The sequence below is a fragment of the Cannabis sativa genome, chromosome 4 (genome assembly GCF_029168945.1).
Source record: "Cannabis sativa cultivar Pink pepper isolate KNU-18-1 chromosome 4, ASM2916894v1, whole genome shotgun sequence".
Classification (NCBI taxonomy): Eukaryota; Viridiplantae; Streptophyta; class Magnoliopsida; order Rosales; family Cannabaceae; genus Cannabis; species Cannabis sativa.
The window spans coordinates 7,850,579-7,922,667 of NC_083604.1; the positions used below are offsets into that span (position 1 = coordinate 7,850,579).

Genomic DNA, 72,089 nt, shown 5'->3' on the forward strand with positions numbered 1-72,089 from the left:
ATATGAAACAATGGTGGAAGCTCATAAGATAGAATAGCCTTGACTCTCGCCTAAACGGGACAACGCTGGATTCCAATCTTGATCGAATAAAAGGTTGCTAGAATGTTTATCATTTTAGATGAGCTGACAACTCTATTCAATGAATGGTATCACTGACTCTCGCCTAAACGGGACACTGATACCAGTTTGTTGAAGACCTTGGAAATTATTTAGGATTGTATGTTTTAGTATTTTCACTTATCATTCCTACTTGCTATGTGTTTAATAATTTCTAAATTGTGTATGAATTTATATTGAACCATGTTATTTTCTGTTATTAAATTGTAGTTTAATTTCGAATCTTCATTGTTGGTCTAACTTGGTTTGTCTTTCTAATGAAATAAATCCCTAATGGATTTTCACCATTAGACATACATAATAGTGTTAGATCTCGAAAGATAAATATTGTATATGCAACATCTAGCTGTTCATCAATTGATGACACCTTAGACTAGTATTTTTACAATATGAAACAAGAAGATTGTATAAATAAGATTACTTTGACTCTCGCTAATTGAAGCATCGTTGGATTCTTATTTAAAAATGAAATTATCCTAATTCCTCTTTGCTTATTCATTTCAAATTAGCTCTATAACATATCATTGGATGAATGGTATATAAATCATTTAATGTCATTCTATTTTCTCTTAAGAAATTGAATGACACTTTTGATTATATTCCCGAAATTCTATCCCACAATGATACAAATCCTCAATCTTAAATATCTCCTACTTGTATGGGCAAATCTGACTTAGAGTTAAAATTTGTAGTGGTGGTCCAAGAAAGAATTACTCATTATATTTGGTATAAATTTAAGTCTTTGACTTTAATTTTAGATTCCAAACAGAAATTTTCTTATATTTCTAATTCCAGAATACAATACAGTTACACTTTCACAAGTGTTTAATAACCATTTTCCATCAATGAATTCAAACTGTATGGAATATGAGTTTAGTATTCTGTGACCAGGATCCACTTGCACTATTCTAAGAACTCTTTGATGTAACTTACCTGAGTCATCGAAAGACTACAACCATATTTTTTAAATCTATGGCATTTGTATCTTGTTCATAGTGGTTTTGACAAGATCATTCTCTGCAAAGAGTTAATATGCCTATATCCACTGAAAGTAAGTTCATCTCATTCACAGATGGATGTACATTCAGGGGTGGATATGAGTTTTCGTTGTATTCTTAAAACGATCACTCTAGATTTTACCTTATGCAAAAGAAATTTGAAATGTTTGAAAAATTTCATGAATTTCTAGCAATGGTAAGTGGTTAAAGATCTTGCGAACTGATAGGGGTGGAGAAATAGTTAGTAGATATGCAGTTCAAAGATCATTAATTTGATTTTTGAATTATATCCAAACTTACCTCCCCAGAAATTTCGTTTTGCACTTTGATGATTAGTTACTAGTCGTTGCCTAAGTCCTTCTATGGTAATATAATTTCAGAATGATGCAATGGTTGTATACTTAATGTAAATCATTACTAGATTCATGGATGACCTAATCAAAATCTTAAGAAAAGTTAGAACTGCTAACCATGGTTTGCATGTTTGTTAGCTATTCTAAGTGATTATGGGTGGAACATCCCATAGTCCATAGATAAGAAAGTGTTTGTTTAAATGAATACAACTTTTCTAAGAAAAATGACTAAGTCTGAAAATAAAGTAGCAATTAAAGGAGATATTTTTTTCTTGATTCCAAAAGTGTTCTATCATCTTATTTGACATATGATGATCCCACTGCCTCTGTTGTCTTGTCACAACTGAAGAGGTCCATACCATTTAGTTTTCTTAGACATAATTCATGGTAACTTGTCGTAGTGGAAGAGTTTCAAGGAACTTCACTTCTTATGACTTGGAAGACACTAGTGATTAAAATCCATTGTGAGTTTAAACAAGTAATGGATTGTCAAGGTAAGAAACTAAGAAGAAAAGCCAATAGAATTATGGTTTAATCCATTCACATGGAGTAACCTAAACTTTCTATTACAAGGACATAAAAGGAATTTTTGTGTATAAGTCTATTCAATGGACTTAACAAGACTTCCTGTTCCTAGTATTATAGGTTTGAGTTTATCTAAACCTATGGCTTGTGGTATACCTGGTAATTACTTACTCTAATGCAAGCAACTTACTTTAGTAAGATGCTGAAGCATTTTCTTTCTAATGGCAATCTGTAGAAGCTTCTCGACTTCTAGGCATAGATTTTATTTATCTAAGTAAAAATCTCAACTATTCCAGAAAAGATAAAGCCATGAAAGAATTTCTTAAATCAACAGTGAGAGGTCTCAGATATGCTTTAGTATGTCTTAGACCAGACACCTGCTGTTCAGTAGGAGTAATGAGTAGGTATCAAATTAAACCAGGAGAAGAACATTGGAAGAAAATCAAGTAAATCTTAAGATTAAGAAGAGGAACTATATGTTAGTCTATAAGGGTGTGTTTAAAATTCTTAGACTACACCACATCAGATTTCGAGACTTGCCTTTGTGCTAGAAAGTCTACTGATAAAATGGTGATTACTCTGGGGGTGGAGTAGTGATTTTGGAGAAGTGTAAAAACCTATCTGAAGTCTCTAGGTCTACCAGAGAGAGACTGAATGTTAAAGTTGCAGGAGAGGTACTTATTCAGTCCTAGGAAAGTTCTATACAATTGTGGCACTGTTCCAACCTGTCTTAACTACTAGTGTTATTTCCTGATTAACCAAAAGTAGTTGCCAAAAGTATAGAATCCAGTATCCCAAGAGAGTAGACATATAGAGAGGAATTTCATATTATCAATGATTTTGTGATTAAGGAAGAGTAATAGTGGAGAAAAAGGTTGTGTTAATTCAACCTGTCAGATCCTATTACGAGGAGTTTACTACTACTACACTTGATTTATAAATCAAGGTGTTGAGATTATTTGAAATGCACATTTTGTTTTATATTAGTGCAAGTGGGAGTTTGTTGGGTTTTATGCCCTAAATAAAACTCATTTCAATATAATCAGATTTACTTATTAATAAAGATCAGAAATAACATTTAATTTTGCATGGTTCACATGATTTATTTCATGATTATTTACATAATGTATGAATTCTATTTAAGTCCAGAACATATCAATTTGTTAATGATTATAGTGTTGTCAGCACAGTGGAATATAATCTTAATTATATGTTCAAAAGTTTATTCCCTGATTTGTCAGAACACTGGATTTAGACTGGCATAGTATAATCAGCGATAGGTATTCTTACACCTTGGATAAGTGTTATGTCCTTTCCAGGGCATTGGTAAAGTTTACCAGTATCGGATGTATGGAGTATACATCGGAAGGGACCGATATTAAACTTTTATTAGATATATTAAAATTTACCGTAATATCTATTCAATTCAATATCACCTGTTGATCCTAGATCAAATGATCATAATCCTGATATGTTTAGGTTCGATCTCAAGAGTGATGGCTCTCATTCACACTTGAACTTTGTGAATTCTGTCTGATAAAATTTGAGCCTCCTATTCTTTCTCTATAGGCCGAACCACTCCCCTTCTCTTTTCTTCTCTAAATTTCGAAATCCTTAAGTGATAAAGTGAGTGCCCACACACATCAAGTGGTATCTCAATCATAGTGTGTAAGACTGTGGAAAATCATCCAACAAGAAGGAGATTCAGCATCAAAGGAAGGAGAGAAAGAGATCCAGGTTCAGATCTTGGTGATGCTCTGCTATAGAAAGGAATCAAGGGCTAGAGATCTGAACGGAAGGAGTCATTATATTCCGCTGCACCCAATGTAAGGTTTACTAAACTTTATATGTGTTTATTTCATTGTTTTAGAATTCATATTAGAATGTTAATGAAACATACTTGTTAGTAAATCTAGATCCTGATAAAATAATTTCTAACACTTGATATCACCAAAAGTGAAGTGAATTTAGCTCACACCAAATCTGCCCATGGTCGTGGATCAGGACCATCTCCTCCAAACCCCACATCATCCAATCAGTCACGTGGTGGTCCCCCCTGGTTTCACCTACCCACCACAAAGCTTCAATGGTCCCCCTGGTTTTCCCCAATTTCCATCCAATTCTTCTCGTGGCTCTTCCCAAGCTCGTGGACAGTATGGTAATTTCAGGGGTGGTCCCTCTCGTGGCAGGGGCATCTTTTCGGTTTGGGGCCAAAGGCCACAATGTCAATTGTGCCACAAAATGGGTCTCACAGTGCAGCATTACTTTTACCATTTTGACAAGAACTTCACTGGTCCTGAATCGTTTCAATAATTCAATGGTTCTGCTAACATTGTTGAGTTGCAAGCCTCACTTGCCACAGCTCAAACCGTAGCAGACCCCTGCTGGTACCCTGATACCGGTGCTACAAATCACCTAACACCCATAGCTCAAAACTTGAACACCAACAATGAGTTCTTTGGAGATCAACAAATCCACATGGGCAATAGAGCAGGTTTTTGCATATTAAACATATTGGTCATTCATCTTTTATTTCACTTTACTCATCTCAACATATGGTTCTCAATAACTTGTTGCATGTTTCCTCCATTACAAAAAATCTAATTAGTGTATCCCAATTTGCCCATGATAATAGTGTTTTCTTTGAGTTTCACCCCACTTATTGTGTTGTGAAAGACCAAGTTACTTCAAGGATTTTACTCCATGGAAACTTGACAATGGCCTTTACAAGTTTGACACAACTCAACTTGACTTGCCTCCAACACACAACATCCCTGTATGTTAAAGAGTCAAGATTCTCCTAGTCTTAATTCTTCTTCCTCTCACTGTAATACACACATTGTTTCTCACAATAATAACTCTTTTAATTTGTGGCACAAGAGACTTGGACACCCCTCCTCAAGGATTGTCCAGGCTGCTATCTCCTCTTGTAACATCAAATTGAATGATAATAGTAAGAAAGACTTTAATGTTACTGAACTGTGTTAAGCTTGTTGTTTAGGGAAATTGCACAAGTTACCCTTTTCTATTTCTGCCATTGTTTACAATAAGCCATTACAACTTGTTCACTCTGATCTATAGGGTCCAGCCCCCATAACATCATCTAATGGAAACAAGCTTTGTTGATGCCTTTTCTAAACATACATGGCTTTACTTATTAAGAACCAAAGTTGAGGCTCTATCCACTTTCATAACTTTTAAAAATCAAGTTGAGAACCAACTAAACACTCGCATTAAACTTATACAGTCTGACTGGGGTTAGGGAGATTACCAAGCTTTCACTAGTTTTTTACAAGAATGTGGTATTCTACATAGAGTGTCATATCCCCACACACATGAACAAAATGGTGTTGTTAAGAGAAAACATAGGCACATTGTAGAAAGTGGCCTTACCCTTCTAGCACAAGCATACTTACCTATAAAGTTTTGGGATGAAGCATATAGGGCATCTGTTTTCCTCATAAACAGAATGCCTACAGCCCAATTGAAATACCTCTCACCCATTGAAATCCTTTTTCACACTAAACCTGACTATGATATCCTCAAGGTGTTTGGGTGTCTCTGTTACCCCAACCTAAGGCCTTAGAATAAAATCAAACTTCAATTTAGGCCTCAGCCCTGCACTTTTATAGGATATAGTCTAGCACATAAACGTTATAAATGCCCAGCTAAAGATGGGAGAGTGTACATTTCTAGAGATGTTTTGTTTGATGAGAAAATTTTTCCCTATTCCCCTAAACAACCACAAACAACCACTACTTCCAACTCTCCTACTATCAATACACCTGCATTCGCCCCCCCCCCCCCCCCACAGTGTTTTTCCAAAGTAATCAACCCTCTCATTCTCCTCCACCAAATATACCTCCTAATTGTATACACACCACTCATCCTACTCATACTGCCTCATCTCAGTCTAACAATGGACCAATTATGTTTGATAATGCACATGTTTCCAACATTAATATTGCTCCTATTAGTGTCACTAATGCTTCTAATGCAGGTTGTATATAGAATAATATGCAAATCCTAGCCACAGTTCCTACTGTCAATACAGCTCATGTCACTGCTTTAGCTGTTACACATGACATTGCTCCTACTGCTCAACAACCAATTGAGTCTCAAACCAACACACACCCAATGCAAACAAGAGCAAAGTCAAGAATTCGAAAACCAATGGCGTTGATGGCATCCCTGACTCCAAAGTCCATAATTGCTGCATTTAAAGATCTAAAGTAGTTTGCTGCAATGGATTGTGAATTTACTGCATTAAGAAGAAACAACACTTGGATCTTAGTGGATTTACCCCGAAATAGAATTCCCATAGGCTGCAAATGGGTTTATATAATCAAAGAAAATCTTGATGGGAGTGTTAGCCAGTTCAAAGCCAGATTAGTCGCCAAAGGATTCCATCAACAGCATAGCTTCGACTTCAATGAAACTTTCAGTCCAGTTCTCGAGCCCACTACTATTAGAGTCATGTTAACTCTTATTGTTTCCAAGGGTTGGCCAATTCGACAATTGGACATTAACAATGCATTCTTAAATGGTTACCTACAAGAGGAGATTTATATGGTTCAATCACCAGGCTTCATTGACAAAGAACATCCAAACAAGGTCTGTAAACTTAACAAAGCTCTCTACGGATTGAAGCAAGATCCCACGGCATGGTTCGAAAAATTGTCCTCTACTCTCACCAAGTTAATTAGGCTTCCAATCTGCCAAATCAGACCATTCATTGTTTGTTCAACTCACTGCCTCAAGCGGCACCTATATTCTTGTCTATGTCGATGACATCTTGATCACTGGTTCCAACAATGATCAAGTCACATCCCTCATTGCAGCTCTTAGCTCCACTTTTTCTCTGAAGGATCTTGGCCTTCTATCTTTTTTCTTAGGCATTTAGGTGCTCTCTACTACTGAAGGCATCATATTGTCTCAACAGAAATATCTCCAAGCTCTTATTTGCAAAGCTGAGCTACAGGGTACAAAGCCACAAAGTACTCCCATGAACAGTGGTCTTCGATTGTCAAATTATGGGAGTGATCCTGTTGAAGACCCCTCTTCCTATAGATCACTTGTTGGGGCCCTTCAATATGCTACAATAACAAGGCCAGACATAGCCTTTAGTGTCAACAAAGTGTGTTAATTTAGGCAAAATCCTTTACAATCTCACTTGGTTGCTGTCAAAAGGATTATAAGGTATCTTGCTGGCACTCTTGACTATGGTCTGCACATAAAGAAAGCACCTAATATAAATCTTGAAGTCTACTGTGATGCAGATTGGGCTGCTGACCCTGATGACAAACGTTTTACAACCGGCTACTACATTTTCTGAGGTAATAATCTCATTGGCTGGCAGTCCAAGAAACAGACCACCATCTTTCGATCCTCAACAGAATCTGAGTTTCAAAGTCTTGTTTCTGTGGTGTCTGAGATAACCTGGCTTAAATCCTTACTCAGTGAGATGCATATTCCACTCAAATCTCCTCCTCTCATCTGGTATGATAATCTCAGCACCATCATGTTGGTTGCCAACCCTGTTCTTCACGCTCGAACAAAACACATAGAGATTGATCTCTATTTTGTTCGAGACAAAGTGATTCAAAAGGAAATTTTTGTCCAACATGTTCCTACCAATCACCAACTTGCTGATTCTCTAACGAAACCGATCTCCAACTCTCAGTTTTCTTTTCTACGAGACAAACTTGGTGTTGTGTGTTCCACGACACTAAGTTTGCGGGGACCTGTTAAGGATCATAAACCAGCTGAGCTGGCATAACTATTATCAACTTGTTTTCTGTTAGTTACTTTCAATTAAGGGTAGTTGGCTTTTCTGTTATTTTGTTGCACTGTTCTTGGTTTCCTTCTACTCCGTTTCTCTATGTATAAAAAGATCTCTATATCATTTTTCCAATTAATGAAAAATAGATATTTCTCTTTCTCTTTCGTTCTTTAGCTTCAACAAACGGCACCTAATCTAATTCTTGAATGCGCGGTAAGAGGGTGAATTTTTTAAACTCTTGCTATATGTGCTCACTTCCCTCCGATTGGTCTGACATAGGAAGATCTCCTCTTGAAGATCCTTTGTTTGTTCAATGTGCCTCTTGGATCAGCTGAGAAATAAGAGTAACACATTAATACAAAATTATAGCTCAAAACACTAAGCTTCAAAGATATTCAAATAAAAAATAAAAGAAGACATGATCACAAGAATGTACATGTATGTGATATTTTATATGTTAGTGACATCCCTATGGATAGCTTTTACACGGTCAAAATACACAGAGAAACATACATAAAATATCTATCAATTAAAAATAACTGAGAGATCAATGTTGCTGTATCGGGTAAGAAATTTGATAAATCAGAATGCAGTGAACTTGGACTTGAATGCATCCAAATTTGTAATTTCCTTTGACTTATGGAAAAATCACCGTAATTGCTAGGAAATAATAATCTCATAAAGTCTAAGTTATCAGCCAAGATAACACACTATTAGAAAAATAGTGTATATATTTGATTTTTTACAATAGAAAAAATTAAACCCAAAGAAAAAAAGTAAGGAGAAAAAGAAAGCGATAAATTGTGAACTTATGTCTTAAGTTATTTTAAAATAATCGAATAAATAGGTCCTGGACACTTTAATCCTCATCTATTTTGAAATAACCAAAAACACGTATTATTTTAAAATAACCGAAAACAAAAGTCTTCATTACTCTAACCCATATATATATAACGTGGAGGCCTATGTGACTATGTCTTCCGTTATTTCATAATAACCGAAGACATAAGTCTATAAAATCCTAATATTATATCTGAAACACTCATTTCTTCTTTTTTTCTCCAGCCATTTTTTAATAAAAAAATATTGCGATCACTGCTCCTAACTCTCTATTTTATCCATACACCATTGTTTATCCTCATTTTTTCTTTTAAATCTTTTAATTTTTCTCACCCAAATTCACATATACACTATAAAATTAATTTATTTTAGAATTTTAAGGTAAATGTGAGAGTTTAGGCCAACAATTTTTTAGGGTTTTAAAAGAAGAATGGTCAGCTAATGGCAGTAATTTTGACGGTTTTGAGGTTGTCTCTTAGCTTTCATTGAGGTGTAAATTACTTTAATATATGTTTTACATTACATTGCACTTTTTTTTAAGTGTGTGATATAGAATTCGGATACACACAGTGGTGGTAGAAAAATTGATGGTGGTGGCTGGAAAATCAATGAAAGTGCTCAAAAATTTTGTGGTTGTGATTGAAAAATTTAGTAAACATTTCTAACATTTAATTCTATCTGAAAATAATATTGTTTAAGGATTTTATTCTTGAAAACCTATTAATATTGTATATAATAGGATTACGTGAATTTAAAGTTAGAAAAATAATAGTTTAGTTGTAGAGTTTTTTGGATTTCACGGCTCAAGGTAGTATTAAACGGTGGCTTTGGTTTAGGGTAATAAAATATCGTTTTTTTAAGAAATTAAATACTTATGCCTTCTGCAGTTATTATGAAATAACTAAAGACATAGGTCCACTATACGTCTTTGGTATTTTCGAGACCTGCATGTTTCCCTAACGAGTGTTCGGTTCTGAGTTTTTTTTTTTAACTAGAGATAGAATAGCGAAAAAATCAGAGATAAATGCAATTTTTCTAGTTGTGACAGCTAAAATTGAATTAAAAAAAATTAGATAATTAGCTAGATTTTTTAATATTATTTTCCATAAATAGAAAAATAAATAAAATCTACTAACAAAATATTCTCTAAAACCCTAAACACAAAGTCAACATCGAAATATAATCAAGAAATGTAATCAAAATATATATATTTCTTGAAAACTAATATTGGGAAAACAGGATCTTTCAATATTCTAAGAACTAAAAAATAAGTTTTTGTTAGTTTTATGGTACTAAATCAGGTACGCAACTAAAGAATTTATGATTATGATTATCATTGTACCATACATCCAAGATCACCATATGTGTATATATTAAACTAAAAGTAAAAATGAAAAGAATATTTACCTCTTGATGCCTATCAAGGTATCCTTAATTCTTTTTACGAGTTGTATTCTTTGGAGTTGATTAAAAACTCACATCGTAGTCTTCAAAGGAGTAGTGTATATGGGCTACTAGGAAAAAGTGTATATGAAGTTCTTATTTTTATTTCAATGCATGAGCAAGAGCATTTTATTTTGTGATAGAGAGAAAAAGTTTTTTTTTATAAAAAAAAAAAAATATCTTTTTAGGCTTTCAAAAAAATTACGTGAAAATTTTATTCTAAAATTTTTTTAAGAACTTTGTTATATAGTATATTTAAATAAACCCAATAAAAATTTTATTTAATTAATTATTGAAATTAAAATCTATTTATTAAATAATATTTAATTATTTGAATAAATAATATAATTAAATTCTGTTATAGATATTTACATCTAATAACCAATTGAGGAAATCTCTCAACCACTTGAGAGAATATCTCAATTACTTTTTAAATTCAAATATTTATCTAATTAAACTAATTATTTAATTAACTCAAAAATACAAAACCAATTGGGACACCCTACACTAGGGTAGGCGCCACTCTTGTCTTAACTAAGACAATGATGGTATCTTTTGTCCTGATAACTTTTTTTTTTCCTATTTAATTAATTTGAGGGTATGGTGAGGTATATATGGGAGGGTATGGTGAGGTATCTACCATGTGTAGGTCGGTTTGGATTGTCTTTCTAAACAAAGTTTAATTACTTGGGAGAGGTAGGGACTCAACTTGATCAATAGACTTGATTTTATTGTGATGAATAAAATTTGACATATTCCAATATTATTGATTTATAAAATGTTTGAAAGATTCAAAACTTTAATCTACATGTTTTCATGACTGTTCTAGGAGGCACTGAGTGCCAACTATATTTTTGTACAATTATCTATGCAGTTTATGATTTTTTTTATTTTACCAAATTTTAACCGTTCTGCCGGCAAAATTTTTAAAATAAAGAGAATATGTACTTTTGCTATTCTAGATGCTTGTATTTGATTTTACTACTGAGAGCCATATTTATCATGTTTTGTGAATATTGTTGTTTCACGACCTAGTCTCTGTGCGCACTCAGCGATAGGTGTGAGGCCTAGAATCTAGACATGAAGTGAATTGAATTTGAGCCCCACTATTTTAGTGGTTATCAAGCTTGATTACCGAGTTTAGGATGTCATTTTTATGATTTGTTGAGAGCTAAGGTTCTAGTGGATGGTGTAATATATATTTGAAGCTTGAGTTTTGGTGTCTCTATTTTGTTTATACATCATCATGACAATAACTTTTGATTTCTAAAGCTTATCATCAGGGTTTTATATAAATTAAGGATCTTTTGATATTAGTTGTTTTCCAATTAGGCTTTATAAGCCCACCTCCTATTTTCTTTTATTTCATGAACTCAATTTGATGCTAGTAGATGAGAATGTTCTCGTTGAGTAAAATACCGTTATTAGTTTAGTTATATTCTAGTTATTAAATTTTGTTTGAAAATTGATTTTGTATTTAAACTTGAATGGAATTGTTTGAATGACTTAATTATCTATTTACAAGTTAGGAATGAGGAATGATAGATGTTAGATACTATTTTGGTGTTGATTGATTTATTAAATCTATTTATTTTGTGACTACATAATTGTGGTGATATTATTATTTTTTATATATATTGATAAGTGATTCTATTTTATTTTAATTATTTTCTTTTTATTATAGAAGTTATTGTATTATTTTAATTATTTATTTTATAAATTTTTGTAATATAAATTAAAAGATTATTTGTAATTATTAATTTATAACAAGGGATATTTGACTACTGATCAAATAATGGATATTACATATTTATTACAACTTAGGACTAGCTCGTGACAAATTAAATATACAATTATTGATTATTAATACACTATTATTAATTACAATTCTTTAGATGAATGGATGGGATGGATTAGCAAAAGCAAGAATGTGAGGATCCCTCTCAAATAAAGCCATATTTTCTTTGCTAAGAGTCAACGAAACCTCCACACCACCATTCTTGGTGTCCATCAACTTCAAGACATTTTCATTGGAACTACTCGGTCTCCACGCCCAAATTGGCTTTCCCCACCCAAAGTTAACTTCATAGAAACCAAAATTACACCAGCTATTGCAAAGAAAAATCATGTTGTTATTCATATCATCATCAATTCCTTTAATCAACTCTACTACTTCCCTACACCACCTACCTTGTTTTTCACCATTATTATTACTATACTCTTTAATAGCTTTCCTCATTTTAAAGACCAAGTTTTTAAGTTCTAATTCTTCCTTATTATTATACTCCACATGAACCACATAAGACCCCACAAGATTCCCACTAGTGTTTTCTTGGATTGGCTTAACCTTATCCCGTACGTTCACAAGTTGAGACAAAAAAGAATAATATTTATTATTAGAATTTAATGAGTTAATCATGAGTTTATTTGATGATGCATTAATGGCACATTTCCAAACAAGGGCAGAAACTACTTCAACCCTAGTAGGGTTCTTAACTCTTTCACTACTAGCTTTCGATTTAAGAACATCGATCTTAGTTTTATCAAACACGTACCTCTTATTAACGGTTTTGATCATTAAAGATTCTATATTGTTGTTGTTATTATTGTTTCTCTGATCTCGTGGCAGTGGGAACCAAATACTCTCTGGTGAAATGTCAAACTCCTTAGGAACGGTCAAAGTAAAGCGTTGAGCTGGGTTTGACCAGTTCTTCAAGAACATGCAAAGCGTGGCTGCGTCGGCTAACTTGTGGGACATGCATAGACCAATAGCTAATCCTCCACACTCAAACAAAGTGGCTTGGACGAGCAACAAAGGGCTCGTGGCTGCCTCGGCTGACCTTGTCTTTGCCGGAAGAAGCCGCTCGAGAAGGAGATCCTCGTTAGGGTTTTCTTCTAGAAAGGTTGAGAGAATGGTTTTGGATTTGGCTTCGATGAAAATGGCTCCTTGATCTGTGCATTCAACGATGTTGGAGTTGTTAATGTTGTCTATTTTTCCAGCTAGTGGGACATAGCTAGTTAAGGCTTCGGATAGAGATTTCTTTAATGTTGTAATAATAATATTATTATTAATAGCATCGGTACTAATTTGGTAGAAAAGAACAAGTGTGGTGTAAACTGGTGGAGCTCTTTGATCAAATAACGAAAGATTGAAGGTTTTGAGGTTTGGAGGAGTTGGAGAAGATGGTTTTATGTTTTCTCTACTAACAATCTCAACATGAAGATTATTCTCCATTCAATTTTTTTTTTTTTTTTTTGAAAAAAAAAATAAATTCTTCTGAATTAAGGTGAGGTTGTAGCTGGGGTATTATAATGGTTTTAGTCTTATATATATTTATTTATTTATATACTAGAGGCATCAACGTGGGATGCACGTTTTTTTTATTGTTCTTTTTGTATTTTTATTTACGCCAATTATGTACAATCACGGTTTTAAAAAAATACCACTTACAATCAAATATAACTCTATAATCATAAACTAATAAATTACACATATAAGAACTCATTCCATGAAATTAAAAATGAAAACACATATAGGAACAAATTTGGCTTAATCTTCTATTTGTTTCAATTTGATTTCAGAAACAATAAATAGTTTACTCTCAATCTCAAAACATAGATCATGAGATTTATCCCAAAATTCCATTTGACTTATGAAAATATCTAAATAAATTCAAGTTACTTTCTTAAGTAAGCTTAATTGAGGTGCATAAGTGCCTAACAATGCCCGAAAAATAAATAGATTTGACAAAATTTATGTTTATTAAAATATTTATTTATATTATATTATCAATATCATATGATTTTTATGTATATAGTTATATATGGAGGAGCTTTCCATCTATAATTTTTGTTAAAATAAGAATTTTAATAAATTGATGTCACTAGCTATTATTTAAAAATGCAATTTCCATGAATTTTCCTCAACTCTCAATCATATGTGTATAATTAATGTGATGTGATCCAGCCTTCTACCAAAAGTGTTGGCATGTGATTAAAGCCGATGTGACTAGCTATGTTCAACGTTTCTTTGAAAATGGGCGGTTTGATTCAGAGTGTAGTATGGCTAATGTGGTGCTCATCCCCAAGAAGAAGAACCCCGATACGATGAAGGACTTGAGGCCTATTGCTCTTTGTAATGTCTTGTACAAAGTTGTAACAAAGGTCATGGCAAATAGGATGAAACCTTTCATGGATGCAATCATTTCAGACTCCCAAAGTGCATTCATACCTGGTAGATTGATCTCTGACAATGTGATGGTATCCTTTGAAGTCCTCCATTATCTAAAGCGAAAAAGGAAAGGTAAGACGGGTTTCATGGCGCTAAAACTTGACATGAGTAAGGCGTATGATAGGATTGAATGGCCTTTCTTGGAAGCTATGCTGTTGAAAATATGGGGTTTACTCATAGATGGATCGGTCTTATAATGGCTTGTGTCTCTTCTGCAAAGTATAAAGTCATTCATGGGTGTCATGAAATGGGACCAATCACTCCCACTAGAGGTATTCGTCAAGGTGATCCGCTCTCCCCCTATTTGTTCATTTTGTGTGCGGAAGGGCTGTCATCTCTCTTGCGAAAATATGAACACCATGGTTATATCCACGGTTGTAAGGTAGCTAATGGGGCACCCCGAGTTTCACATATGTTATTCGCCGACGACAGCTATTTGTATTGTAAAGCTACGTTGAAAGAATCAGGCCGCATTCAGGAATTACTCCGTAAATTTGAGCTGGCATCGGGGCAACAAGTCAACTTGGCAAAATTTTCAATCTTCTTTAGTGTTAATACAGCACCATTGGTGAGAAGTCAAGTTTGTAGTTTCCTAAATGTCTCAGAGGCGGCTGAAGGAAGCTTCTATTTGGGTCTCCCTAGTACTATGTCTCGCAACAAGACAATTGTTCTAGGATTCCTAAAAGACAAGGTGCGAAATCGGATACAAGGTTGGGAAGGCAAGTTTTTGTCTAGAGCGGGAAAAGAAATCCTCGTTAAAACTGTACTGCAATCCTTACCCACCTATGCCATGAGTGTTTTCCTTCTTCCTTTGGAGGTAAGCAGAGAAATAGAGCGAATGATGACCAAGTTCTGGTGGCAAACATCGAAAAGTTCACATAAAGGCATTCATTGGATGGCTTGGGACAAGTTAAGTAAGAATAAGAAAGGGGGCGGTCTTGGTTTCTGTGATTTGCGGGATTTTAATTTGGCGATGTTAGGAAAACAAGGATGGAGATTAGTGTCTAGACCCGACTCTCTAGCTTCATGAGTGTTTAAAGCTAGATACTATAATGGTGGTTCTTTTCTCACTGCCCAACTCGGCTCAAACCCAAGTTTCGTATGGCGAAGCATTTTGGAGGCTCAAGATTTAGTTCGAAGTGGTACAAGATGGTGTGTGGGTAACGGTCATGTTATACCTGTGTTGGGAGAGCCTTGGTTACCAGATGCAACTAACCCCCATGTGATTTCAACTCACCCGTCCCTTGCTAATGCCACTGTGGCAAACCTTATGTCCATGGAGAATGGGGGTTGGGACAATGAAATTATTGAAGATCTCTTTGAAGTCCGGGACCAGCAACTGATCAAGAGTATTCCTCTTCAAGCTCCCACGGCTTTGGACCAATTTTGTTGGACTTTGGAGACATCTGTGATTTACTCTGTCAAGAGTGCATATAGCTTCTTGCAGAAAGAGAAAGGCTACTGGTATGATGATCAAACTTCATCCTTCTGAAATAAATTGTGGAGTTTGAAAGTCCCTCCGAAGATAGTGAACCTGCTGTGGCGTGCCTGTACTGAATGTCTTCCCACCCTCGTTCAGCTTCGGATCAAGAGGGTGGTAAGTTGTCTCCTCTGTCCGTTGTGTCAGGCCGAAGAAGAATCCACAATGCACTGCCTTGTCACTTGCACGGTGGTTCAGGAATGCTGGAATCGCGTAGGAATTGGTACTACAACTACACCAGCAACGTCCTTTCTGCAATGGTGCAGCAGCAAGTTCCAAGTTTTGAGTGGAGATCAGCGGTGTACAATGGCAGCGGTCTGTTGGGCCGTTTGGGAATTGGTACTACAACTACACCAGCAACGTCCTTTCTGCAATGGTGCAGCAGCAAGTTCCAAGTTTTGAGTGGAGATCAGCGGTGTACAATGGCAGCGGTCTGTTGGGCCGTTTGGGGAGCCCGAAATAATCTTGTGTGGCAGAAAAAAGTCTTTAATCCCATAAATGTGGTCGCGTTTGCAACAAAGTATCTTGATCAATGGAAGAATGCTAGAAACTCCAATTTAGATACATCTCGGTCTGAATTTCAGTTCGGCGATGGTAATGAGCATTGGACACCTCCAACTGGTAGTAGTATCAAGATTAATGTGGATGCGGCTTTGTTCGATGGTGGACACAAGTATGGTATAGGAATGGTGGCTCGAGATCGAAATGGCTTCCTCATTGAAGCCCGAACTGTTTTCTCACACGGCCTGGTTGATCCCCCCCTTGCAAAAGCTATAGGATTGAAGGAAGCGCTCAGTTGGATTAAGGAAATGCAATGGCAAAATGCTCTACTGGAATCCGACTGCCTTGGTGCTATTCAAGCTATTCGTAGCTCTTTAAAAATACTTTCTTTGTTTGGCTTAGTTATTCATGATTGTAAGACTTTGATTAACTCTATTGGTAATGTTTCTGTTTCTTTTGTGAAACGATCTGCTAATATAGTGGCCCATTACTTTGCGAAGGCTGCTATGTTACTCCATGATCGTCGTTTCAGTTTGGAGGATGTTCCAACTGATTTGCTACCTTGTTTGGTAGCTGAAGTTATTGATTAATAAAATATTTGATCATTCAAAAAAAAAATTGATGTGACTAGAAATTATTTAAAAATGCAATTTCAATGAATTTTCCTCAACTCTCAATCATATGTGTATAATTAATGTGATGTGATCCAAAAATATTTTTAGCTGAAAAAATGTGATCAAAATTATTGTTTCCTTGATGCTTCCACTGCACTACACTAATAATGTACTTACTTTTCTCGTTTCTTGTAACTTTGAGAAGGAATTTCGAAACAAATGGATGTGTAACATATACGTTTATATAGATACATACAAAGACTTTTGCGATTTAATTGAATATTCTAGTCAATGATTTTAATAACATTAATTTTGTTATATATTTTTGTCGTATATATATATATGCATGGTTTTTATTTTATATATACAAAACCTTTTTTTTTTTTTTTTTGAACAAAAAGATCACAAAACTTTTAGGTACGAATTTTGCACATTTGGTAATAAGGTATTCTATATATCCATTTTTGAAAACTTTTAAGAAATTTATATTATTAAAAATAAAATTCAAACAATAATTATATGCATATCTTATTAATTGATTATTTTGATCTTTATTTTTTACATTATAAATTATTCAAATAATTTCAGAATCACTTTAAATATTTATTATAATTACTATACATAATATCATATAAAAATATTAAAAAAATAAATTTTATATGTTCTGAAAATAAAAAAACACCCCTAATATATACCTTAGAAATAGTCAGTCAACTGTATTAGATAGTACACAATTTAAGAAACACCAACTTGCACGGTAGGTTTTAGCGGGACTAAAATTCTTCTATATGACTTTATGTTATTTATTTATTTTTTAATAGAAATGAAAACTTTATTAGTAAGAATCTTCAACCAATAGATAATAATTCAGCTAGAGTATTATACTCAATAAAATATACGAAGTGCATAAAAACAAGAGCTACGAGCAATATTATGAGTGTAGTTTTATTTACAGAACGTATAATAAAATAAATCTCAACAGACTCCAAAGAAGCTAAGATAAGCTTACAATATATGAACCAATAAATCAGGTGACGGCATATGGCCGATAGAGCTATGCAAAGCTTGGACAACAACTAAACAATCGTTACAAGTTGTACTCCCATCCAACCCTTTTTTTTATCCAACTTAGAGCCTCTTTGATGCCGACGATCTCAGCAATAACAACATCAACACAACGAGGCTTACTAATTGAAAAAGCCTCAATAAGTTGGCCATAGCAATCACGGGCCACACCTCCAGTCCCATACCAACCTTCAGAAACAAAAATAGCACTATCAACATTAACTTTAATCTTATTTGAACCCGCTTTAGACCAATGCTCAAGTCCCGTGTCCGAACCTGAAGGAAAAAATAATAAACCATGCCTTTTAGATCGAGCAATGTTTCATTGATTAAGAGTTGTTCTAGCCAAAAGTACTACTTCAGAAGTTGTAGGACACTTTCCTCGCCAAACGACATCATTGTGTGTAATCCAAACAACCATGACTGCTTCCTTTCGAACTGTTGCAGAAGCACGCGCTGTAGTAAACCAGCAAAGCAGCCCCAAAAATCATTTCCCAACAAACTTTCAGTGCTGATAATAGAGCAATTCCAGTAAGCTTTTGCAAAGGAGCAAGAAACTAGTAAATGAAATATAGTTTCTTCTGCTTAGTTACACATTAGACATACCACATCGACTGGAACATGTTTAATATGAAACTCTGATTTTGTTGCAAGAATTCTCGACAGTGCACGCCACATAAAATGAAGCACTTTTGGAGGGACAAAAAGATTCCAAAGTAGCTTCCACATAGCCACATCATCCACATGAACTTGTAAAGAGTAATCTTTGTGAAAAAATTTGTAAGCTTATTCCTTCACCAAATAAGTGCCATAAATATTAAAAGACCAGTACCAAAGATCCATGGCAGCAGAACTTATTTGCACATTTAAAATAAGCTCACGATCCCTAAGAATAAAAATATCGGCTATAACCTCAACATCCCAACTTCTACTTCCCACAATCATCAACCTATCAACTGTACAACCATCAAGCCCAACCAAATGAGAAGTAACAAAAGGATTATTCTTGTCCGGGAGCCAAGGGTCCTTCAAAACATTAACAAAAGATCTAGGGTCAATATTACATCTCGCACTAGTCTTAATTAAGTGCTGAGTCTCAAAGATGCCTTCCCAAATAAAGCTTGGGTTATTTCCAAGTTCAGCTGTGAGAAAAGTACCTCGAGGATAATACTGAGCCTTGTATACCCAACTTACATGAAAAGAATCATTCACTTAATTATTATTTCTTACCAATAATATGTATGTATAAAAAAATAAAAATATATAAGTTATATATTATCATTGGATGTGAGTTTGTGACACACTTGAAAAGTGTTAATTTCAGTTTCTATCCAGAAAAAGCATCCAAAAAAAATCGAGCGGGGCAGCGGAGCGGATCTGATCTGAGATCCAATAAGTATATCTGAATATTTCAGATGAGAAGTGATCCGTCAGATCAGAGCTCCGACTCGCTCCAACTAAATGAATTTTTTTAACATGCCTATCTGAAAGAGAGCATCCTTAACTTCTTGCTCAATAATAGGCAGTAATAAAGAATCATTATGGAAGTAGTGATAGATGGCGCAATCCCGTTAATCACAAGAGAAGAATCACTAGATGAACTAGTAAACAAATTATTAAAATAATCAACAACCTACCTCTGAAAGTCATGCATCCCCATTAACCCAGCTATCGTTTCCCCTTTGCGGCTCATTAATAGTATTAGAACGTCAGTAAGTAGTCGCTTTAGCGTGACAGAATTACTATTTTGACCTTCTTAAAGTCACGGTTTTTTTGAACGTTGGCACCAAATATCTCCTTTCGATTCAGCTCCTCAAACAAATTAGTTTTAGCCTCTTTAAACTTCTGAACTGATGTAGTATCTCGACCCTTTTTGAACTTCTTGGCTTCATTACGCCAGAATTTGATTTGCTCCGTAAAGTTTCCACGATAGTATTTATTCAACTCGTATAAGTTAGTACCGCAAAACTGAATTTATCTTGAATACCAGTCATAGAAGGCTCCACCCAACTGTCTTTAATAACTTGTAAACACATTGGCTCGCGTAGCCAGAAATTTTCAAATCTAAACCTTCTCTGGCCTGGGATAATAGGAATAGAAAGAGGATCAAGCAATATAAGAGAATGATTAGATGAGGTTAGTGTTGGGTTTTATGCCCTAAATAAAACTCTGTTTCAATGTAATCCAGATTATTCAATATCAATAAAACAACAGAAGTATTTTTCATTCATTTGTGTATGTTTTGGTTCATCTTATCAATTGTTTATCTATTTGATTTATAAATTCATTAAAACCCTTTTCACATAGTTGATCATGTTTATTGTGTTGTCAACACAGTGGAAAGTAAACATGACTATGTGATTAAAGATTCGTAGATTTATCAAAACACTATGATATGATAATCTACAACAGAGAGTTTACTTGCATTTGATGAAATGCTATGTTCTTTCCAGAGCATTGGTTAAAGTAAAGCTTGGGTTGGATGCATGGAGTATGCATTGGAATGGATCGATATTGATTTTGACATAGATTTATTAAACTTGCCGTAATATCTATTCAATTCAATATCACTTAGTTGATCCTAGATCAAATGATCTTAATCCTGATATGATTAGGTTCAATCTCAAGAGTGTTATTCGTGTTCTTTGATTTGTTAGTTAAGCCTACTTTTGAGTCAGGGTGATACGTACATTTTGGGAACACGGTAGTGCAATTAAGTGGGAGCGCTAACATAAATATGGAATCTATAGCTTCTATCTGGCGAATAGAAAGTAAAGGATGATTTCCTTCGCTTAACCAAACGAAAATAAATGGTGGAGTACTCATTTCACTTAGTTGAAATATCATTTATACAGTGTTAAGTGTTTTAAGGATAAAATACATTGTAGGGTGTTACAGTAATTAAATCCCTTTACAGTGTAAATCATCCATATAGAGGATCATTGATCAAATTAGGATTATAACAATGGATAATTAATGACGTGTCTATATGGTGGAACATATAGAGCGTTCTATATAACTGAGAGTGCAATTCTAAGTTCTATGTGTGGATTCAACGAAGAATTAATGAGTTAGTAAATTTAAGATGTAAATTCTTGATCTGCTTATTGGAAGCTCAGATATATAGACCCATGGTCCCCACACTAGTTGAGACAATATTACTTGTAAGACTCATTTAATTAGTTTTAATTAATCAATTATAATTCTCAAATTAGACTATGTCTATTTGTGAATTTATCACTTATTAAAGGTAAAACAGTAAATAGAGAGTTTAAAGGGTATATTTATTAATTGGGAAACTTTGATTAGTTTTATTAATAAATAAAATAAATGACAATATATTATTTGATAATTAATTATAATTAATAAATAATTAGATTTGACATTTATGTGGTTGAATGAAAGAATTGGCAATCTTTGAGAAAATGGGAAACTATGAATGATAAAATAGGAAAGTTGCTAAAGTGAGAGGCTTGTCTCCATATTGCTATGGCTGACCACTTTGCTTCCCTTTTATCATTTATTTTTCAATTTTTTAATGTCAAGTAATTCAACCTTAACCCTATGTGGTATTCTATAAATAGAAGGTAAAGGCTTCAGGTTTCAAACACACATTACTGCATTATTTTCTTTCACACAAACACTCCTGAAGCCGCCACTCTCTCTCTCTCTTTCTTCTCTGTTTTCGAAATCCCTCTAAGTGATGGAGTAGTGCCCACACACATCAAGTAATACCTCAATCATAGTGAGGAAGGCTGTGTAGAATTCAGAGTCAACAAAAATGGACATTCGGGCTCAGATCTTGATTATACTCTTCGACAGAAAGGAATCAAGGGTTAGAGATCTGAGTGGGAGGAGACATATTATTCCGCTGCACTCAATGTAAGGTTTCTCATACTTTATATGTATTTAATTCATTTCGTTTTAGAAGTTCATATTTAGGTTGTTAATCAACATACTTGTGAGTAGATCTAAGATCCTGGTAAAATAATTTTAACAACTGGTATCAGAGCCATGTTAAATGATTTGCTTGCAAGAAATTTAGACTTAAAATGATTTGTTTGTGATTTGGATGGTATCATGTTGCTTGGTGTGTCATATTGATGTTTGATTTATGTTTGTGAATTTTGGGAAAAATAGTTGTTTTTCTATCTCTGGAATTATTTTTGTTGGATAGTACGGAAAAAATTAAGCAATTTACTTTTTTACAGAACTCGATTTCGATTTAATTTGAATTAGTTATGAATTTTTGAAAATCGGAAAAGATCGGGGTGGTGAACACCCTTCTACGCGCGCGAAAATCATGCATGGGGACCCCTGCGCCGAGTTCTCTCGGCAATGTTCCCCCTTCCACGCACGCATACTGTCCGTTCCACCTGCCTTATTTTTCGTTTTCTTTGATTTTTCATGCTATTTCATGGAATTAACTTCCGACTTTTTGTGTAGTTTTGTATTTTGATTTTTGTTTTTCAATTTTCAAATCTAATTATTAGAAATAAATTAATTTGATTTTTCAAAATTAATTTTAGATATTAGTGAAATTTGATTTTGAAAATAGGTAAAAATCAATTTTTGCTTACCTCTTTTCTTATTTTCTTTAAAATTTGATTATTTTATCTTATTTTTAACTCTAAAGTCAGATATTATTTTTATAAAATATTACATTTTTAAATAATTTGACCTTATTTAGATTTAAATAAGATACCATAATCATGAAATTTTAAAAATGAAAATAAGATATTTTTGTTAACTTTTAAATTTTGTTATTTTTACTTAAATTAAATTATAAAATAAGAAAAGGGTATGTATTTATCTTTTTTTATTGGATATTTAATTTTTTTTATAACATGAAATTTAAAAGGCAAGTTAGCAATTTTTTTTTTTTGAAATGATATTTAGGTTACTTGAAACCTAATTTTTTAAAATTCTAGGTTTAATTTTAAATATTTTTTTTAAAATCCGAAATTTTTAATTTTTTTTCGAAATCAATATTTTAAATTAAATAAATCCTACATCCAACTATCCAGATCTAACTTGTTGCAGGAGTATGTGTTTTAGATTGTTTGTAAGTTTTCTAAAACCTATTATTGCTTGATCTAAATTGCCCTTGTTAACTTGTTGACAGATCCAATGATCTGATTTTAACCCATGGTTCAATTGTCAATAGGTCAAGTAAATAATTTGTAACGGGTAATTTTTACATTCTTCTTTCATCTGTGTATGGCCTAGTAACATGATAGGATCCATCCAAATCTGTGTGCCTGTGTGAGCCTATATGTTTAATTTCTGTTATAGATACATATAGATTGTTGTTGCTAAATAAAATGTCATAACTTGATATATTTTATTTAGGCTCATTTAGTTAATGGGCTTATTCAATTAATAACAGTTGTTCATTTTAAGTTTAAATTCCTCTCTTTTGGGCCTTGTGTGAGAGTTGGGAGCCATAGAAGTGGGTACAACATACTGAACCCAACCCCCCCTCACATGAACAACCCCAATTGTGAAGACCCATTTGCCTGATTTGGATAACTGTGCTAGGTCAATTAAATTAGTTTGACCTAATAAAATAGTTTAGCAACATAATTAATTTCATTTTTTCCTTGAAATTAATTTAAGAAAAACATAGTTTGATGAATAAAATTCTAGAAAACTATATGTATTTTTCTTGTGTTTAATTAAATATATAATTATAACCAACTAGATTTTTTCTGAAGCTTAATTTCATAATTTCATTAAATATTCTTATTTAAGTTTAAAAATTGTTATTTCTAACAAATCAACTTACATTTGAATATCTTTTGAATTTCCTATTATAAAGTAAGTTGAGGAATTTTAGGAATTGGTTATTAAGATTCTTTGGATATTTTTTAAGTTGATACTTTTAAATATGGAAAAACTTAAAATGGAATATCTTCTAAATTAAGTGGTACAAACTTAATTGTTAATATTTAATTAAGTCATTGATTGAAGAATATTTAAGTTGGATATTTTAGATTTTTCTAAACAACTTAAATAAGGTATTTTTCAATTTTATTCCATTTTGAAATTTAATTAAAGTTGGATATTTTTTATATATATATTATATAAAAAAAATTTAAACTAAACCAACTTTAATTTGTAATGTTTCATTATTAAAATATGGAATATAAATGATTAAATAAAATACATATTTTAAATAATGAGCTTTAATCAAGAGACATTCGATCTCCATTGTTGGTTTTACATAGCTATTGTTTTAGTGAGTAATCCTCCCTAATGGAGGAACGTTCATTAGCAAGTTAGCACCGTTTAATCTCGAAAGATAAGTGTTCTTGTAAGTTTTTTATATTAGTTTTGATCACCCTAATGGTGGCGACTGTATAAGACTTACAAGAGTATGAAACAATGGTGGAAGCTCATAAGATAGAATTTCCTTGACTCTCGCCTAAACGGGACAACGCTGAATTCCAATCTTGATCGAATAAAAGGTTGCTAGAATGTTTATCATTTTAGATAAATTGACAACTCTATTCAATGGATGATGCTTTGACTCTCGCCTAAACGGGACACTGTATCAGTTTGTTGGAAACCTTGGAAAATAAACTATGTTAGATTTAGTATTTTTATAACATATGTGATTATTTGTTATTTTCTGAACTTGTGTATGAATTTATAGAACCAAAACCTTACTTCTGTTTATTGATATATATTGTAGTGCCAATATGAATAACCCTCACCCCGATCCACTCCTAGTTAATATCTTAGCAAAAGAACTCAATAGTGTGAAAATGCATCCTGGTGGTTGCATTAACTCGCACCTGTTGTTGATGAATCTGAAGTTCCAAAAGGCAAATCTACTTGGAATTGAATTATCAAAGGAACAATGGGTACGACTCATTCTTAATAGTCTTCCTCCGGAGTATAATGGTTTTGTTCTATCTTACATGATGAACAATCCTCACTCCTCCGACATGGACAAACTCGAAGCTGAGTTGCGAGCCCATGAGCGAAATTTGATTGCAATGGGACCTCCTAGTATTGCAAACTTTAATCAGAGGAAGAAGATTAAGCATGAAGGCTCTAACAAAGCTGCTTCTTCAAAAACAATTATCAGACATCATGTTCTATGTGCGAATTGTAATGGAAAGGGACATAAAGAAGAACAATGTCCCAGGCTTCTAAACAATTCAAACGAAGGTGATGCTTTTGTCTTTGAATCATGTGTTTTAGAGAATGACAAATCCACTTGGATTGTTGATTCTAGATCTACTAACCATGTATGTTCTTCATTGCAGCTGCTTGAAACTTGGGAGAATCTTCACCCAGATAAGTTAAAGCTAAAAGTTAGAAATGGCGAGTTAGTATCAGTTAAAGCTAGAGGAACGACCCGTATCAAGTTTCATACAAAAAGATTTTTACTTTTACAAAATATTTTATATATTCCAAACTTTAGTAGAAACTTGATTAGTGTTTCATGTTTACAAACACAATTTTATATATTGAATTTTTCGAGTTCAAATTGTTCAATTTCTCGTAATGGATTTCATATATGTGTTGCTAACATGGAACAAGGGCTTTATGTTCTAAGACCTGATACGCAAATATCACTAAATACTGAGCTTTTCAATGTAGCTAAACTTAGAAGCCTTAAGAGAAAAGAGATTGATAATGATAATCAAACTTATCTATGGCATTTACGTTTAGGTCATATAGGTTTTGATAGACTCAATAGGCTAACCAAGGACGGTCCATTAAAAAATGTCTTCTTAGGTGAACTGCAGTATGCGAGTCATCCCTAAAAGGAAAAATGACCAAACGTTCTTTTTCTGCAAAGGGAGAGCGTGCCAAACAACCCCTAGGGTTAGTGCATTCAGATGTTTGCGGACTTTTGAATGTAAAAGCCCGAGGTGGTTATGAGTATTTCGTCACTTTCATTGACGATTTCTCTAGATACAGTTTTATTTACCTAATGCAAAAGAAATCTGAAACGTTTGAAACGTTTCAGGAATTTCATGCTTTGGCTCAAAACCAATTAGGTAAAACATTAAAGATCTTGCGAACTGATAGGGGTGGAGAATATATGGATATGCAGTTCAAAGATCATTTAATTGAACTTGGAATTGAATCCCAATACACTGCCCCAAGCACTCCACAGCAAAATGGAGTTGCAGAAAGAAGAAATCGCACTCTCTTGGAAATGGTTAGGTCCATGCTGAGTTATTCAACTCTGTCTACGTCCTTCTGGGGATATGCTATTCAAATGGCAAACGACATTTTAAATGTTGTTCCATCTAAAGCAGTCCCTAAGACACCCGTCGAACTATGGAATGGTCGTACACCTAGTTTACGCCATTATAGGATTTGGGGGTGCCCTGCTCACGTCTTGAGAAAGAAAGAAGGCAAACTGGAATCGCGAACTGAAGTTTGCATGTTTGTCGGAAATTCTAAAGAGACTAGGGGTGGACTATTTTATAGTCACAAGGATAACAAAGTGTTTGTTTCTACAAATGCTACTTTTCTTAAAGATAACTATATTAAAGACAACAAACCGAAAAGTAAAGTTGTATTAGAGGAAATGCTTACAGATATAGTTCCTTCAAATGTTCCATCCTCTTCCACTCAAGAAGAGGATAATCCCACTCCCTCAGTCGTAGCAACTGAGAAAACTACTACCAAAGCTCCTGTTCAGAAGATCACCGCTCCTCGTCGTAGTGGGAGGGTTTCTACAAAACCGTCTCGTTATGGCTTGGATGGTGAAATCAATATGGTCGTTGGTGACGGTATTGATGACGACCCATTAACCTATAAACAGGCAATGGCAAGTCCGCAACGGAAGCGATGGTCAGCCGGCATGGATTCAGAAATGGATTCCATGAAAAAGAACAAAGTCTGGGAATATGTAGATCCACCCGATGACTATCGTCCAATCGGATGCAAATGGGTCTACAAGAAGAAAAGAGGCGCTGGAGGCGAAGTCGAAACTTTTAAAGCTCTAGACTGGTCGCCAAGGGTTATACCCAAAGAGAAGGTGTAGAGTATGAGGAAACTTTTAGTCCTGTCGCCATGCTCAAATCCATCTGAATTCTTCTCTCCTTCGCAGCCGCTTTCGATTATGAAATCTGGCAAATGGATGTCAAAACAGCCTTCCTTAATGGGCTTCTTGAAGAAACCATCTAAATGGAGCAACCAGAAGGCTATGTTCTTCCAGGGCAAGAAAATAAAGTTTGCAAATTAAATAGGTCTATTTATGGACTTAAGCAAGCTTCTCGCTCATGGAATAAAAGGTTTGATGAAATCATTAAAACCTACGGCTTTCATCAGAATGAAGATGAACCTTGTGTTTACCAACTCAAGGAAGACCAAGTAGTAGTATTCCTGGTTCTTTATGTTGACGATATTTTGATCATTGGCAACAATATCAAGAAAATGGCTCACGTCAAGGAATGGCTAGACAGTCAATTCGATATGAAAGATTTGGGTGAGGCTGCCTATGTTCTCGGTATTCAGATTATTAGAAATCGGAAGAACAGATCCCTTGCTCTCTCTCAAACAACTTACATTGACAAAGTTTTAGAGAGATTCTCCATGACCAACACCAACGGGGCAAATATGCCTTCTAGATATGGTATCCGTCTATCTAAGGAACAGTGTCCTACTGATCCTCAAGAGATAGAAGACATGGCAAAAATTCCTTATGCTTCTACAGTTGGAAGTCTAATGTATGCAATGTTATGCACTAGACCTGACATCTGCTATGGAGTTGGAATCATGAGTAGGTATCAATCAAATCCAGGACAGGAACAATGGAATGATGTTAAGTATATTCTGAAATACTTGAAGAGTACAAGAGATTACGTTTTAGTCTACAAGGGTGGTGCTCTAAATCCCATAGGCTATACAGACTCAGATTTCTAGGCATGTCTTGAAGACAGGAAATCTACATCTGGGATGGTGTTTACTCTTGGGGGTGGAGCAGTGGTTTGGAGAAGTGCGAAACAGACCGCAATTTCAGATTCTACCATGGAGGCAGAATACATAGCTGCAACAGAAGCTGCTAAAGAGGTTGTCTGGCTGAGAAAATTCTTCACCGGTCTTGGTGTAGTGCCTGGAATGGAAAAGCTTCTAGTCCTACTTTGTGATAACAATGGAGCAATGGCCAACAGTAAGGAACCTCGGAGCCACAAGAGAAGAAAACATATAGAAAGGAAATATCATATTATCAGAGAATATGTGGCAAGAGGGGATGTACTGGTGGAAAAAGTGGACACACAAGACAACTTAGCTGATCCATTCACCAAAGTCTTGTCAGTGACTGCATTTGAAAAGCACCGTTAGAATTTAGGATTAATTGAGATGTACTTGATTAGTTTTATATTAGTGCAAGTGGGAGTTTGTTGGGTTTTATGCCCTAAATAAAACTCTGTTTCAATGTAATCCAGATTATTCAATATCAATAAAATAACAGAAGTATTTTTCATTCATTTGTGTATGTTTTGGTTCATCTTATCAATTGTTTATCTATTTGATTTATAAATTCATTCAAACCCTTTTCACATACTTGATCATGTTTATTGTGTTGTCAACACAGTGGAAAGTAAACATGACTATGTGATTAAAGATTCCTAGATTTATCAGAACACTAGGGTTTTACTGATATGATAATCTACAACAGAGTTTACTTGCATTTGGTGAAATGCTATGTTCTTTCCAGAGCATTGGTTAAAGTAAAGCTTCGGTTGGATGCATGGAGTATGCATTGGAATGGACTGATATTGATTTTGACATAGATTTATTAAACTTGCCGTAATATCTATTCAATTCAATATCACTTAGTTGATCCTAGATCAAATGATCTTAATCCTGATATGATTAGGTTCAATCTCAAGAGTTTTGTTCGTGTTCTTTGATTTGTTAGCTAAGCCTACTTTTGGGTCAGGGTGATACATACATTTTCGGAACACGGTAGTGCAATTGAGTGGGAGCGCTAACATAAATAAGGAATCTATAGCTTCTATCTGGCGAATAGAAAGTAAAGGATGATTTCCTTCAAGCTTAACCAAAAGAAAATAAATGGTGGAGTACTCATTTCACTTAGTTGAAATATCATTTATACAGGGTTAAGTGTTTTAAGGATAAAATACATTGTAGGGTGTTACTGTTGGGTTTTGTGCCCTAAATAAAACTCATTTCAATATAATCAGATTTACTTATTAATAAAGATCAGAAATAACATTTTATGTTGCATGGTTCACATGATTTATTTCATTATTATATGTATATAATGTATGAATTCTTTTTAAGTCCAGAACATATGAGTTTGTTAAAGATTATAGTGGTGTCAGCACAGTGGAATATAATCTTTATTATATGTTCAAAAGTTTATTCCCTGATTTGTCTAAACACTGGATTTAGACTGACATGGTATAATCAGCGATAGGTATTCTTACACCTTGGAAAAGTGTTATGTCCTTTCCAGGACATTGGCAAAGTTTACCAGTATCGGATGTATGGAGTATACATCGGAAGGGACCGATATTGAACTTTGATTAGATATATTAAAATTTACCGTAATATCTATTCAATTCAATATCACCTGTTGATCCTAGATCAAATGATCTTAATCCTTATATGGTTAGGTTCAATCTCAAGAGTGTTACTCGTGTTCTTTGATTTGTTAGTTAAGCCTACTTTTGGGTCAGGGTGATACGTACATTTTGGGAACACGGTAATCCAATTGAGTGGGAGCACTAACATAAATATGGAATCTATAGCTTCTATTTGGCAAATAGAAAGTAAAGGATGATTTCCATTGAGCTTAACCAAACGAAGATAAATGGTCGAGATCTCATTTCACTTAGCTGAAATATCATTTATACAGGGTTAAGTGTTTTAAGGATAAAATACATTGAAGGTGTAGCGGTAATAGTAGTGCCTTTTCAATGTAAATCATCTATATAGAGGATCATTGATCACATTAGGGTTATAACAATGAATAACTAATGACGTGTCTATATCGTGGAACATATAGAGCGTTCTATATGACTGAGACTGCAATTCCAAGTTCTAAGTGTGGATTCAATGAGGAATTAATAAGTTAGGGAATTTACTTGGTAAATTCGGTTCAACTTATTGGAAGCTCGGTGATATAGACCCATGGTCCCCATACTAGTTGAGACCACACTGCTTGTAAGACTCAGTTAATTGATTTTAATTAATCAATTATAATTCTAAAAGTTAGACTATGTCTACTTTATGAATTCTCACTAAGTAAGGATGAAATCGTAAATAAAAGGGTTTCTAGGTTTAATTATTAATTAAGAGACTTTGTATGTCTAATTAATAATTATTTTAAATGAAAATATTATTTAATAATCTATTTTAGTTATTAAATAATTAGTTTTGGCATTTAAATGGTTAGAATTGGAAAAATGGCATTTTTGGAGAAATAGAAATAAAATTGAGGAAACTGCAAATCCAAGTGAGGCCCATCACACACCATGGCCGGCCACCTCTTTGCTTATTTCCCAATTATTATTTTCAATTTTAATTGCCATGTAATTGCAAATCAAAGCCTAGCAATAATAGGAAAGTGGTGGATCACACTAAATAAGGCAGTTAATCAATTGAACAGTAAAAGAGGAAACTGCTTATTTGGAAAATTGTGCTCTCCCTTTTCCCTATATATAGCAGCCCTTGCTCTCTTCTCTTGCATGATAGAACACACGAATTCAAGAGAGAAAAATAGAGAGAAAATTCGAAATTCCTTTGAGTGATGAGTAGTGCCCAAACACATCAAGTGGTACCTCAATCATAGTATGTAAGACTATGGAAAATCTACATCAAAGAAGGAGAAAAGAAGATCCAGGTTCAGATCTTGGTGATGTTCTGCTACTGTAAGGTTTTCTAAACTTTATATGTGTTTATTTTCATTGTTTTAGAATTCATATTAGGGTGTTAATCTAACATACTTGTTAGTAAATCTAGATCCTGGCAAAATCATTTCCAACAACTGGCACCAGAGCCATGGTAAGGATTTACTTTCATGTAATATGAATTAAAACAATGTGTTATATGTTTTTGTGTTGATTTGGATGGTTTCATGTTGGTTTATATGTTTATATGATGAAAGTTTGTGTTGTACAAAATTTTTTCATGAAAAATATTTTTTCTATTTTTTAAAATATTTTATTTGGATTCCTTGTGAAAAATTAAGCAATTTTGTTTTTTACGGAACTCGATTCCGATAAAAATTGAGAAAGATATGAATTTTGGAAGATTAGAAATCATGGCTGATGCATGCAGCCTATCCTGGTAGCCCCTACAAATTGCGAATTTTTGGGTTTTTTCCCCAAAAATCCAATTTTTTCATGGGATTGTTTACCAAAATTCATTTTTCCATTTTTAAATATTTCTAAATTGAAATATTTCTAATTTTAAATATTTTCAATTTGGAATTTTTCCAATTTTAAATATTTCCTTTTTTGGAATATTTCCAATTTTTAAATATTTCCTATTATGGTCAGATTTAAAAATTTGTTAACTTCTTTAATATTTATTTATTATTTAATTATAAGATTAGATATTTTGATATTTAAGATATTTTAAATTAAAAGATAACTTAGTTGTCTTGTCTTTTGACATGAGTGAGTGGTAAAAGTGTATGTTTGTCGTTGTTCGAAAGTCTTACTCTGTTGGTTGTTTGTGTTGGGTTTTATGCCCTAAATAAAACTCATTTCAATATAATCAGATTTACTTATTAATATAGATCAGAAATAACATTTAATGTTGCATGGTTCACATGATTTATTTCATGATTATATGTACATAATGTATAAATTCATCTGAAACCCTTTTCACATACTTGATCCTGTTTATTGTGCCGTCAACACATTGGAAAGTAAACATGACTATGTGAATAAAGTTTCCTAGATTTATCAGACATAGGGTTTTACTGATATGATAATCTACAACAAGAGTTTACTTGCATTTGGAGAAATGCTATGTTCTTTCCAGAGCATTGGTTAAAGTAAAGCTCGGGTTGGATGCATGGAGTATGCATCGGAAGGGATCGATATTGAACTTTGACTTAGATTTATTAAACTTACCGTAATATCTATTCAAGTCAATATCGCCTAGTTGATCCTAGATCAAATGTTCTTAATCCTGTTATGATTAGGCTCAATCTCAGGAGGCTATTCGTGTTCTTTGATTTGTTAGTTAAGCCTACTTTTAGGTCAGGGTGATACGTACATTTTGGGAACACGGTAGTGCAATTGAGTGGGAGCGCTAGCATAAACATGGAATCTATAGCTTCTATCTGGCGAATAGTAAGCAAAGGATGATCTCCTTCGAGCTTGACCAAACGAACATAAATGGTGGAGTACTCATTTCACATAAGCTGAAATATCATTTATACGGGGTCAAGTGTTTTAAGGATAAAATACATTGTAGGGTGTTACGGTAATCTAATCCCTTTACAGTGTAGATCATTCATATAGAGGATCATTGATCAAATTAGGATTATAACAATGGATAACTAATGATGTGTCTATATGGTGGAACATATAGAGCATTCTATATAACTGAGAGTGTAATTCTAAGTTCTATGCGTGGATTCAACGAAGAATTAATAAGTTAGTGAATTTTAGTAAAAAATTCTTGATCTACTTATTGGAAGCTCGGTTATATAGACCCATGGTCCCCGCACTAGTTGAGATAATATTGCTTGTAAGACTCTTATAATTGGTTTTGATTAATCAATTATAATTCTCAAATTAGACTATGTCTATTTGTGAATTTTTCACTAAGTAAGGGCGAAATTGTAAAGAAAGAGTTTATAGGGGCATATTTGTTAATTATGATACTTTGTATGGTTCAATTAATAAATATGATAAATGACAATATTATTTAATAATTATTTATAGTTATTAAATAGTTAGAATTGGCATTTAAATGGTTGAATTAGAAAATTGGCGTTTTTGAGAAAATCAGATGCAGAAAAGATAAAACTTCAAAATTGCAAAAAGTGAGGCCCAAATCCACTATGTAGGGCCGGCCACTTTTGTAGGGTTTTTCCCTCTGATATTTTCATTATTTTAATGCCAAATAATACAAACCTAACCCTAGTGGAATGCTATAAATAGATAGTGAAGGCTTTAGAAAAATTACACTTAAAATTTTCTACTTTTTCATTCAGAAAAAACTGAGCCTTCTCTCTCCCTATCTTTGGCCGAACCCACTCTCTCTCTCTTCCTCATTGAGATTTCGAAATCCTTAGTGTATGAGTAGTGCCCACACACAGCAAGTGATACCTCAATCATAGTGCGGAAGATCGTAAAGAAAGACTTTCAGCAAGAAGGAGGTTTCAGCATCAAAGATTCAGAGAAAGAGATTCAGGTTCAGATATTGATAATGCTCTGCTACAGAAATGAATCAAGGGCTAGATATCTGAACGAAAGGATTCATATTATTCCGCTGCACCCAATGTAAGGTTTCCTAAACTTTATATGTGTTTATTTCATCGTTTTAGAAAGTTCATATTTAGGGTGTTAATCAACATACTTGTGAGTAGATCTAAGATCCTGGTAAAATAATTTCCAAAAGTTTGTGTTTGATTATTTTGTCCTATGGCTTCAAGCAGTTCTATGGCTAATGATCTTGAGGATCATTATTCGAAGATCCAGTTAGAGGAGGAAGAGGAAGGAACTCTGTTGTGTGACATTGCTGCTGATGTTGGGCAACCGATTGATGAAAGGTGGTGCTTGGTTGGAAAGTTTTTAACAAGTAGGGTCATTGATTTTCTGTCGATGCAGCATACAATGGCTTCTCTTTGGCAACCTGGAAAAGGTATGTTTGTGAAAGAACTACAGACTAATTTGTACTTGTTTCAGTTGTATCATGAGAATGATATACAGAGGGTGATAGAGGGTAGTCCATGGACTTTTAACAAGTTCCAATTAGTGTTTGAACGAGTGAAGAAAGGTGATGATCCTTTCACCATGAAGCTGAATCGGCTGGACATCTGGGTTCAGTTACACAACCTTCGTCCTGGCTTTATGTCTGATATGGTGGTTCGGAATGTTGGTAATTACATCGGTACGTACGTCAAATCGGATCCTAAAAATTTTAATGGCATTTGGAGGGATTACTTGCGGGTTAGAACCACGATCAATGTGGAGAAACCTCTAAAAAGGAGAATGAAATTAAAGAGAACAGATGGACAGTGGCTGTGGACGAATTTTAAGTATGAATTTCTTCCCACGTTCTGTTTCATATGTGGCATCATTGGCCATTCGGAGAGGCTTTGTTCTAGGCTCTATGATACCCCGTTGGAATTGATAGAAAAACCTTATGGTTTGTGGATGAAGGCCCAACCACCACGGAAAAACAAGTTGATAGGAGCACGGTGGCTTCTAACAGGGACAACTGCGGATGCCCAGTTCTCCGATGAAGGTGCAACAGCCAGAGATGAATCATTGAATGCTGATGCTAATCTGATCACTAAAAGTCAGGGATTGACATTTGAGAGCAACGGTGATAGAGGGATTGACACTTTAATTGTGAAAGGAGTTGATCGTGGAAAGATAATTGATTCTCAAGATGGCGAAAATCATGGAGGAATGGATTGTGTTAATGAGGGCATTAGTCAACAAGGTGTTAATGTTATGAGAGAGAAGAATGTATTGGACAAAGTCAACATTCAGCAAAAAGCTTTATTGATTATTGATACAAAGCGTAGAAGAACTGAGGTGGCAGGCAAGGAAGTAATGGAAGAAGATGAGGTGGAAAATTATAATGCAATTGACTAGGATTCAAAAAATGGGTTTATGGTGGGTCCTGGTTCTCAGGCCCACCAAGGATTATGAGTGTCCTTAGTTGGAATTGCCGTGGGCTTGGGAACCCACAGACCTTACAATTCCTTAAGGACCTTGTAGTCCAAAAGAAGCCCAACTTTGTATTTCTTTGTGAAACTTTGAGTCGAAAAGACAACATTGAGAAAGTTCGAGTTCAATTACAGTTTGAAGGTGCGTTCTCTTGTGACGTCCAAGGAAGGAGTGGTGGGATTGCTATGCTTTGGAAGAATAAGGATGAGATTAATCTACTTGGGTATGGTCATGATTATATTGATGTCAAAATTACTAATTCTGATGGAGTCATTTGGAGGCTAACTGGGTGCTATGGGGAACCAAATAGGAGCATGAGGATACGTACTTCGAATCTTTTGAGGACTCTATCTGCAGATAATAATCTCCCTTGGTGTGTAATAGGGGATCTAAATAATGTATTATCACAAGAAGACAAGAAAGGAGGTGTGCCATATCCGGAATGGTTGTTGGAGGGATTTAATCAAGCCTTGGTGGATAGTAAATTATGTGATTTTAATCTCTCGGGTTATCCTTTCACTTGGGAGAAAGGAAGAGGATCGTTGAATTGGATTGAAGTTCGTCTTGATCGAGCCCTTGTGTCTCAAAGTTGGTTATCTGTTTTCCATTCGGCTAGACTCATTAATCTTGAGCTTAGTAGTTTGGATCACTGCCCAATTTTGCTAGAGCCTACTGTCAATAAATTCATTCCTGTCAAAAAACAATTCAGGTTTGAAAACTCTTGGTTAAGGGAACCTTTATGTATCCAAATTGTTGAAGATAGTTGGAGAGCTAGTGGTCATATGGATGTTATGGGTAAAGTGGCCTCGTGTGCAACTAATCTTGAAGAATGGGGCAAAGGAATTCACTGGGACCTTCAAAAAAAGAATTAATTTTTGGAAGAAAAAGGCTGCTCATTTCAAGAGGGGCAGGGATGATGCTTCTTTATCTGGTTTCAAGGAAGCCGAAAAACAATTATTTGAAGTCTATGCTCAACGAGAAGTCTTTTGGCGACAAAGATCAAAGCAACTCTGGCTTCGTGATGGCGACCAAAATAGTCGTTACTTCCATGCTGCAGCAACTACTCGGAGGAGGAACAACTCCATTACTAAACTCCAAAATGCAACTGGAACATGGTGCGACTGGGATACAGGTTTGAGTGATATTATTAAGGATTATTTTGCAGAATTATATTGCGCCTCACCTGGGAATTTCGCTACGGTTATTGCTCATATTGGTCCCTCGGTTTCGATTCAACAAAACCATGATTTATTGTCAATTGTCACGGAGGAGGAAGTGAAGAAGGCACTCTTTCAAATGCAGCCCGAGAAGTCACCTGGACCCGATGGCATGACGCCAGAATTCTTTCAAAAATGTTGGCATATTGTGAAGAATGATATAGTTGCCTTAGTTCGTCAATTTTTCACTGATGGGTCTACACCTCACGGGCTGAATAGAACTAATATCGTTCTAGTTCCAAAGAAGAAAAATCCTAGCAACATGGGAGACTTAAGACCGATATCCTTATGGAATGTTCTTTATAAGGTTATCTCGAAGGTCTTGGCGAATCGTTTGAAAGTTGTTTTACCACAATTGATCTCCGAAACACAAAGTGCTTTTGTCCCGGGACGTTTTATGACGGATAATATCATGATTTCGTATGAGGTAATGCATTATCTTAAACGGAAAAGATTGGGAAAAGAAGGATATATGGCCTTGAAACTTGACTTTAGCAAGGCATATGATAGAGTTGAGTGGCACTTTCTTGAAGCTGTCCTTCAGAAAATGGGATTTGATGCAAAGTGGATTTTTCTTGTGATGTCTTGTATTTCGTCCGTGGAATATACTGTTACTCATAGTGGTAGGTGTTGGGTTTTATGCCCTAAATAAAACTCATTACAATCTGATTAGTTATCAATTTAGAAGTGAATTATGATTACATGTATGTTACATGTTTATGGTTTAATACATATACTTGATATATGCACAAAATCAGTTAAATCCAGAACATATAGTTATTCACAATTACAGTATCGTCAATACAGTGGAATGTGATTGTGATTATATGATTCAAAAGATTTGGTCCCTGTTCATCAGTGTTTTGGATTTACACTGATGTGATAATCAACGATGAAGTATACTTACACTTGGAGTAAGTGTTATGTTCTTTCCAGAACATTGGCAAAGTATACTGGTTTCGAATGCATGGAGTATGCATTGGACTGGACCGATATTGAACTTGGTTAAAGATATTGTAAACTTACCGTTGTATCTTTCCAAGTCAATGTCAGAAGTTGATCTTAGATTAAGAGAATCTAAATCCTGATATGCTTAGGCTCAATCTTAGGAGTGCTATTCTTGTTCTTTGATTTATTAGTTAAAGCCTACTTTTGAGTCAGGATAATACATATATTTTGGGAACATGATAGCATAACTGAATGGGAGTGCTAAACATAAATATGGAAATCTATAGCTTCTACTAGTGTATAGAAGTAAAGTGATGATTCCTTGTGAGCTTAGTTAAATAGAAGTAAATGGATGAGCTCTTGTTTCAGTGACTATATATTAGATCACTAAAACATCATTTACAGGTAACTAAGTGTTCAAATGGGCAAAATACATTGAGGGGTGTAAACGGTAAATTGGTCCCGTCTCGATGTAAATCATCTATATAGAGGATCTCTAAATCACATTAAGATTATAACAATGGTTAAGTGAGATAGCATATTGATATCGTGAAACATATGATATGCTCTATATAAGTCTGAGAGTGCAATTCCAAGTTCTAAGAGTGGATTCAACGAGGAATTAATAAGTTAGGGATTTACTTGGTAAATCGGTTCAACTTATTGGAAGCTCAGAATATAGATCCATGGTCCCCATTCTAGTTGAGACTATACTGTTTGTAAGACTCTATAATTGATTTATGATTAATCAATTATAATTCTAAGAGTTAGACTATGTCTAATTTGTGAATTCTCACAGTTTAGGGATGAAATTGTAAATAAGAGGGTTTCTAGGTTTATTTATTAATTATGAGACTTTGCATGTCTGAATTAATAATTAATTTTAAATGGTAATATTATTTAATAATCTATTTTAGTTATTAAATAATTAGTTTTGGCATTTAAATGATTAGAATTTGAAAAATGGCATTTTTGGAGAAATAGAAATAAAATTGAGGAAACTGCAAAATCCATGTGAGGCCCATACACACCATGGCCGGCCACATCATTGCATTTTTCCCAATTATTATTTTCAATTTAATTTGTCATTTAATTTCTAATCAAAGCCTAGCCTAAATAGGAAAGTTGTGAATCACACTAAATAAGGCAGTTATTCAATTACACAGTAAAAGAGGAAACTGTATATTTAGAAAGTTGTGATCTTCCCTTTTCCTATTTATAGCCGCCCCCCTCTCTTCTCTTGGTGTGCTTGTGCTTGCTTGAGAAAGCTTTGCTTTGCAAAGTGTGTCACACGAAATCAAGAGAGAAAAACAAGAGAGAAATTTCGAAATCCCTAGTGAGAGAGAAGTGCCCACACACATCATTCAGGATCTCATTATAGTTTGGAAGACTGTGAAGGATCACATCCAACTGAAGAACTTTCGGGCTCAGATCTTGATTATACTTTGCTACAGACAGGAATCAAGGGTTAGAGATCTAAGTGGAAGGAGACATTAATTCCGCTGCAATCACTGTAAGTTATTCTTAACTTTTACGTGTTTAGTTCATCGTTTTAGAAGTTTAATATTAGGTTGTTAAATCAACATACTTGCAAATAGATCTAAGATCCTGGATAAATATAATACCAACAGTAGGCATATTGGTCCAATTGTGCCAACTAGAGGAATACGTCAAGGCGATCCGCTCTCTTCATATTTGTTTTTAATTTGTGCAGAGGCTTTTTCTTCACTAATTAAGCATTAGGAAGTCTCGCATCAGATAAGAGGCATTTGAGTGGCTAATGGGGCTCCAGTCATTTCTCACATGCTTTTTGCGGATGATAGTTATGTATTTTGTCGTGCTAATGATGATGACTCCGACAAGATATTGACTCTTCTTCATGACTTTGAGATTGCCTCTGGACAGAAGATAAAATTTTCGAAATCCTCTGTCTTCTTCAGCTGTAATACACAGCCTGGTATGCGTACTTTAATTTGTCAAAAGATGGGTATTCAGGAAGCAGGGGAGAACAGCCTGTACTTGGGTCTTCCTTGCACCATTGGAAGGAATAAGAATGCGGTATCTGGTTTCATGAAGGACAAAGTGTGTAAGCGTATTCTTAGCTGGGAAGGACGGTTCTTATCAAAGGCAGGTAAAGAACTTCTTCTTAAAATAGTGGCTTAAGCTATTCCGAATCATGCAATGTCTGTTTTTCTTTTGCCTATGAAGACTTGTAAAGCCATTGAGATTGTTATGAGCAAGTACTGGTGGCAATCACAAAAGCAAAGCCGTGGGGTGTCTTGGTTGAGCTGGAATAAATTATGCAATCATAAGAATAGTGGGGGTCTTGGTTTTAAAGATCTTAGACAGTATAATATTGCATTATTGGGAAAGCAATCATGGAGGTTGCTGGTGAATGAATCTGCATTAGTAACAAGGGTGTTTAAAGCAAGATATTTTCCTAAAAGTTCCTTCTTGGCTGCCCCTTTGGGAAACAACCCAAGCTATGTGTGGAGAAGCTTGTTTGAGACTAAAAATCTGATGTTGGCAGGGGTAAGAAAGAGTATTGCTAGTGGCTTGCAAACTCCTATTCTAGATGTTCCGTGGCTGCCTCATGAAGATTGTCCTTTTGTTCAATCGGATCACCCTGCACTTAAAATCAGTTGGTGTCTTCATTAATGTGTATCAATGATAAACAATGGGATATGGACATCATTAAGGACCTGTTTAATGAGAGAGATCAAAGATTAATTTTGAGTATTCCATTGCCTTTAACTGTCCACGAGGACTGCTAGTCTTGGAGTAAAGAAAAAACTGGTTTTTACTCTGTTAAAAGTGCATATATGTGGCTAAGAAACCAGTCAATTCCTGCTGGTGTGGATTCGGGTTTATGGAAAAAAATTTGGAAACTGAGAGTGCAACCGAAGGTCCTTCACTTCGGGTGCAGAGCTATGTCTGGTATACTTGCTACTAAGGTCGAACTTAACACCAAACATGTCTATGTTAACAGCTTATGTAGTTTCTGCAACATGGTCGAAGAGTCTACAATGCATGTTTTGGTGAGTTGTAACTTTGCTAAGTCTTGCTGGATTAGATCTTCTCTCAACATCACTTCTTTCTCTCAGCATTACTTCTATAATTGGTTCCAAGATTTAATGAGTAGTAACTCAGGCGAACAACTTGAGGAAGCTCTTATGGTTGCCTGGGCCATTTGGAATGCAAGAAACAATTTGCTATGGAATCAAAAATCTACTACAACAGTTGAGGTAATTCTTTCTGCAAGAACTCATCTTTACCAATGGCAGTGTGCTCAACAATCTAAATTGGAGCCTCCTTTATCTCATTTGAGATTGGGAAGGAGATAGAGCACTGGACGAAACCGGAAGGGAATATGGTAAAGGTTAATGTGGATGGGGCTATCTTTGAGGCAATGCATTCTTTTGGCTTTGGTTTCATTGCTCGAGACTGTCATGGAGAGATCATTGAAGCTGGTTCTTTTAATAAGAGTGGGACATCTTCTCCTGAGCTTGTTGAATTGATTGGCATCAAGGAGGCTCTCAGTTGGATCAAGGATAAATCATGGGGCAGAATTGTGCTTGAGACCGACTGCCTACTGGCGGTTCAAGCCATCTATACCAGTATTGCTTTGCCTTCTACATTTGGTATGTTGGTTCAAGATTGTCAACACCTGCTTTCACAGATGTCTCATGTTAGTTTTTTATTTTGTTAAGCGTTCTGCTAATAAGGCAGCGCATTTCCTTGCGCGTAATTCTTGTTATTTGTCAGATCGTTTTTTTGTTAAGGATACCTCTCCTTCTAATTTGCTAAGAATTGTACTGGATGATATTAAAGTTTAAATAAAAGCATCCTTTTCATTCAAAAAAAAAAAAATTAAAAGATAACTTTGTCTTTTTATTTAAAATATTATATTAAAATTATCTTATATGACAAATTAAATAATTAATAAATTTGAAATTAACATAGATATTTTTATAGATACACTTACGATAATGTTTTTCAAATTCAAAAATTTGTTATTTTGTTAAATATTTAATTATTTATAAACTATAAGTTTAAAAATGATATTTTTTCTATATATATCATTTTTTTTCCTTATTAGAAATTTATAAATCATATCTTGAATATTTAAATAACATAGATATTTTTGTAGAGATTTGAATATTGCTCAATTTGAGATATTTTGACATATAATTATTGTAATTATTATTCATTTATTATTTTATTCCTAAAATAATAATTATCTAACCAAATCTATTTTAAAATTGGTTTATTTTATTAAATTATAAGATCTGAAAGTGATATTGAAGATTCTTTCCTTTCAAATCATTGATCTTATTAGATATTTAATTTGATTCAAATAAACCTAGATATTTTAAAATTAGTTTCCTTTATTTGGTTAGTTTAAGAATAATAATTTAATTATATTAATATCTTATTTCACATTTGTTACATGGACAATGTTTGTTTAATTTTATATTGTTTATTCAAAAAAAAATTTACAAACCTATTATTTATCTGATCTAAATTGCTATGATTAACTTGTTGACAGATCCAATGATCTGATTTTAATCATAGTCCAATTGTCAATAGATCTTATGAATAATTTGTAACAGGTAAATTTTGTACTTCTTTCATCTATGTAAACCTAGTAACATGATAGGGCACATCCAAATCATTTGACCTGTGTAAGCCTATATGTTTATATTTGGGCTTAGATGCATATAGGAAGCCCATTTAAGTTTTTACTAAGTAAATAGACTAGGTTGCTAAAATAAATTTTGACATAAGTAAATTTATTTAGGCCCAATTAGATTTGGGCTTATGCAATGAATAACAATTATTTATTTAAAGGTTAAATTCCTCTCTTTTGGGCCTTGTGTGAGAGTTGGGGCCCAATAGAAGTGGGTACGATATACTGAACCCAGCTCCCCCTCACATGAACTACCCCAATTGTGAAGGTCCATTTGCCTTATTTAAATAATTGTATTAGGTTAATTATATTAGTCTAACCTAATTAAAATTGAATTAGCAACATAATTAACTTTTAAAATATATGAAATTTATTTTTTATTTTAATATTTTAAAGTTAATTTTAGAAAAACACTTAGTTAATGATATATATATTCTAGATAGTTATTTCTAGTACTAGTTATTATTTCTAATATTAAATAGGAAAATATCATTGATTGTGAAATTAATTGTTTCATAATTAATTTTGGTACAATCTAAGTTTAGTATATTTTCCTAGTATTAAACTAGAATTAATAATTAAATTTCCTCTATACTTAATTATTTATTTCTTGAATTTAATACAATAAATTAAATTGAAATTTCAATATCTAAGTTGATTTTCATCATGATACTTAAATATTGTTATTTTCATGTTATTTAATTAAAGTTGAAAATTATCTTAAGTTTGAAATCTTATTTCAGAATAACTTAAAGCTGAATAATTTTCAAAATATATTTTATTTTATTTTATTTTATTAATCATTTCCCAAAATTTCAAAATTGCATCACTTTGATGCAGAAATTTTAAATTTTATTTGAAAAATAGATTAAAGTTGAAAACTATTTTCGGACCAACTTAAATCAATGATTTTTTCATTTAATGATTAATTAAAATAAATGAACTAAAATATATTATAATTAGAAATTGAATTAATTAGTTAATGAAAGTCTAGATAGATATTATCTGTTTTGCTTGAAGTATTTTTCTAGTGTATTTAACTAAATAGAAAATTAATATTTAAGTTGATTCTTAATCATGATACTTAAATATTTGAAATTTTTCTTAGATATTTAATTAAATAGGAAAATTATATTTTTTGTTGAAAATTAATTTTTTATTAATTTTGGGCCAACATAAAATTAGAGTAATTTTCCAGGATTTATTTTTATTTTATTTTAAAGCATTTTCGAAAGTAGTTCATTTTTCGAAATGCAATATATATTTATAGAAAATTAAATTTGAGTTGTAAATTAATTTAGATTAATTTTGAAACAACTTAAATTGAAAAAATTTCTAAAATATTTATGGAAATTATTACTAAGATGGAAATAATTCACGTTATTTTCATATCCATCTAAGTATAATTTATAAATATTAAATTAAAATTTATACTTAGAATATTTTATTCTAAATTAGAAATTTTAATTAAATAAATATATATTTAAAATAAATTGATTAAAAATAAATATTAAAAGAAAATACAACCTTCATTAAATAATGAGCTTTATTATTATAAGGATATTCGATCTCCATTGTTGGTTTTACATAGCTATTGTTTTAGTGAGTAATCCTCCCTAATGGAGGAACGTTCATTAGCAAGTTAGCACCGTTTAATCTCGAAAGATAATTAATCTTGTAAGTTTTTTATATAGTTTTGATCACCCTAATGGTGGCGACTGTATAAGACTTGCAAGAATATGAAACAATGGTGGAAGCTCATAAGATAGAATAGCCTTGACTCTCGCCTAAACGGGACAACGTGGATTCCAATCTTGATCGAATAAAAGGTTGCTAGAATGTTGATCATTTTAGATGAGCTAACAACTCTATTCAATGGATGGTAGCTTTAACTCTCGTCTAAACGGGACACTGATATCAGTTTGTTGAAAACCTTGGAAATTATTTAGGATTGTATGTTTTAGTATTTTCACTTGTCATGCCTCCTTGCTATACGCTTCATAATTTCTGAATTGTATATGAATTTGTATTGAACCATGTTATTTTCTGTTATTAAATTGTAGCTTAATTTCGAATCTTCATTGTTGGTCTAACTTGGTTTGTTTTTCCAATGAGATAAATCCCTAATGGATTTTCACCATTAGACTAACATAATAGTGCTAGATCTCGAAAGATAAATATTGTATATGCAACATCTAGCTGTTCATCAATTGATGACACCTTAGACTAGTATTTTACAATATGAAACAAGAAGATTGTATAAATAAGATTACTTTGACTCTCGCTAATCGGAGCATCGTTGGATTCTTATTTAAAACGAAATTATCCTAATTCCTCTTAGCTTATTCATTTCGAATCAGCTTAATAACATATCATTGGATGAATGGTCTATAAATCATTTAAAGTCATTCAATATTTTCTCTTAAGAAATTAAATGACGCATATGATTATATTCCCGAAATTCTATCCCAAAATGATATAAATCCTCAATCTTAGAAATCTCCTACTTGTATAGGCAAATCATAGAGTTAGATTAGTAATGGTGGTCCAAGAAAGAATTACTAATTATACAGTTACACTTTCACAAGTGTTTCGTAACCATTTTCTTTCAATAGATTTAAACTGTATGAGTTTAGTATTCTGTGACCAGAATCCACTTGCACTATTCTAAGAACTCTTTGATGTAACTAAACTTAAGTTATCAAGAGACACAACCAAATAAATCTATGGCTTTTGTATCTTGTTCATAGTGGTTTTGACAAGATCAATCTCTGCAAAGAGTTAATATGCCTATATCCACTGAAAGTAAGTTCATCTCATTCGCAGATGGATGTACATTCAGGGGTGGATATGAGTTTTCGTTGTATTCTTAAAACGATCACTCTAGATTTTACCTTATGCAAAAGAAATTTGAAATGTTTGAAAAATTTCATGAATTTCTAAGCAATGGTAAGTGGTTAAAGATCTTGCAAACTGATAGGGGTGGAGAAAAAGTTAGTAGATATGCAGTTCAAAGATCATTAATTTGATTTTGAATTATATCCAAACTTACCTCCCCAGAAATTCAAGTTGCATATTGATGATTAGTTACTAGTCGTTGCCTAAATCCTTCTATGGTAATATAATTTCAGAATGATGCAATGGTTGTATACTTTATGTAAATCATTACTAGATTCATGGATGAGCTAATCAAAATCTTAAGAAAAGCTAGAACTGCTAACCCTGGTTTGCATGCTATTCTAAGTGATTAGGGGTGGAGCATCCCATAGTCATTAGACAAGAAAGTGTTTGTTTAAACAAATACTACTTTTCTAAGAAAATGACTAAGTCTGAAAATAAAGTAACAAATAAAGGAGATATTTTTTCTTGATTCCAAAAGTGTTCTATCATCTTATTTTACAAGATGATTCCACTGCCTCTGTTGTCTTAACACAACCGAAGAGGTCAATACCATTTATTTTTCTTAGACATAATTTACGGTACCTTGTCGTAGTGGGAGAGTTTCTAGGAACTTTACCTTCTCATGACTTGGAAGATACTAGTTATTAAAATCCATTGTGAGTTTAAACAAGTAATGGAGTGTCAAGATAAGAAACTAAGAAGAAAGCCAATAGAACTATGGTTTGATCCATTCACATGGAGTAACTTAAAGTTTTCTATTACAAGGACATGAAAGGAAATTTTCGTTCATAAGTTTATTCAATGGACTTAACAAAACTTCCTGTTCCTAGTATTATAGGTTTGAGTTTATCTAAACCTATGGCATGTGGTATACCTGGAAATTACTTACTCTAATGCAAGCATGAGATGCTGAAGCATTTTCTTTCCAATGGAAATCTATAGAAGCTTCAAAACTTCGGAGCATAGATTTTAGATATCTAAGGAAAAGTCTTAACTATTCCAGAAAAGATAAAGCCATGAAAGAATTTCTTGAATCAACAGTGAGAGGTCTCAGATATGCTTTTGTATGCCTTAGACCGGACACCTGCTGTTGAGTGAGAGTAATGAGTAAGTATCAGATTAATCCAGGAGAAGAACATTGGAAGACAATCAAGTAAATCTTAAGATTAAGAAGAGGAACTATATGTTAGTCGATAAGGGTGTGTTTAAAACTCTTAGACTACACCACATCAGATTTCGAGACTTGTCTGTGTGCTAGAAAGTCTGTTGATAGGATGGTGATTACTCTGGGGGTGGAGTAGTGATTTTGGAGAAGTGTAAAAACCTATCTGAAATCTCTTAGTCTACCAGAGAGAGACTGAATGTTAAAAGTTGCAGGAAAGATATTTATTCAGTCTAAGGAAAGTTCTATACATTTGTGGCACCGTTCCAACTTGCCTTAACTACTAGGGTTACTTCCTGAATAACCAAGAAGTAGTTTCCAAAAGTATAGAATCCAGTATCCCAAGAGAGTAGACATATAGAGAGGAATTTCACATTATCAAGGATTTTGTGATTAAGGAAGAGTAATGGTGGAGAAGAGGTTGTGTTTAATTCAACCTGTCAGATCCTATTACGAGGAGTTTACTACTATTACACTTGATTGGTATATCAAGGTGTTAATGATTATTTGAAATGCACATTTTGTTTTATACTAGTGCAAGTGGGAGTTTGTTGGGTTTTGTGCCCTAAATAAAACTCATTTCAATATAATCAGATTTACTTATTAATAAAGATCAGAAATAACATTTTATGTTGCATGGTTCACATGATTTATTTCATGATTATATGTATATAATGTATGAATTCTTTTTAAGTCCAGAACATATGAGTTTGTTAAAGATTATAGTGTTGTCAGCACAATGGAATATAATCTTTATTATATGTTCAAAAGTTTATTCCCTGATTTGTCAAAACACTGGATTTAGACTGACATGGTATAATCAGCGATAGGTATTCTTACACCTTAGAAAAGTGTTATGTCCTTTCCATGGCAAAGTTTACCAGTATCGGATGTATGGAGTATACATCGGAAGGGACCGATATTGAACTTTGATTAGATATATTAAAATTTACCGTAATATCTATTCAATTCAATATCACCTGTTGATCCTAGATCAAATGATCTTAATCCTGATATGGTTAAGTTCAATCTCAAGAGTGTTACTCATGTTCTTTGATTTGTTAGTTAAGCCTACTTTTGGGTCAGGGTGATACGTACATTTTGGGAACACGGTAATGCATTTGAATGGGAGCGCTAACATAAATATGGAATCTATAGCTTCTATTTGGCAAATAGAAAGTAAAGGATGATTTCCTTCGAGCTTAACCAAACGAAGATAAATGGTGGAGATCTCATTTCACTTAGCTAAAATATCATTTATACAGGGTTAAGTGTTTTAAGGATAAAATACATTGAAGGTGTAGCGGTAACAGTAGTGCCTTTTCAGTGTAAATCATCTATATAGAGGATCGTTGATCACATTAGGGTTATAACAATGGATAACTAATGACGTGTCTACATCGTGGAACATATAGAGCGTTCTATATAACTGAGAGTGCAATTCCAAGTTCTAAGTGTGGATTCAATGAGGAATTAATAAGTTAGGGAATTTACTTGGTAAATTCGGTTCGGCTTACTGGAAGCTCGGTTATATAGACCCATGGTCTTTATACTAGTTGAGATCATACTGCTTGTAAGACTTAGTTAATTGATTTTAATTAATCAATTATAATTCTAAAAGTTAGACTATGTCTACTTTATGAATTCTCACTAAGTAAGGATGAAATCGTAAATAAAAGGGTTTCTAGGTTAAATTATTAATTAAGAGACTTTGTATGTCTAATTAATAATTATTTCAAATGACAATATTATTTAATAATCTATTTTAGTTATTAAATAATTAGTTTTGGCATTTAAATGGTTAGAATTGGAAAAATGGCATTTTTGGAGAAATAGAAATAAAATTGAGGAAACTGCAAATCCAAGTGAGGCCCATAACACACCATGGTCGGCCACCTCTTTGCTTGTTTTCCAATTATTATTTTCAATTTTAATTGCCATGTAATTGCAAATCAAAGCCTAGCAATAATAGGAAAGTGGTGGATCACACTAAATAAGGCAGTTAATCAATTACACAGTAAAAGAGGAAACTGCTTATTTGGAAAGTTGTGCTCTCCCTTTTCCCTATATATAGCAGCCCTTGCTCTCTTCTCTTCCATGATAGAACGCACGAATTCAAGAGAGAAAAATAGAGAGAAAATTCAAAATTCCTTTGAGTGATGAGTAGTGCCCACACACATCAAGTGGTACCTCAATCATAGTATATAAGACTATGGAAAATTTGCATCAAAGAAGGAGAAAAGAAGATCCAGGTTCAGATCTTGGTGATGCTCTGCGACAGAAAGGAATCAAGGGCTAGAGATCTGAACAGAAGGAGTCATAATATTCCGCTGCACCCACTGTAAGGTTTTCTAAACTTTATATGTGTTTATTTTCATTGTTTTAGAATTCATATTAGGGTGTTAATCAAACATACTTGTTAGTAAATCTAGATCCTGGTAAAATAATTTCCAACAGTTACGGTAATTAAATCCATTTACAGTGTAAATCATCCATATAGAGGATCATTGATCAAATTAGGATTATAACAATGGATAATTAATGACGTGTCTATATGGTGGAACATATAGAGCGTTCTATATAACTGAGAGTGCAATTCTAAGTTCTATGCGTGGATTCAACGAAGAATTAATAAGTCAGTGAATTTAAGATGTAAATTCTTGATCTGCTTATTGGAAGCTCGGATATATAAACCCATGGTCCCCACACTAGTTGAGACAATATTACTTGTAAGACTCATTTAATTGGTTTTAATTAATCAATTATAATTCTCAAATTAGACTATGTCTATTTGTGAATTTATCACTTATTCAGGGTAAAACAGTAAATAGAGAGTTTAAAGGATATATTTATTAATTGGGAAACTTTGATTAGTTTTATTAATAAATAAAATAAATGACAATATGTTATTTGATAATTAATTATAATTATTAAATAATTAGATTTGACATTTATGTGGTTGAATGAAAGAATTGGCAATCTTTGAGAAAATGGGAAACTAGGAATGATAAAATAGGAAAGTTGCTAAAGTGAGAGGCTTGTTTCCATATTCCTATGGCCGGCCACTTTGCTTCCCTTTTATAATTTATTTTTCAATTTTTTAATGCCAAGTAATTCAACCTTAACCCTATGTGGTATTCTATAAATAGAAGGTAAAGGCTTCAGGTTTCAAACACACATTACTGGATTATTTTCTTTCACACAAACACTCCTGAAGCTGCCACTCTCTCTCTCTCTCTTTCTTCTCTGTTTTCGAAATCCCTCTAAGTGATAGAGTAGTGCCCACACACATCAAGTAATACCTCAATCATAGTGAGGAAGGCTGTGTACTGCGACAGAAAGGAATCAAGGGTTAGAGATCTGAGTGGGAGGAGACATATTATTCCGCTGCACTCAATGTAAGGTTTCTCATACTTTATATGTGTTTAATTAATTTCATTTTAGAAGTTCATATTTAGGTTGTTAATCAACATACTTGTGAGTAGATCTAAGATCCTGATAAAATAATTCCAACATTCAGCTCCATGTGATACAACTTAGCTGCTGTAAATAATTGGAGCCAATAGCTAGAAATAAGAGCTCTATCGAGATGAACATCCAACCAAGAATTCATTCCTTGACTTTTTTCCCAAGTAAATTGATTTCCAATTAACTCTAAATCAATTAAACCACAATCAAAAATTGTATTTTGAAATCCTTCAATCAACCAATTAGGATAGGAAAGTCCTCCTTTCTTATCATCATGAGACAAAACATTGTTCAAATAACCCATTACACACCATGGAAGGCTAGAAGCTTACAAAAGAAACTGAAGCTGATCCTAAGTAGAAGAACGAGCATTATGATTTGGTTGACCATATAGGCCTTTGAGCCACCAAATACCCTGCTCCAAAGAAACAACCTCCACATCCACATAGCTATTAGCATACCAAAGTAAATTAACATTACCTCCATTCTACCATAATAAGGAAACACCTCCCACTACGACCATAAGCATCCACCGTAAAAAGACCATCAAATCCCAAAGCGACACACAGTCTTTCAACCACATCCTTACGACTAAGAGTTTCACATAAGAAAATAAAATTGGATTTCTTTTGGATTACAAGATCCTTAAGGATTTGGAAAGCTCATGGGTTCTCAAGCCCATGACAATTCTAACTCAGGATACTCATAATGTCCGGTGAGCCTGAAAATTAGGACCTACCTCAAGCCCATTTTTTGAGAGCCCATTACCAGTGGTCATCATTACAACTTCAGCTTCCATGTCAAAAGGCCCACCATCCACATTCTCTACTTCATTGGGCCTACGCCTTTTAGAATCTGCAAAAATCCCACGAGGCACATGCTTATCACTATGTTGTATCATAATCATATTATCTCCATCTACATGATTCTCCATAATAGTAGACTTTCTCATTAAAGATCCATAATTTTATCATTTTAAATTCCACCCGAGTCGCCAGGAAGACCACTAGGCAAATTTGAATGCACATTAAACCTAGAATCTTCTATACATGGTAACTTCTATTTTCCACAATCTTCGTCACCATCACGATTCATCAGCCCGCAACCAGAACCACCATCTTTAGTCATTGGTCTGTTACTGAAAAAACGACCATCAGATTCCAAGCATGTCCGCACGTATTGTGAACTAAGCAAAAAATTCTTTCGTTGAGGTTGAGCATGCATCCACTCACCGTAAGGCTTAATAATATCCTCCTCTAGGGTATCAAATAACTTATGGTAAAAGTTTTCTGTATGGCCAATGATACCACAAATATAGCAAAAAGTAGGGGCAAACTCATATTTAAAGTTAGCCTAGAACCAATCCCCACCCATTTTCTTCATCCTCATTCGTCTCTTCAGTGGAACATCAATATTCACAGTCACATGTACTCGTAAATAATCACGCCAAAGCCCATTACGGTTTTTTGGATCCACCTCCACAAACATACAAATGGTCTTAGATGCTTCCTTAACAACGCGCTCTGTCATAAAACCAGAGGATAGACCATGCACTTGTACCCATATATCTAATTTATTCAATTTCACAGACTTTGGATCACCATCTTTGGCATTGTTGTTATTCCAAGTCATGCGAGGACCCTTAAAATTAATAACCTAGACATAAAATTTAGCCATGAAATCTCTAAAGTGATCAGAAGGTCCTATCATGTTGTTACTACTACTTTTATCTTCCCAAGTTAAAAAATTATTAAAGTTTCCCATAATAATCCAAGGAAGAAGGGCACGTGAATGAGAAATTTTATGAAGAATTTTCCAAGTGCTAGCACAATTCGAAGGAGTAGGGGCTCCATAAAAACCAGTAAAATAAAAATCAGAAAAATTGACACCAAAGACATAGCAATAAACATAATTAATAGAGTAATAAAAATGAATACATCAACATCCATAGTCGAAAAAAATAAAAGGCCGCCTTCTAAGCCAACACGAGGGACATCAAAACCATTAGCAAAACCTAGTCTATTCCTAAGTCTATCAACAAACCCCTTACTTAATCAAGACTCCATGACAAAGAGCAAAGAAGGCTTGTACATCTTAACCAGCAGGGAGAGGTTTAAGAATGCTCGATCACTTCCAAGACCTCGAGTATTCCAACTAAGGACAATAATGTCTGTAGGCAGGCCTATTCATCAACAAGACTTGCCTCTTCACTAGAAGCCACATCCACTACTTTGTGTTGTGGTTGGCTTCTTGTCCTTTTCATCAACTCTCTCTGATCATTTCCCATTGTAGCTAGTTGTCCAACACCACTGGTCTGCTGGTTCTTCCTTGTCACAGTCTTGTTTGTGGGCCTTCAAATCTTTCAACAGAAAAAGTAAGGGGATTGGGGGCTCCTACAATAACAAAGTTAGGAATGGAATAAGAAGCTGGGTTAGAATTAAAAACCATTGGGGGCACATTGATGGGACTAGCAGTTGGGGAAGTGGAGCTTCTTGAGCTAGGGGAATAGGTATGCCTCAAGGATGCAAAGCATGTAATAAAACCTCCAGAAGCAGCTGACACCAAGGTAGTAAAAAAGGGGTCAAGGTGTGTTTGGTTTTGTTAGTTTGGTGGGAGTGTTGGTTGGAGGTTGTTGGGGTAAATTTTAGGGCTGATATTGGTTTTAGGGATCTCTTGGCTTGAGATGAACATGCCAGCTGAGTCTGTATGATCCCTACCCTGAAGCTAGAGAGAAATCCTGCTGGTTATGTGGCCCTTGGGACGCATTGTGGGCGGTAATGTCTGTAACGTGTTGGTTTGGCATTTGCATGAATTGGTTTGGTTAGGGAATTTCTTGGAGCCTTGGCTGATTGTAGTAAGGGGGTAATCCAAATGGTCTTTTGTTAGGCTTGAGGATTGGTCTAAGCACATTCTCATATGGGAGCAGTGCGGGTGTGGGGACTCATCAATATCTCTCATATAATCGGTACACCCTGTGTAAGTGTGGCTAAGACATGCACAGTAGTAGCAATGGTCTGGGAAATCTTCATACTTCAACTCCATCCATGTTGCAGAGATCATTCCAGGAAAGAGAATAGGAACACACCTCGCGAGAGGCTTGGTGACATCGAACATAACACAAATCTGTAAGTAAGAACCCCAAGTTTTGAGGGGGGATGGTTGATGTATCTCTAACAAGACTCTAACAATTTGGCCAACGAGTCTTGCCAAAGATATGGATCTTCGAGAGAAGGGGATGTTATGTATCTAGACCCATAATCGGATCTTACAAATAACTTCAGGAACAAGAGTGGAGTCAGAGTCTGGTATTTCTAATAGGACTGGGAATTTGTCAAAAATCTAGGGTTGGTTTATGATAGCTCTTCACCTATCACCTTCAAAGTGGAAGGCAATGAGGTACAGGCTGGAGTTTGGTGATCTTTCTTTGACACAAATAGGGAACCTTCCCTTCTAATACTTTTCTAAGAATTTATTCAATGCATTGTGTTTAAAGCCTTTTATGGTGTAAAGACTGGCCATTAGGTGGAATAAGGGCAGGGCTAGTGGAAGTCCTTCATGGATATCAGTAGAGTCAACAAGAGAATGCACAGTATTCTCTGTGTCAGTTAGCTTCAAGGCGTTAGAAAAAGAACGGGCTAAGTCTTTCATGATTGGCAAAACAATATCAGAAAAGAAAGGAAAGTTTGAGCAAATAAGGTAAAAAAAACACAACCTGGGATTTAGCCCTTAAATAGACTAAGATAAAAGAACTAGGTATACTCGATCGAGTGGTTGAGAAAATCGATCATATAGCATTTAATTGCCTTTTCAGGTGGGGGATTATCCAAATCAACTCACAGACCAGGTTGGTAGACACAGTAATTAATCTAAGAACAAGCTTAGGATTTGAAAAGACCCAAAAAAAATAAATACACAGAGAGATTATCATGAGATTTACTTGGAGAGAAGATCAAACCTACAAAACTTTCATTAATGTTGATCCACGCTTGCCTTAAATTTCTTTGATTTCGAGTAGGATCTGACCTCAACGATTTGAAGGGAGGTCGTTGAGTGTCCATTGCCATAAATGCGGCGCCACCATGACATTGCGAAGGGTGAAGAAGGTGTGTTGGGAAACATAAAGGTTGGAGATGGTCATGATGACCACTGCTATTAGAGGAAGATGAAGAGGATATTGACGAGGTAAGCATGCTCTTAGAGAAAACGAAGGTGTCTCGAAAGTTCTGATCCTAACAAATTGTACAATGTGAAATAAAAATTTTATTTTTTTTATATATTTTTAATTATTTTCTCTCATAATATGAAATTTATATGCATTTGATATAAATAATTTATTATATTTTTAGCATTTTTTTTAAAAAAAAAATTGTAGTTTATATGTAATTTGTTAGTAATAAAAATATAAATATAAATATAAAATATTTTTTTAAAACAAAATAAAAAATAAGAAATTTAAATATTATTTATTTTAAATATTTTTTCCTTCAAAAGAAATATTTTTATTTTTTATAATATATCATAAATAATTAAAAACATTTTTAGCATAAAATAATTTATTATTAAGTATTTTAATTAAAAAAGTTTTTGCTAAAAATTAGATTGTGCCAATTTTAATTTTTAGCCGTAATTATTTTATAATTTTTTTTAATTGCTTACTAAATATCTTTTTATTACAATTTTTTTAAAACTAATTTTTAACTTCTTTAAAAATTGTGCCATACGGCCCTTAACGAAGTGTTGTTTATATCGAAAATTGTATGTACTTTCCTCTTCATTATTTCTCTCTCCTGAGATTATTCTTTTATCTCGGATGCACACACATCTCGGATATTTATCTTATCTTGGATCGTGATCCATTATTTTCTTGTTAGTCTCAATCGATTCGAGACTCATAAGTATCTCAATATGGTCGTATTACAAGCTGACAAGATGTAATTATGTTTTTTTTCTTTTTGATCTTATAAAGTTATCTGAGTCATTATCTATTCTTGGTGATATCTTAGTATTTACTCCTGAAAGGGAGGCCTATATTTTGAGTCAAAAGTAGTTTTGCGCTGCATAGCAAGTGACAAAAGAGGTACGGAACATCTCCCACTAGCACTAGCAAATCTTGGGCTAGGTCTACGCCTAAGCCCACCTAGCGCAGGGTCCAAATTTTATTTTATTCCTTTTAAAAAATACATATTTTAAAAAAAATAAAAAATATCACATTTTTCTTTCATTAAGTGCCCAATAATTTTTATTTTTTTCTTAGGTACATCAAATCTCAACCTCGAACACTATTTCTCAGGTACGATTTTGGCCGGCTATCACCATTGAGCTACTTAGTTAGAAGCAGGTAGTCATGTGCGCTATAATTTCTTGTTAATCGGATGGCTCATGGTGAGCTTATCAAAACATTGTATTCGTGCGAGGAGCCTCTCGGAAGCTCGAGCATCATGTAGAAAACAATGTATTACTCATTTATGCCTTGTGTTAAGATCCCACACAAATTCATGAAGAATTCAAGTTTTATAAAAGGAGAAAACAAGAGACGCCATCTTTGCCATATAAGAACTTGGAATTCATTAGAACCATATCCAATTATGTAAATAAAAGACTGTAATATTGTGGCTTTGATTGCCATGTGTTAAAAATCATTATCAAATCTAGAATATGTTAGAATGTTTTACAATTTTCTAAGAAATTTGTAAGAGAAATCAAGAACACTCTAGAAAGTTTTAGAGAAAACTTAGAATCACTAGAACTAAGATTAGATAATTCTAGAGTTGTTTAGAAAATAGTAAGAAGTAATTAATTAGCTAGTAAATTAGAAAAATCTAAAAATCTTTAGATACATCCTTTGTAGCCTATAAATATAAGTGAGGTGTATGCTTAAGATGCAAGTTTGAGCAAGAGAGTTCAAGTGTGAGTAAAAGAGTCTAAAGTTTGTGAGTTCTTAATAAGTGTTTAAAGACAAAGTGTCCCAAAAGTGTGAGTTATACACAAGTGTGTAGTAAAGGTGTCTAGTGATAAAATAAAAGAGTGTGAGTGTTTGGTGTATTGTGGTCTAGTAAAAAGTATTCAAGTCTTGGTGTAATTACTTTTACAATAATAAAGTAATTACGTTTTTCACGTGTTGTGGTGTCCAACAAGTGGTATCAGAGCCGGATCGAGTTTGTTCTGAAAGAGTCTTTTGTTGAGTTTCTTAGAGTAATCGTGTGTGGTTTAGTACTACAGAGTTTGCACGATGGGTGACCTTCAAGTGGTCGGCGGAATTAAGAAACTTAACAACCAAAATTACAACACGTGGTCAATGCACATGGAGGCATATCTCCAAGGCCAAGACTTATGGGAGATCGTTGGTGGCAATGAAGTCACACAACCAGAGGATGCATCCGCTATAAAGAAATGGAAGATTAAAGCAGGCAAAGCCATGTTTGCAATTCGGACCACAGTCGAAGATGAGATGTTGGAGCACATCAGGCCGGCGAAGACACCGAAGGAAGCATGGGATACTTTTGCATCACTGTTCACCAAGAAGAATGATACGAGATTGCAGCTTCTGGAGAACGAGCTTCTCTCAATTAGGCAGGGCGACATGACGATCAACCAATACTTCACCAAGGTAAAATCTCTTTGTCGCGAAATCTCTGCTTTAGACTCTGGTGCTGGCATGTTAGATGCTAGAATTAGAAGAATTATTATTCATGGATTAAGGCAAGAATTTAGAGCTTTTATTGCTGGAATACAAGGTTGGCCAAGCCAACCTTCTCTTGTTGAGTTAGAAAACTTGCTAGCTGACCAAGAAGTATTAGCTAAGCAAATGTCTGGAGTCTCATTAAAGAGTGACGAAGAAGCACTCTTTAGTAGAGATAAGAAAGGACGACCCCGACCAAATACTAGTAGAAATACTAGAAAACATGATGACAAGGATAGTCATCATGGGAGCTCCCAAATAGGGGGAGCTTCAAATAAAGACAAACGGGGTGGTCAATCAAAGAATAACAATAAATTTGATGGAAAATGCTACAACTGTGGCAAGTATGGCCACGTGGCTAAAAATTGTTGGTTCAAGAAGAAAAGTGCAGAAGGCAATGCAGCCACATCAAATGCAGAAAGGACAAGTGATGAAGAATGGGACGCAGAAGCATCATTCATAGTGGAGGAAGAAGAATTAGCTTTGACAGCTTCTGTTCCAGGAAAGATCGACTACAATAATGATTGGATAGTCGATTCTGGCTGCTCAAATCATATGACAGGAGATGAAGAGAAGCTGCAAGACATGACAGAATATAAAGGTGGTCGCGTAGTGGTGACAGCCAATAACTCAAGATTACCGATCGTGCACATCGGTAAAACAACAATCACGCCAAGATTCAGCCCAAAAGAAGTATCACTCCAAGATGTCTACCATGTACCTGGGATGAAGAAAAACTTGCTATCAGTGGCGCAACTTACGGCGACAGGCCACCATACGAGATTCGGTCCTCAAGATGTCAAGATCTACCAAGATCTTGAAATCTCTGGAACACCAATGATGAGAGGACGACGCTTAGAGTCTTTCTATGTAATGTCAGCAGAGTCCGCTTATGTAGACAAGACTCGGAAGAATGAAACAACAGATTTGTGGCATGCAAGGCTAGGACATGTTAGTTATCATAAACTCAAGGTGATGATGAAGAAGTCTATGCTGAAGGGTCTTCCTCAACTTGAGGTCAGAACAGAAACTGTATGTGCTAGCTGCCAATACGGTAAGGCCCATCAATTACCGTATGAAGATTCAAAGTTCAAAGCTAAAGCACCATTGGAGCTGGTCCATCCTGACGTGTTTGGGCGAGTCAAACAACCATCAATCAGCGGCATGCGATACATGATTACATTCATCGATGACTTCTCAAGGTACGTATGGGTTTTCTTTATGAAAGAAAAATCCGAAACTTTTTCAAAATTTAAAGAGTTTAAAGAAATAGTAGAAGGAGAAGTCGGCAAGAAAATCCAATGTCTCCGAACAGACAACGGTGGTGAATATACCTCAGATGAATTTTCTGAGTATCTTTGAGAATGCTGCATACGCCATCAATTCACATGTGCAAATACGCCACAATAGAATGGAGTAGTCGAGAGGAAGAATCGCCATCTTGCAGAAACATGTCGAAGCATGTTACATGCAAAGAATGTTCCAGGGAGATTTTGGGCTGAAGGTATGAAGACAGCTGCTCATGTAATCAATAGGCTTCCCCAGGCTAAGTTAAGGTTCGTTTCACCCTTTGAAAAACTGTGGGGTTGTAAACCTGCAGTAAGTCACTTTCGAGTATTTGGTTATGTGTGCTACGTATTTGTGCCAAGCCACCTACGTAGCAAATTTGACAAGAAGGCGATACGATGTATCTTTGTGGAATACGATAGCCAACGGAAAGGGTGGAGATGTTGCGACCCTACAACTAGAAAGTACTTCAAGAAAAAATAGAAATGCGACAAATCGGCACAGATGATCAAGTTGCTGATATATTCACCAAAAGTTTAAGTACGATTAAATTTTCAAAATTCAGAGATCAACTAAATCTTATCAAACGAGAAGAAGCTTGAAAAAGATTTGATAATGAGGGGGAGTGTTAAAAATCATTATCAAATCTAGAATATGTTAGAATGTTTTACAATGTTCTAAGAAATTTGTAAGAGAAATCAAGAACACTCTAGAAAGTTTTAGAGAAAACTTAGAATCACTAGAACTAGGATTAGATAATTCTAGAGTTGTTTAAAAAATAGTAAGAAGTTATTAATTAGCTAGTAAATTAGAAAAATCTAGAAATCTTTAGATACATCCTTTGTAGCCTATAAATATAAGTGAGGTGTATGCTTAAGGGCCGTCTTAAACATTTTAGAGGCCCTGTTCTAATTTAAAATTTGGGCCCCTAAAAAAATACAATTTATAAATAATATTTTTAAATATTATTATTCAGTTATATATTTTACAAAATACCAAAAAATTCTAACTATTTATAAAAATTATTATTGATTCCAATAGAACAAAAAAAATGATAAAAAAAAAGAATATTAAAAGTTTGAAAAAAAATAATAAATAGCAGTAATAAATTTTAATTTTTAGCTTAAAAGCATTAATAGAATTGAAAATGAACTTTGAGAATTGAAATGGAAGTGACTAATGATAAATTGTTAGCCCCTCTAAAAGTTAAGTTCATTAAAAAAAATATTAGGCATTAAAGAAAAAATATATTGGGCCCTTTATTTTTTTGGGCCCTGTGCAGTAGCCCACCTTGCACACCATCATGGCCGACCATGCTTAAGATGCAAGTTTGAGCAAGAGAGTTCAAGTGTGAGTAAAAGAGTCTAAAGTGTGTGAGTTCTTAATAAGTGTTTAAAGATAAAGTGTCCCAAAAGTGTGAGTTATACACAAGTGTGTAGTAAAGGTGTCTAGTGATAAAATAAAAGAGTGTAAGTGTTTGGTGTATTTTGGTCTAGTAAAAAGTATTCAAATCTTAGTGTAATTACTTTTACAATAATAAAGTAATTACGTTTTTCAGGTGTTGTGATGTGGTGTCCAACACCATGTACTATAATTATGCATTAGCTAGAGTTAAAAGTCCATTGTTGACATTCTGAATTTTATTTGAAAAACACCCCAGACCAAAAGATAGCTGCACAAATTCCAGAGTCTGAATCAAATTTTGAAGTTTAAGTAACCGTTTTCAAAGGCCAGGAATTAAGATGGTGGGCAGTATAAATTTACAGAGGCAACAAACCCAGTTCAAACCAATGAACAAATAGTGTATGTCATCATGAGAATGGAATTACAGAGACTCTCTGTTTTTTCCCCTACCCCTCTTATCTTCTTCTACTTATTTATTTATCTATTTATTCACAATTTGTCTAAGAAAAGTAGATATATAGAATAATAATAAATGAAGAATAAAAAGTGCATAATTGGGACTTTCTTTAACTTTGTTTATCTTTATAAAGGGTTAGGAAGAAAAACTCGAAAAGGTAATATTTGGGACATGATTGCCCTCTTTTTCTTGAAATTTCCAGAAGTCATGAGTTTTGGAAAAATTAGAGCATATAATTATTTTTGGGGAATTACCATATATGCTGTTTTTTTTTTTTTAAAATTTACGGTTTGGATTTCTAAAGTTGTTGCAGCGCTAATTGCAATAGGGATTTCAGTGTATAATTCCGTAAAAATACAAAAAAAAAAAAAAAAAAAAAAAAAACAAACAAACAAACAAACTATTTTAAAGTGTAAAAATGAAAAAAACTCATTATTTTTTTAATGATCCTATTTGTTGCATAAAAGATAAAAAGCTCCATATGAGTTTTACCTCACCAAAATATATATAGATAGATAGATATAATGTGACCCTAGCATATTCTTATAAAAATGCATTGAGTTTTTCTTTAAGGGCTCGTTTGGAACGCCGTATTAGGTCGTATTGTATTGTATTGTATTATATTGAATTGGATTATATATCATATTTTTATATAATACTATATTAAACTTTAATTTATACTAAAATATTATATATTTAGGTGTCCATAAAAGTTAATACCACATATAGTTTTACATAAAAATATTGCATAAAATACAATTCAATATAATACAATACAATACAATACGACCTAATACGGCTTTCCAAACGAGCCCTAAGGATGCCCAAAATATCTCTTCAAAGTATTCCTCTTACAGAGAAACTGCAAAAGAATTTATAATAAAAAGTCTTTGTGCTTAATAATGCAATCTTAGTACCATTTTTTAGTCAAAAAAGATGTGCTTTATTTTAAGTCTGAACAAAACAAGGATAAACAAAACAATGTGCTTCCTTGCATATTATGAGCAGGTATAGTTGACTAAACTCTTCCAAGTAAAATATATATGATTTGTTTAATCTTTTCAAGTAGATGAGAATATATAGATAAATGAATAAAACATTCAACCATTTCAACCACTCACCAGTTTTCTTTTACCAATCTTATCTCAGCTGAAATATACATTGCAGTTCATTTAAACTGTCCACTTGCTACAGCTAAACTAAGGCTGCAGCATGAGGAGCTTCACCTACTTCATTGCTTGACAAGTTCTTCACGGCGAGCTCTTCTAAACGTTTCCAAGTGGCTTCGCGCCTTGCTTTAATCTCATCCTCCTTTGACTTGTCTTCCTGAAACTTGAGTAAGCACTCTTTGAACAACTTGGGATCAAGATCTTGGAAAGTCTTTCGCGCATTTAAGGTTGAGTTGTGAATACCATGGTTCCAATGTTTTTTAGCATTATTTTCCAAGGCCGGGATGATTATTGGTAGAATGACTTTGTGGTTTTGTTTGATCAAGCTCTCAATGTGATTGCTATTGCACAATGACAATGCTTTCTCAGCAACCTGGAAAAGAATAACAATGAGTACAATGTGAGAAAAATCATAGATCAAAGATAGCAATCTGAGAAAAATATCTTAACCAAATCTGTCTCAATCAATAAAGATTCACAACAAAAGAATCATGTAACAATGAAATTGCATCTTAAACATTATCAGTTGAAAAGAAAATAAGATTCAAACATCAAAATAGCCATCTACCTGAATGTGAGAACTCTTTAAGCAACGAGCAATCTGGCGAAACAACGGGATCATACACCGCTGGAATTCAGGCAACCGAGTTAGCTCTAAAACCTCCTCCACACCACATAAGAACATCACTTCCTTGGAGCTATTGGTGATTGGCCAATACTTCAATAAGCCCATTATGACTGTATCAGCAAGCTTGTAATCCTTTTCCACAAATTGTGTGATGCAGTAAGATAATTGTTGGTTGTAAAATATCATACATTTTGGCTTGTGCAAAGGAATAAGGGCATGAACAAGAAACAACTTGTGTTCCTTTTTTAATGGTAAGGCAAAACCATTTATAATACTGCCCAAAACTTCTAAAAGTTCAGTAATACCATTATGCTTCTCTGTCTCAAAAATGAAGGTGTAAAAAATGTTGTTGATGGATTTTCTGATGAATGGACGATGCAACATAAACTTGCCATAAATTCGGTGAAGAATGGTCTTCAGATACTCCCTTTCTCTAGAATCTTGAGAGTCGAAAAGCTCCAACAAATGGAGAATAAAAGATTGATTAACATATTTCTTGACTTGTTTTGCATCAATATCAGATGATCCAATAAACCTTACTAGAAACTCATACACAATTTGCAAGTGAGACCATGCTGGTTCCATGGGAAGCTCCTCCTCTTCCAAATCAAAGCCTTCTGTAACTCTGTTCTCGTGAAGTTGTGGAGGAAATGTTCTAAATAAATTTGTGGATACCATTTTAATACTATCATTCATAACAGTTTCATCACAAAACTCAAGATTTGAACAAGTCAAGTAATCCACTAGCTCCAACAATGTATGATGTTTGATCTCTTTCTCTCTGAGATGCTTTGTTGGGTCAGTGAAATCATACACAACACAACACAAATTCAACTTCTTCATCAATAAGATCTGCTTCTCTGAACTTGGAACATCCCTCAATGAAGGTAGTGATCCACAAGAAGAAGAAGAAGAAGACACCTTCGAATTCCCAACTTTACTATTTTTGTTACCATGATTTTCTCCATTGGTTCTAGACTTGTTAGTGTCTAAATCAATGCTTGAACTGGTAGCAGAAGAAACAATATCAAAAATAGTATTATTGGTTCCACCATGTTCTCGTTTCTCACCGTGCTTAGTCTTAGAAGACTTTAGGGGAAGCTTACTGAGAATATGTTTAAACATACTAATAAAGAAACAAAGTCACAATACCACCCTCTAAAATTTCACCAAGAGAACCACATATAAAGTCAACTAAAACTCCATCAAGACCAAATCCAAGCCAGAAAGCTCAAAAGCTTCAAACCCAATATTTGAATGAATGAATAAATAGAGGGGGCCGCTCAAAAAACCCCCTTTCTCATCTACAAACTTGAATCAAGCCAACCCTTTTTTACTGCTAACAATCAGAACAAGCTTTACACCCTTTCTCATCTTTAATTATCCATGTGCCCTTCTCAACACTCCTCAGCTTGTTTCACCCAATACCCAGATTAAAATTTTGAAAACTGGAGTTAAATTGAAAAACTTTAACTCAAAGGGCTAATCTTTACCAAAGAAATCGGCAGATTTCATAGAAAGAAAGACCTTTTCTCCATTGGTTTTTCCACTAGGAAAATATATATAATAATAATAAGAAGAAGAGAAAAAAGAAAAAAAGATCAATGAATTGTTGATTTCTTCCGAATCTAAGAATTTATAGCATCAAAACTCCAGAACAATACAAAATTAACCAAATAGATGAATACAAAAGAGTATAAAGAGGGTAATTTAGTACTTGCAAAGGAAAGTGTTTGTTTTATTCCTGGTTGTTATTTGTTGACTCTGAAACTAGATGCTTTGTTTGGTTTTTTCCCTCGTCTTTCTCTATCCTTGTTAATTACTCAAAAATTTCTTTTACAAAGTCAAAGCTGTAACAAGTCATTAAAAAATAACGACGTTGTTTTAATTGTCGTTTTGTTTTTAACAAATCATAAATTTTATCAGTGCTTGATAATCTGAAAATGTATTCTAATCTGAAGCTTTTCCTGTCGTTTGGTCTCATTTACTAGTACATTGAATTGTGTATATAATTTCATAAAGCAAATACTTTTTTGTCTCCTAAGACAGGAAAATGTAAACAATAAATCAGATTTCTTAAAACTTGTGCAAATATATCTAAAATAAGTGTTGTAATTAGATTCCTTCTTTTTTTCTTCTATCAAAGTAAATTGGATTTCTTTTAGTAATGTGCTATCCATTATGTATTACTACCATTTTTATTTTTATTTGGTTAATAAAATGGGATTAAAAGTGAAACACAAGCATTCTGATTCTATCTATATCTGACATATGTATCTCTATGACATTTGTACTATTAATAAAAGAGTAGAGTACATAAGCAGCTTTTTTTTTTTTTTTTTTAAGAAAGTGTACTTATAAGAGATTGGTAAAATTAGATCTGTCGGTCATTACAAAATCAAATACTTTGATGATTAAAAGTCTAATTTATTACATTATGGGCTACAAAGTTACAAGATCTACTAATATTTGTGAAACTACAACCAATAAACTAAGAAGAAGAACTATTACAAAATGAGACATAGTTTTCAATAATCCAGTGAGATTCATTCTCATTAAGCGCATTGATGACTATCATCGAGTTGCTCTCTACGATAATAAATTTGGACCCGAGATCCTTCGCAACCATAAGCGCCAAACAGAACCTATAATGTGGCAAATTGAGCATAAGCAGCTCTTAAACCAAGTTTTTAGACCAAGATTACACCTATGCATAAGCAGCTCTTCAACCGACTCTTTAGACCAAGATTACCCTTCTTTTGTTTGATATTTACTAATTGGTTTCACACAAAAAATTACCCTTTTGTTGGTATTTATAAAAAATATATATTGTTAAAGACTATTTACTACATCTTTTTTTCTTTTTATGCACTATACTTAATTACATATGACATTAATTACATATGACAATTGTGTTAAGAAAATAATTAGATATGACTATTACTATGACTATATATTATCAAAATAATAATAATAACAATACATTTGACTTTTTGAATCATTTCACTGATTATTGTATTGCACTATTCTCTCTTACTTTATTTCTCTTACTTTATTTCAATAAATGGATAGTATACAAAATAATTCTTTTTTACTTCAATAATTATGATTATATAATTATTTAAATTGGATACTTCATTACTATATTTTAAATGAAACTTGTGACATGTTCCCACTTGAAATTTTTCGTTTTTTTAACAAATTATTATGACATGATTGAAGTACAACAAAAAAAATTTAATACTGGAGTAGTCATTTCTGAATTTAATTAAAAATTATCATTTGTTACAAAAATTTACATATTAAAATATAATATCATATATAATATAAATTTTATTTTTGAAAAACTCCTATTTATATACAGCTTAGAGAACATACTTAATCAAGCAAACAAAATAAGATTTATTACCTTTCAAAAAAAAAGATTTATTATGTATTATAATTTTAGTTAAACAATGCTACTTAAATAATTAAGACAATAAAATTTTTGTTATAAAATAATATAAAATAGATGAGAAGAAAGAAGAAGAAGATGAAGAGAGAAAGAGAAAGTGAATGAGAATTTCTGAGTTGTTTATTCCAATGGGGTGAACCCCTATTTATACAAATACAAGAGTGAGATATTAAGAAACTAAGAAAAAGGAAAACTAAGGAAAAGAGGAATGTTGATTACAATTCACGGTAATAAATAAAAGATTTGGACATCCACATAATTATTAATATTTATAACACTCCCCCTTGGATGTCCATAATAGCTGCCTTATTAAAAATCTTGCTGAAAACTTGGTCAAAGGAAAAAGAGTATAGTGTAAACTAACTCCCTCCCCCTCATTTAGGCATTTGTGGAGATCTTCTAATCGACGAATTTCGATCTTATCTGCCGTCTTCTCAAATGTTGATGTTGGTAATAACTTTGTGAATAAGTTTGTAAGATTGACACTTGATTGAATATGTTGAACACCAATATGCATTTTCTTGAAGCGTATAAAGAAGAATTTCGTGAAATGTGTTCTAACTCTATCTCCTTCAATGTACCTCCTTTTAGTTGAACGATGCAAGCAGTATTATCCATAGAGAATTGCTTGGGTTGATACTTCTTTATTGAGTGCAATCCATATGTTTCCCGAATATGCTATGTCAATGATCTCACTCACACACATTCTCTACTTGCTTCATAAAATGCAAGTATGTTAACATGATTTATAGTTGCCTCGTTAAAAACCTTGCCAGAAAAACCCAGTGGGACAAAATCTGAGCTAGGGAAAAGAGTACAATATATATTTCATATTCATAATTATTTGCAAGTTGCCTCGTTAAAAACCTTGCCAGGAAAACCCATTGGGACAAAACTCGAACTAAGGAAAAAAGAGTGCAACATGAATATGTCTCCCCCTCATGCACATATGATCCATAATTCTTTTGGTGATAATATATCTCATAAGATTATTGTTATCACTTTTAAAATATCACCATATATAATCTTTGATCATATATTTTCTATAACTCTTCCAGAGTATGCATGGACTTCTAAATTATAGATGAGGGGTTCGTGGAACATTAGTCTTTATCCAACTAATTGTATCATTCATGTGTGTACACAACTTTGTTCATACGAAAATTTAAAATTTCAAGTAGATATGAACATAACACATTAATGGTACTACAAATTTTCATTTGTGACAATGATGGTACTCCAAGACCATATATTTATTCCATTTTGTTTTATGATCTTAATTTCCATATCAAATGATCATATATCTATAATTCTTGATACATATGAAGTACTTCAGGACTTCAATACTAATGAACAAACTTTATACATTAATATTTCTCGAAATACAAAAGAAATAAAAGTTTGTTCTTCAATTAATCAAAAACTCTTAAAGAGTCTATCACAACGTATAATTTACGTATTTATATTGCATAGACAACCATAGGTATTTTTCAAATAATAATTTACTTACATGTCTTTATTTCATACAAAGATCTTTGTCATATAGTGCGCGCGACTTTGAATTTATATCACTTAAGACATGTATTAAATTCTTCTAGAATTTTTAGATAAGGCTTATTTCAAATTCTCACTATATTAGGAGCTCCAAATAAATAACCTTTTGTTGCAACATTTATGTGACGCTTATAAATCCTCATAAAATATATTCCAGGCTATAATCAAATCATGATTATATTTTCTCAATATTTAAGCCTTACTTCAATCAATCTCATGTCTATGCAAACTTTGTACAACAATTCATTATGTACAAATACATATATGCAAATTTCTCATTAGAAATATTTATTTGCACACCCTACAGGTCTTACTTCACTTTATGTGAGTAAATTTACCTGGATTGCGTCATAATATTTTGGCCAAAAATCAAAATGTATGTCGATAATTCTCGACAAATCTAATACAATGATCATTGCTATCTCATGTTAGTTTATTGCATATGCACACATTCAATATTTATTGTCGACAAAAATTTCAATAAATGATAATTTCCTCCCATATTGACATAACTTATAGAGATCTCTTTAAATTACATATTTTCAAATATGTTTATCATTTATAGGTACCTATAACGAATCACTTCAGGGATTCAATTATGATTAAATGTGTTATGTCTAACTTCTCTTGGGAGTCTCTTCGAGTACCGTTTTCATCACGGTTATCATTTTAATACTTTATAACATTAAGGTATCTCCATGAGTACCTCTAGATTTAACAACTTCAGGGCAAATCAAATGAACATTTACTAATAATTTCTATATTGTTCATTTACGCTTCAGGCGTTTTCAACTCATTCTATCTCAACTTTGAGTAATATTGATTTGCAGTTGGTATATATCATTTTGAACTATATCGTTCTTATAACTTTGTGCAAGGATCATTTTTCAAAAATTATCATCGATCCCAACTGCTTCTCTCCCCCTGATCGAGAGAATTTTAAGAAATTGTGATATCTAATAATATTAATACACCTGTAGGGATTTCAATATATCACAATGAATCAATATCTATTTAAACTCATATATATTATATGACATTGAACTTCAGGTTCAATAACTTCAGTTTCAAGTTCAATACTTATGAACTTAATTCATTTCTAAGAATGAGTCATACGTGTATAATTAGAAATACATAAATTTACACATTTTGTAAATGCATGATCATATAATCTTATCACATCGATAAGAAACTATGCAATAAAAATCTAATAATGGCTCAAGACTGTTAAAGAAATATAATTTAAATATTTTCTATGTGCAAATATATGCACATTCTTCTTTTGAGCCTTATAAATTAACAATGAGAAGAATCTTCTGGTTCTTCAACAAAATTTAGTCAAATTCTTTGACAATTTATTGCATATGATTGATCATGTCAAAAAATTCAATTCATGAACTTCAGGTTCACTATAATTTGTATTTCAATGAAACTTTCAAAAGGTAATGTAAATTCATTACAACATAATCATTACAAGTTTCATTTTATATACACGAATAATATAATTATATTATTCTCCAAAACATATACACTCTTCAGGAGTCACTATTATGTTTATCAAACTTTATATTTCTTCAGGAATCACTATCATCAATTCAATGATGTGTATAATATAAAATGTACATGACAACTTCATCATGTTGTTATAATGGTCAAATAGATATAACCATAATATATCATTCATGTTTCCTGGTATCTTTTTAACAAGTCGTCTAATTTATAATAGACTATTCATCAGTCTAATTATCATGACTTGATATATTATATATTTAAATGTACAACCAGTACATATAATAAGTTATTTCTTATTATACTTTCATAACTAGATAAAAGTTATACATCTAGGTACATACAAATATATTTTACTACTCTAAGTAGCAATTGTATGTAAGACTTCTTTAGGAAGCTTTTCAAATAATTATTTTGTGATTCTTTATCACTTTGATTATATTAGATCACTAACAAATATTAGTAAATTATATATCCACTTTTGGGAATATGCAAACTAAATTATATAGTAACTATATATATACACATATTCTGCACCAACAATAGTTTGAAACTATTGATTTCAAGAAATAATAAAATATGTATATATTAATTTACTTCTGGCATTGCCAATATATGTGAAATCTATATTCTTTGAAATAGAATTTCATGTCTATTCATTCTCTTTAGGTATTGATATTTAAATATTCTAAATGTACAATAAGTTTGTACAATTCACATTCTATTAAATAATCAAGTATACTTTTATCTTGATTATAAGTATGTCCGTACTACAGGTACGCGACCACTATTATTAAATTCCACACATGATATATAAATTTCATGCACTTTGATTATGTGTGGTATCTCATCTTTTAGTTGTTTCCACTTTTTCCGAAATATTTGAGTAGTAAATAATGTCATTGATTATTTAAAATCATTACATTCACTTCGGGAATGACGTTGAACAAGTAGAACATTATTATAAATTTCTTAAAAATTTATTACTTGTTCATCCATAAAAAATATAAGAAATTATTCAACAATTTCTTTTACGATATTTCAAAGAATATATGAATGCAATTTTTGCATAGTCTCCAAGATGTATGCGAAATTTAATCTTTAACATATGTCAGATTCAATAATTTCCAACATTGCAAGTAATAACAATGTATAATAACATGACTAATACGAGGAATCTTTAAAAGTGATTGACTTCAATTCGTATCATTCTGCAGGGAATGATGAACAATAAATACTGCCTCATGTATTTAAATAACATTAGTCATGCTCATTGTTATTCTTATACTTTAATGTTTCAATGCAATTTTCTTAACATTCTTTTTGGGTATTCAAAACCCACTATAAAATTGCATCAATAATAATCATTTTTAATGATTCTTTAGTTGTATTCACATAAATACAATCATTTTTTTTTCTTCGATAAATATAAAACATTTACTTCAGAAAATGTTTGTCAAAATCTATATCGATATTAGATTATTTTTCATTGTCCTCAAAGAATACAAGAACATATATATAAATATGTATTCATCTCTTTCATTATATATTCATCAACTATATAATGAATATTACGTTTGCATAATCTTCAGGATATATGCAAGATTTTATTGAGGACGCATAATCATCAGGATGTATGCAATATTTTATCGAGGATGCATAATCTTCAGGATATATGCAATATTTTATCGATGATGCATAATCTTCAGGATATATGCAATATTTTATCGATGATGCATAATCTTTAAGATATATGCAATATTTTATCGATGATACATAATCTTCTGGATATATGTATAATTTATATAGATTTTCTCTATCATATCATAGGCACACATATATTGTAAATATTATGAATGATAAGACCATTATATATATATGAAATCAATAATAAATATATAAAAATATATACATACATATATAATATATAGATATATAGATAAAAAGAAAAAAGAAACCAAATGATTCTTGAAATTGTTTCAGTCAGAGGAGTATATATATAAATATATATTTAGTGTATTTTGACTTTGAAACAATTCAAGAACTTTAACAAGATACTTACATTGGGACTTGGGCAGAGACTCATGCTTGAAGCTTGGGCAGAGACTCGTGCTGATAACGTGTTATGAAATAATATAAAATAATATAAAATAGATGAGAAGAAAGAAGAAGAAGATGAAGAGAGAAAGAGAAAGTGAATGAGAATTTCTGAGTTGTTTATTCCAATGGGGTGAACCCCTATTTATACAAATACAAGAGTGAGATATTAAGAAACTAAGAAAAAGGGAAACTAAGGAAAAGAGGAATGTTGATTACAATTCACGGTAATAAATAAAAGATTTGGACATCCACATAATTATTAATATTTATAACAATTTTATTTTTTAGTGGTGTTTTATAAGTAAAGTTTTATCAACCATGCTAAAATATTAGATATTGGCCAAAATTAAACCCACATAATACACATAGGAAAGATATTCTGATCTTTCAATTTATTTTCTAAATTGCCCCTCTCATTTCAACTTTCCTCATTCTCTCTGACTCCCTTCTCTCTCCTCTTTCTATCAATCTCATAGTTCTCTCTCCTCAAAAGAACCCAACAACCACTCGAACCCACTCAAACCAGTGAACCAAGCGTCGGACCATCGAGAACCACTTAAACCCAACGAATCCACTCGAACAGAGAGATCGTGAACCACTCGAACCCACTTAAACCAACGAACCAGCAATCGAGTCTCTAATCACCGTCCAAGGTCCACCACCGTTGTTTGAACCCACGAGAACCAATAAACCAAGTTAAAGGTTTTTTTGTATTTTTCATTTAATTTCTCTTTTTAATACGCAATAAATTAGTTTATTTGAGGCTAGTTTGGGACATGAGTTTTCTCTAGTTTTTGTATGGTTTTGCGATATTAAGCGATATTGTGCGAGTAATCATGCCAAGTGGTGGTAGTTTTTGTATTGTTTTGCGATATTATGTGAGTAATTATGCCAAGTTAGGATAGTTATTTGGGGTTTGTACTGTTTTGCGATACTGAGCAGTAATGAGCAATCATTTGCGGGTGATAGCCCAAGTAATAATAATTTTAGCGACGATTATGCGATAATTAAGCGATTTACATGGGATATTGTTTGCAATTTTGATGTAAAAACCTTCTACGGCTCTTAAGCGATTTTAAGTAACGTTTGTGTGATTTGTAAGTGTTATTTTGCGAGTTGTACCGATTTATTTGCGACATTATGCGATTCATAATCATCTTTTTTTTTTTGTAAATGCATATGGTTCTAGAGCTCATTCTTCCATTTTTAGAGCATTTCCTAGGGCGTATCACTTACAGAAGGAACAAACACTTTAATTCAATAATAGTTAAGTTCGAAGACTTCGGTTTAACTGACAAGGTCAAGGAAATTCCCTTTGAATCTTTTTGGAATGCCAATGATTTGAACTTCTCTAGGGTGATAGTGCATCAATTGTTAATGAGTAAAAATAAGGTCAATGAGGTTAAAAATGATGAAGTGTGATTTTACGTGGGTAAAACGGAGGCCAGATTTAGGTGATTTGCATTTGGTTTGATCAAAGGCCTAAAGATGAGCGATGGATCTTTGACAGAAGAATTGAATGCACAATGCAATTCTGATTAGATACTACGAGACCATTTCAATAATGTGAAAACAGTGACATTTAAAACCCATTAGGTAGATTTTAAGGCATGTGATATTGCAGACGATGTGTACAAGCTGAGATTATGTACTTTTGTTAAAGGTGTTTTGTTGTCATGGTCTGAGGATGTGTATATTTAGACAGATATGCTAAAGTTAGTAAAAAATGTAGATAACCTTTTTGAGTATCCTTAGAGCCTCCCTTCTTATCAGATGTGGTTGTCTTCCACAATTAAAATATGTTGCAGTTATGCAAAACTACATGGATAAGTTGTCGGGTAAGAAAGATGAGAAGAAAAGAAAAATCTAAGAAGGAGAAAAAAGTCACTCAACCAAAAACAAAGTATAATGTGTATGTATATGCATCATCTTTATAATATTGGGTTTGAGACCATGCAAGATGTAGAGAAGAAGTATGGCCAGTGCAAAGAGATAAGATTCTCTCAAATGTTGAACTAGAGCACCCCCTGATTCGGTTACGAAACATGATGTGAAGCAAACTGATGTGGTATTACTGTTTGAGAAAAGAGTATGTGAATCTTTCTCTATTTGTCATTGTTGTTCTGCTATTTATTTTATTATCAGTGTTTTTTGCAATTTTTGTGCGACTTTTTAGATGTTATGCGATATTTAGGCAACATAATTGTGATATATAAGTTTTTACAATATATATAACTTTTTGTGATATATATATTTATGTTTGTGGATAATTTATGATTTTTTAACTTTGCAATTTACATTATAATTTGCACAATATTATTCTATATTTTTTCGAGCTTACCTCTCAAATCGTTTTTTATCTTTTTGCGATATTAATGTGATTTTTTATTGGTTTTACATAGGTTGTTCTTCAAATTTTGTATCCTCGGAATTGGGAGGTTGACTATTAGAAGTCTAACTGTAAGGGTGAAGTCCTCACGGTGGATATGGGCTTGGATGAGATAGAAGAAACAGAAGTTGATGCACAAGATTCCACTATATTCGAGATACAAGTAAAGTAGTTTATTGAATATGTTCAAAGTGTAAAATTCATTCCACCATCACCACTGAAAGATCCAACAAAGTTGTTGGCATCAACCACTATGCCT

The 72,089-nt window shown here is 33.2% G+C and overlaps 4 protein-coding genes across 4 annotated transcripts; 2 read left to right on the forward strand and 2 right to left on the reverse strand.

Annotated features, from left to right (window-relative positions):
• Positions 1 to 11,644: 11,644 nt before the first annotated feature.
• LOC115713137 (salutaridinol 7-O-acetyltransferase) lies at positions 11,645 to 13,337 on the reverse strand. The gene is made up of 2 exons (XM_061113229.1): positions 12,614 to 13,337; positions 11,645 to 12,166 (listed from the first exon to the last, which is right to left on the reverse strand). Exons 1-2 carry the CDS (start codon positions 13,291 to 13,293, stop codon positions 11,950 to 11,952), a joined length of 897 nt encoding a protein of 298 aa, XP_060969212.1. The 5' UTR covers positions 13,294 to 13,337; the 3' UTR covers positions 11,645 to 11,949.
• A 25,823-nt stretch (positions 13,338 to 39,160) lies between these two features.
• On the forward strand, positions 39,161 to 39,637 carry LOC133036767 (uncharacterized mitochondrial protein AtMg00310-like). Its single transcript, XM_061113499.1, has one exon. The coding sequence runs from the start codon at positions 39,161 to 39,163 to the stop codon at positions 39,635 to 39,637; it is 477 nt and encodes a 158-aa protein (XP_060969482.1).
• Positions 39,638 to 39,801: 164 nt separating this feature from the next.
• LOC133036768 (uncharacterized) lies at positions 39,802 to 40,323 on the forward strand. The gene has a single exon (XM_061113500.1). The coding sequence runs from the start codon at positions 39,802 to 39,804 to the stop codon at positions 40,321 to 40,323; it is 522 nt and encodes a 173-aa protein (XP_060969483.1).
• A 19,623-nt stretch (positions 40,324 to 59,946) lies between these two features.
• LOC115714993 (serine/threonine protein phosphatase 2A 59 kDa regulatory subunit B' eta isoform) lies at positions 59,947 to 62,604 on the reverse strand. Its single transcript, XM_030643772.2, has 2 exons — positions 60,765 to 62,604; positions 59,947 to 60,569 (listed from the first exon to the last, which is right to left on the reverse strand). The coding sequence occupies exons 1-2, from the start codon at positions 61,947 to 61,949 to the stop codon at positions 60,222 to 60,224; spliced, it is 1,533 nt and encodes a 510-aa protein (XP_030499632.2). The 5' UTR covers positions 61,950 to 62,604; the 3' UTR covers positions 59,947 to 60,221.
• Between the last annotated feature and the right edge of the window lie 9,485 nt (positions 62,605 to 72,089).

Coding starts and splice junctions, on each gene's coding strand:
- LOC115713137 (XM_061113229.1), bottom strand. CDS start 13,293: ATGGAGAATAATCTTCATGTTGAGATTGTTAGTAGAGAAAACATAAAA. Junction 12,167..12,613: donor ATCAAAACCGTTAATAAGAG/GTACGTGTTTGA, acceptor TCTTTGCAATAG/CTGGTGTAATTTTGGTTTCT.
- LOC133036767 (XM_061113499.1), top strand. CDS start 39,161: ATGTCTGTTTTTCTTTTGCCTATGAAGACTTGTAAAGCCATTGAGATT.
- LOC133036768 (XM_061113500.1), top strand. CDS start 39,802: ATGTGGCTAAGAAACCAGTCAATTCCTGCTGGTGTGGATTCGGGTTTA.
- LOC115714993 (XM_030643772.2), bottom strand. CDS start 61,949: ATGTTTAAACATATTCTCAGTAAGCTTCCCCTAAAGTCTTCTAAGACT. Junction 60,570..60,764: donor TAAAGAGTTCTCACATTCAG/GTAGATGGCTAT, acceptor ATTCTTTTCCAG/GTTGCTGAGAAAGCATTGTC.